Source organism: Neofelis nebulosa, chromosome 12, assembly GCF_028018385.1.
Source record: "Neofelis nebulosa isolate mNeoNeb1 chromosome 12, mNeoNeb1.pri, whole genome shotgun sequence".
Lineage (NCBI taxonomy): Eukaryota > Metazoa > Chordata > Mammalia > Carnivora > Felidae > Neofelis > Neofelis nebulosa.
This window is the reverse complement of record NC_080793.1, coordinates 67,654,604-67,726,692: the sequence shown is the minus strand read 5'-3', so window position 1 is coordinate 67,726,692 and position 72,089 is coordinate 67,654,604. Positions and strand designations below refer to the sequence as shown.

General features: G+C 41.8%; 1 long non-coding RNA gene across 2 annotated transcripts; it reads right to left on the bottom strand.

Annotated features, from left to right (window-relative positions):
• Window positions 1-30,821: 30,821 nt before the first annotated feature.
• On the bottom strand, window positions 30,822-52,576 carry LOC131490895 (uncharacterized). 2 transcript variants are annotated; one of them, XR_009251253.1, is made up of 4 exons: window positions 52,488-52,576; window positions 50,244-50,426; window positions 40,932-41,120; window positions 30,822-30,970 (listed from the first exon to the last, which is right to left on the bottom strand). It is a non-coding gene; the product is annotated as an uncharacterized LOC131490895 (long non-coding RNA). The 2 variants fall into 2 exon arrangements; XR_009251252.1 differs by lacking the exon at window positions 40,932-41,120.
• Between the last annotated feature and the right edge of the window lie 19,513 nt (window positions 52,577-72,089).

The following is a 72,089-nucleotide window of genomic DNA, read 5'->3' as shown; positions in this document are numbered from 1 at the left end:
TCCATGTTGTAGGGATGGCAAGGCCAAGCTGCTGTAACAAAGAGAACACAAAGCTTCAGTGTTTCAAGAACACACAGTTTCATTTCTTTGTCACTCCATCACTCACTCCAGTATGAGCAGCCCAGGCGGGAGGGACAGCTCTGTTCTGCAAGGTCCTTCTGGGAAACTCCTTTACTCCTTCCTGTGGCTCTTTCATCCCCAGCACTGTCACCACCTGCACACTTGAAGCTGCATCACTGCCACTTCCAAATGCCAGCTAGAGGGGAGACAAAGCAAGCTCGGAAGGGACACACTCTTCAGTGGGGACCCCTACGTAGTACACATCCCTCCTTCTTACATTCTACTGGAGAGAACTTAGTCACATGGCCACAGAGCATGACACAGGAAGTGAGGAGCTACTGGCTGGCCAGATGGGCACATGCCTACCTGAGACTCTCCAACAATGGAGGAAGAGGAGAGTGGATTTTGTAGCTAACGAGTAGCCTACTACAGGCCATGCTACCATACCAGTACCAAACATGTATGCTTACCTAAGAGCGTAAAGAAAACCAAACACGCGTAGGCCACCCAAACCCAAACATGCTAAACAAGATAACAGTGAATCGCAGGCAAAGTTTCTCCTCAATCTAACAGGTAAACTTCTAAACTCTCCTTAGTAAATATGATGCTGACTTTCGGTGTTCGATGGATACTATTTATCAGCTTATGGAGGCTTCTTTCCAGTCGTACTGTGCTAAGTGTTTTTAGTTCTTAGTTACGAATGTGGGAGGACTTCTATCTTATGCTCTCGGGACATCTATTGAGATGATCATATGGTTTTTCTCCTTTAAAATTATTTTTTAATGTTTATTTTTGAGAGAGAGAGAGAGAGACACAGCATGAGCCGGTGAGGGTAGAGAGAGACAAGAGACACAGAATGTGAAGCAGGTTCCAGGCTCTGAGCTGTCAGCACAGAGCCTGATGTAAGGTCAAACTCACAAACCACGAGATCATGACCAGGGCCGAAGTCGGACGCTTAACTGACTGAGCCACCCAGGCACCCCTGATTTTTCTCCTTTAATCTGTTAATGATATGTATTGCATTGAGGAATTTTCTAGTACTGAGCCAACCCTATAATTAGCGAGACAAAACTTACTTTGTCATTGTATGTTTTTTAATCACTACTGAATTCAATTTGCCATATTGTTAGGATTTTTGCATTCATGATGATAAACGAGATTGGTTTATACTTGCCTTGTACTGTTTTGTCCAGTTTCCATATCAAAGTTCTATTAGCTTGATAAAATTATGTGGGTAGCTGACTCTTTTAGAGATAGACTCAGAAGCGATTTGTATAACTTGGGGAATATTTGTTACTCGAAGTTTCCAAAAACTCACCAATAAAACTGTGTGCATCTGTTGCTTTGGGAGGGTACTATTGCGATTCCTGATTCAACTTTTTGAGTTCAGTTAAGTAGTTTATTTTAAATGTTCTTTTCTTTAAAAAAATGTTTTTGTATTTTAGGCTACAAATTTACCTCTAGGTGTGATTTTTGCTGCATCCTACAAGGCTTTATATATGACTTGTATTGTCATTCACAGTTGTCACTGTGATTTTTCTCTTTCACTCATATGGTAGGCTGAGTAATACTCACCTCCCTTTGGAATATACCCATGTCCTAATCCCTGAAACCTGGGAATATTACTTTATTGGGTGAGGGGAGAAGACTTTGCAGATATGACTGGCTCAAGCATCTTAATATGGAGAGATTATCCTGGATATCTGATTAAATATAATCACATATATCCTTATAGGACAGGGGCAGAGAGAGATTTCATCCTGACACAGGAGGAGGAGACATATGATCATAGAGGCTGAGTTGGAGTGATATAGCCACAAGCCTTAGAACTTCTGGGGCCCCCCAAGAAACTAGAAGATGCAAGGAACAAATTCTCCCGTAGCGCTTTCAAAAGGAGTGTGGCCCTGGAAACACTATGGCTTCAGTCTGGTGATACTGATTTTAGACTTCTGGTCTAAAGAAGTGAGAAAATATATTTCTTTTAGTGTTAAGCCACCAATTTTGTGATAATCTATTATAGAAGCCATAGAAAACTCTTTTACCATGAATTATTTGGAAGTACCTCTCTAAGTTTCCCTATTTGTGTTTGTCCATTTTTATTCTCTTTTCTGTTGATTTCTACTTTAATCACTTTTAACTGGAAAACCATTATGATATGATACTAGTTATTTGAAATTTGTAGATAATACGTTTGTGACATATATATATATATATATATATATATATATATATAATACATTTTTATAAATACCCTATATGTACTTGGAAATAACATATATTCTGCATTTGGGAGTTGTAGGATTGTCTTTATATTTATTAGAACAAAGTTTTATTTTCTCTTCCTATCTTCTTTATTCTTAACAACCAGGGGTCAGTTCAACCAATCATTTCTGGTATATTAAAATATCTCAGGTTTCTTTTTAATTAATCAACTTTTCCTTATAATTCCATCCGTTTTTGCTTTTTGTAGTTTGAGGCTACCTTGTTAGCTGCATATCATTTCACAAATTCTGTATTTCCTCTCCCTAGACCCTTAGGCCCCAGTTCCACACTGTCTCATATCATGGATTTAATCACCAAGTAAGAAGAAATTGATGGAGACCCTGGTTAAGAGGCTGCACTTCGAACCTTTCTCCTCTGTCTTATACATTTGTGGCCTCGAGTCCCCCCCAGGCCCAAGCGTTAGGCAGTGAACTGATCTTCAGCTCTTTTTTTTTCTTTTCCTTCTTTTCCTTTTCCTTTTCCTTTCCCTTTCCCTTTTCCTTTTTCTTTCTTTCTTTCTTTTTTTTTTTTTTCCATTTACTAATGCTTCCCTTGCTTTCCTCAGCACCTGGGACACTTTTATTATTTTTCCACTGAGGTCCTTAGATATATTTATATGCGTTTTGAGCCCTAACTATGTCTTCTTCTTATCTACTATTGGGCTCTGTAATTGGGAGTGCCAGGAGCCATCTTGCCTGGAAATACTCCAGTATTGTTAAAAGTAAGTTGAGTAGAGTGTTCTGGTTTTTGCTACTAAGTGATATAATATAATTCTCTCCATTTTACAGACTAGAAAACTGGGGCAGAGGAACTAAATGACTATCCCAAAGACCCCCTTAGCTCACAAGCCAAGGATCCAGAAATTCAGTTTAACTTTGCTGGCTGGAAAGTATAGGGTATTTTTCTTTTACTATGTTGCTCCCAAAAGAACATTTCTAAACTCTTGAAAAGAATAGCCTTTGTCCTACTCTCCACCAGCCGCTCTCCTTTCTCCCCTCTCTATGCCCATGCTTCTAACTTATCTCACTGATGGCGATACCAGAGCCAGATTGAATTGATGTTGCCAGGCCTGGGTTTCCTCATAATTCTTTCTTTTCTGGCTTTGTTTGGAACATATGCTCCCCGTGTGCCTGCCATAGAGAAGACGTGGGCTCACTGTGATTCATGGTTCCTCCATGCCAACCAACCTTCCATAAAGCAGACTTCACACAGAGAAGATCTCTTGAAAACCAACTCCTCTGCAATGTCTGAACCTCTTCTCGCAAATGTGACCATATAGCCTTCGTCACCAGAGACAATTAAGACTCTCTCCTGCCTTATTCTCCATCACTACTGTTCTCTCAGCCTCAACCGACACCAATTAGAGTCGTAGCAAAGGAATTTGCTTTCATTTACTGTTTCTTTTGTTTAATGTAACCATCCCAAACTTTGGAACAAACAATGCTCTTTCCTTTCCTCTTTCTTTTCTTTTTTTTTTTCTCCCATTGAGTAGATAAGAAACTGCTGTGTATTGTATTTCCCCTTCTCTGTTGGTAAGATTGTATTTACCACATCATCCTCATGAGCAGGACTGGAGATATCCCACGCCCTAAGAAACTTTCCCATTTTCATAGCATGCAGTCTGAAGATATGAACACAAGTCAAATGAAAATTAAATCAGTTCCAGGAATGTTATGTCCAGTGTGCACAAATAGTTCTTTTAAGAATGAACTCTCTCCTGAGTTAAAATTTTAAGAGGCATGGCAATATAAGTCAATTAGACTATTAACAGTGGCTCCAAATTATAGAATTAAGGGAGTGTGTGGTGACACCAGAATGCATAAATAGGGTTCGTGCAAGTTTGTTAAAGAAATGACGTATCACGGGGTGCCTGGGTGGCAGTGTCAGTTAAGCATCGGACTCTTGGTTTCAGCTCAGGTCATGGTTTCACTGTTTTGTGGGTTCGAGCCCCACATCGGGCTCTGCACTGGCAGCCCAGAGCCTGTTTGGGATTCTCTCTCTCCCTCTCTCTCTCTGCTCCTCCCCCATTCAGGCTGTCTCTGGCTCTCTCAAAATAAATACACTTTTTACACAAGAAATGACTTCACAGTGAAGTTGGTTTTTCAAAGAGCCTTTCATGGAGCACTTGTTACTTGTTTCCTGAGTTGTTCTCCAAACTAATGGGGACACGAGCACATCAGACGCTCCCTGAGTGCAGTTGCAGATTCCCTGGGCCTCAGGTGTCTCCTAATCCGATGACTGTGGTGCGACCACTTCTGCATGGGCTCTGACTTGCTTCCTTCAGGTGCTGGTGCTGTGCTTACACAAAGGCAGGTGAGGACCTGCTGGGAGCTTAGACACGCAGAGCCTGCGTGGGTGGGGAAAGTGAACTAATTATGGAGAGGCATAACAACTGATAACTGCTGATAACTGCTGCCTCCTTCCCTCCCCGAGTAGAGCACCCAGAAACATTTCATCCAGTTCTTTGAGCTGCTCCAGGGGATCAGGCTGCTAACAGCCCCGGAAGCAACCAGATACAGGATACACTCGACCCTGGCCCTCCTTTGGTCCGTGATGGGCTCTTGCCCTTCCCTCTGGCTCCCTGGATAATAGTCCCCAGTGGAAAGCTTGGGCTTAAACCTTGTCTGAAGTCCTGCTTTCTGGAAAACCCAAACACAACATAAACGCTCAAAAACACACTCCTCTGGGAAATGCCATGCTCTGTATCCCATTTATGAAAAGCCGTGATGCCCATCAACTTCTTAAAGGTTCTGAGGAGTCCTCTACCAAAACAAACAGAGAAAACAAAATTTAAAAAGCCTGCGTAACTGCTTAACTTTGTTACATAAAATTACCAAATTGCTGACATCATTCCACCATGAGACTCATTTGGAAAATGGCTCCTAAAACTTGGTACAAGACACACACCCCGGGAAATGCAAATATTGAAGTTATCATATCTTATACTGAAGATTGGGGGTGTTTCTGAGAGTTTATTCACATGAGAGCTGTAGTGTGTTGAATGGTGGCCCCCAATAAGATATTTCCAAGTCCTAACCCCTAGAACCTGGGAATGTGATCTAATTTGGAAAAGATATAATTAAATTAAGGATCTTGAGATGAGAAAATCATCTTGCATTAGCTGGGTTGGCCCAAATCTAATGACAAGTGTTCTTGTAAGACAAAGAAGAGAAGCCACAGGCACAGAGGAGAAGACCAGGTGACCACAGAGGCAGAGATTAGACGTATGCAGCCACAAGCCAAGGGGGAGCTGAGCCACCAAAAGCTGGAAGGGGTAAGGAAGGCTCCCTTCCAGAGTCTCTGGAGGGAGTATGACCCTTCCAAGACCTTCATTTTGGACCTCTGACCTTTTAAACAATAAGAAAATAAATGTCTATTATTTCAAGCCACCCAGTTTGTGGTAATTTGTTATGATGGCCACAGGAAAGTCATACAGGCTTGTCATGCCTGATGGAAAAGACACATGGAAGGGACCTTGCTCATCAGGTGGACCTCTACAATAGGGGTTGGCAAAGTGCCAGGCTGCTCTCCCTGGGGACTGACTCCTATATACAGAGATTTCTGAAGACCATGTTCTGCCTGAGAGCAGAGCAGAAGACAGGAGAGGGCATGGCTCTGAGGGCCTCGGCACTGGTGGACTTGGCTTTGACAGCCCTCAAGCACTGCACACATGCAATGGGCCCAACGTCCTGGCTCTGGGTTTTTCCTCATTTGCAAAAGGTATTGAATGGTTGTTGGTTCCTTTCCAGTTTCAAAGTTCTGGGATCGCCCACAGGGGTCCTTAAACAACAGACTTCCCCAGTGCCTTTTCAGTGGTGGTTAACAGAGGGAACAAAGGAAAAAGGGAAGAGGTGAAGAGGAAGAGAGGGAACAAGAGTCTGCTCAAATGATCAGGAACACGCTTAATACCCAAAAATGGATTCACACTTGGCTCATCCAAGTATGAATGTCTAGGCAAGGCCATCTTGTTTTCTTTTCCACCTTGATTGATCTGAACTTGGGCAAGGAAGACTGCAAGCACTTTTCAAAATTTGGGTAACAGTGGTTGAGTAGTCCTCAGTGTGTAGTATTTAGATCTTGCCCATCGATTGCCTTCCAAAGTTTCACTTTCTTTATGTGGTTTTTTTTAAATGTTTATTTACTTTTGAGAGAGAGCAGGGGAGGGGCGGGGGGGTGGTGGACAGAAGAGCTGAAGTGGGCTCTGTGCTGACAGCAGCAGAGCCCCAGGAGGGATTCGAACTCATGAACCGCGAGATCACAACCTGAGCCAAAGTCCGACTCTTAAGGGACCGAGCCACCCAGGTGTTCCAATGGCTTTGTAAGTACCGAATTACCGAAGCTTCGGCAAAGCTGTGACTTCAGTTATCTCACTGGTCTTCTGCAGCTGGGCCTCAGGGCAGTGAGACAGCTCAGACTCTGCAGTGCAGGGGCTCACGCCCCATCGATCATCTTTTGGAGGTTCTAGAGTTTCTTTTCTGTATTGCCTTTCAAACCTGTGACCTGTGACTGCCGCGGGAAAGTCAAGTTGAGCTTTTTTTCAAAAACTGAATTATACTTTAAGAAGGCACTCAGGTACTTCGCTATTTAAACGCTCCATAACAAATGAACAGGTAGTGGTCTGCTTTTGAAAAGCAGCCTCTCTGGGGGCCCCTGGTGTCTTAGAGTGAGCTTGTACATAGCGGGGTGCGCCTGCACATTCCACAAACCTTTTCTGTCTCCTTGGAGGCTCCCTGTTGCCTGCGTTCCTGCCTCGGCCAACCTGCTAGGAGTGAATTTACAGAGCTCTGCAGGACGGCCTCCAGGCTATAGGAAGCAGCAAAGAGATTCTTGAAAAAGTGCCAGATGGAAAACACATGACAGCTTTGGAGTCCTTCCAGAGCCCAGACAAAAAGCACTGCAGATACAGTCATTTCTTCACAGGGACTTGAGAAAAGAGAGAGAGGGAAAAAAAAGGAGTTACTAATGTCTCTTAAATTTTTCCACAGAGTCAGAAGTAAACAGACTTAGAAAAGACTGTATATTTCATACGGAGGTTCTCACAGGATATTTGTAAGATGTTAGGACCGTAGTCTTGGTGGATGGAAGAAAGCCCTGGACAAAAAAACAAAAAAACAAAACAACCCCCCCCCCCCACAAAACAGGGGTCCAAATTGTAGTCCTGACGCAGCCACAAGGCAAGTGAGACCTGGAAACTTCAATTTGTCCTCTACAGGTGGGAGGGGAGTGCCTACTTCTCCTGGTTCCTGTGATGGCAGGACGAGATTGACAGAAATAAATATGGTTTGTCAAGATGGCGTCTTTTGTACGTATGTCAAGTATCATCAGGAAGGTCTCATTTTCCTGAAAGGCATATCCAACCATTCTTGGATGGTTACCATAATTCTCTATGAAGCAGGAAGCAGTTGGGCATCCTAAACTGCCCAAATTCTTTTTTCCCCTTTTTTGAAAAAACAAGTTAATTCTGAGATTCCTCATCTCATGAGGCAGCCAAAGATGTATGTGGACTGTGGCCCCACCTGAGTATGCAGTGACTGCAGATTGACATCAGTGTAATTTGCAATTAAGGGATCTGTGGTAATCTCCTGGGGCTATATCCAAAGATCAGGGCACTCAGCTTGGGTGACAGATCGAAAAAAGGCATAACTCCAGAATACTCCCAGTCACTGGAATGTTATGAGCCTACAAACACCATCATATCCCCCCTCACTCATTATGTTCTTGAAAAAATATGTCCTCGAGTGGAGCAAGGACAGTTTTTCCCATAGAAATTATGCCTAATTATGGGTCTCTGTTACTGTTCAAGAGCTTGGCATTCAATGAGCCATTGATATGCTGCAGGAATAAAGATACCACAACTCAAAATCACTGTACTTATTTGAACGAGGAACATTATGTTCCATGTGATGGGACTGTTACAAATAGAAGGAATTTTCTTTTGGGGATAAAAACCAAAAAAAAATTATTATTTATAAATGGTATTATTGTCCACCTAGAAAACCCAGAAGTCTCTATATCTTAATTAGTACACTTGATGAGTACATACAGCAAGGTTAGTGGCTGAGAAGTCAATGCATTTTTAAATTTTAAAACTGGCCACTAACTTAGGAATACGTTGGTTAGCTGGCTAGCTCGGGAGATCAAGCTTTCCCGTATCTGAATAAATTTGGTGTTCGTAGCCAGAGCTTCAGAATAAATTTGGTGATCATGACCAGAGCTACAGGTTTGAGGAAGCAGAGAAACTACAAAGGAGGTGCCGTTGGATGCAATCAGACTCCATTTACATCCTGGCTTCTCCATTCGCCACTCACGTGAATCTTGGTTTTTCTCACCCATAAGATGAATCTTGGTTTTCTCACCTGTACGACGGAGGCAATGATCACACTCAGGAGAACAGACACTCCTTACAGTTAACTGAGTCAGTGAGCACACAGACTGAAGCCATGTGATGTGGGGCTTGGCTTTTCCACTTACACCTACATGACCTTGAACCTCTCCGTGCCTCAGCTTCCTTGTCTGGCAAGTGGGGACAGCAGTGCCTGCCTTATTGGGTTGTAGTAAATATGCAACGAGTTGCTACGGGGAAAGCTCTTAGAACAGTGCCTAGCACAGGGCAAGTATCAGCTCTTAATTGTATTTTCATGTTTGCCCAGAAGGCAGCTGTATAAAAAACTGCCTATCCTAAATAATAAACTCGGTTTCACCTTTTTTAAAAAATAGGATCTTAAATCTTAAAGGTGACCCAGGCCAACCTCTTCTTTCAGGGAAAGAAGCTGAGGACTGAGTGTTTCCTCTGGTCACATAGCTGGGTCACCCGGGAGCTCTCAGCTCCCAACTCAAAATGTTTTCCTTATACTGCTCCCTTTGTAAATAAGTCTATATGAAGCCTATGCTATCCGCACAGGCTGGCCAATGGGGCCACAAATCCCATAAACTAGACTTTTTATAGATAAAGAAACGGTAACTCAGCATTTCAGAAACTTGCGTAAAGTTACACAGCTCTAAGTCACCAGAAATTAGTCGATAATGATTACAGTCATTGAAGGAGCCACTAACTAGTTGTATAACCCGAAGCTAGCCACTCGATCTCCTCCTTGATACTCAAGAGAGTGGTCTGTGGGGTAGCATCACCCTAGAGCTTGATAGCAAGGCAGAATTTCAGGTCCCACCCCAGACCTCACTGACTCAGAATCTGCATTTAAAAGTTCCTTCTAGGGGTGCCTGGATGGCTCAGTCAGTTGAGTGTCTGACTTTGCCTCAGATCATGATCTCGAGGTCTGTGGGTTCGAGCCCCGCGTTGAGCTCTGTGCTGACAGCTCAGAGCCTGAAGCCTTTGGATTCTGTGTCTCCCTCTCTCTCTGCCCTCCCCTGCTCACACTCTATCTCTGTAAAAAAAATTCTCTGCATTTATGCCCATTTCTCTGAGGCTCCCGCTGAAGTTCATGGCTACAGAACATAAAACCCCTCTTCTCAGTCCTTAGGCTTCACCTTCGCACACAGAGCCACTTGGAGTGCTTCTTATGCCTCAGGCTAAATAATAGTTTTCTGTTCTCATAAACATGGAAGTTTTAGAAGTCAAAGTTGACTTTGAAAGTGACACAGAGCTACACAGAGGTTTTGTTTGCCAAACACTTGCAAATCATTTTCCGTCCACAAAAGCTTTTAAAATGTCAGCAGCCTGCACATCTCTGCCTACAGGGCTGTTCCTAACACAGGACCAGGGCAGTAATTTACTGCCTAGGACCTACCAGCCCCTGGACCCCAGGAAGGTTGTGAATATTTATGGCCCCTCAAGCAAAAGTCTTCTGGAACTATCCAGGAGCAGCACAGTCCCTTTCACTCTCTATGGCACGGAAATATTTTTGTGAAAGTATTTTTATTTTAAATAAGTGAGCTCAACAAATAAATACTGAGCAAGGATTAGTAAAGTACCTTGAAATGAAGCAGAGGTTGATGAAGACACCAAAAGATTGATATAAAAGATTCTGGTTTTTCTTTTATCCCTTCTCTTTTCTTTCTCTGAGGAGCGAGTACATGGAAAACAGCATTCAGCCTCCCTGGGAATGAGTGTGTAAATCGTAGATCATTTTATGGGCTAAAAACAAATCTGTGCATGTGGGTGATGGTGTGGACTTCATTTCCCTGTGAAGTTACCACGTGAAGGAAAGAGTTAGTCATCACCCTGCTCCCTCTGTAAGCGAGAAGATGGGAAGGCTATCATGAATTATCAAGAGAGAAATAGAACTTTCTATTTTTCATAAATGGGCCAAAGAGGCATCTGGTCAAATTCAGAGGAAGTTAAGACAGAGCCATGGGCAAAAGACACATCCAAGTCTCCCCAAACATACCACTGTCTAGTTGACTAACACAATATTCTCAAAAATAGATGAAGAAAACAGCACGTTATTTTTCCTCCAGAAAGGGAAATGTAACCCATATCTGAAATGCATTATTGTAGCGTTTTAATTAAAACATACTTCAAACATATATTCAGCTGAGTAATTCATTCCCTCCCCCATTAACCACATTCTTCAAGCACTGAACAGGATGTAAGAAGAATCGCCAAGTCACTACTGGATCATTTCTCGCTCTAAAGTTGCTTTCCCGGCACTGACTGCATCTGATTCTACAAATGAGAAAACATAAAATGATCTTCAAGAATGAAAAGCTTGTATGGAGTTTTGTGCAATAGTGTTTAACAATTGAATGAATACTGTGGCCATAATTAGGTTTTATTTTGCTTTTATATTGAATGAGTTGAAAGAAAATAGAAAAAGCCAAGTCCTTTTAAGAATCCAGAAAATTTTGCAGATAAGGCTGATGGAAATGTTAAAGGACTTCCGGAAAAAGATGGACATTTGTTTAAAATCTAGCTTTTAGCTGCATTTCATTCTTCAAGTCAATGTCTGCCTCTTCTGTTCCCTGCTGTTTTCACATACAGGGAAAAGGTTTTTGAAAAACTCAAGTCCCAAAAGACCCCAAACAGCTATGAGATGTCAAGTAGGCAGTTTCATTTCTAGAAATCTAGATAAACTCATTTATTTTAAAGCCATGGAAATAACAATAACATAAAATAACTGGCTCGCTCTTCATAATAAACGAACAAGCGTAGATGCTCTTGTACACACACACATATACACACAGACGGTACACGTCTTGTTTGGCCAAACAAAACTTAAGGGCTTATTCAGTGACTTGAAAGATCATTAGTTTTATCTGGAAATGGGAGAAAAAGAAAAAACATACAACCAGGACTTAAATGCTGAGGCCAGGAAAAAGAAGAAAGCCGTAGTCGAGTATTTTTATCTTCTTCTGTGCATGAGTTCAGCAGGTCACCCATGTCTGTCTCCCACAGTCTGACAAAATGAGTGTCTTCCCTGCTCCTTGCTGCCTCCTCTGGACCGGCCACCCTCCTCCCACCCCACCCCTCATCTCAGCTCCTCTGAAGTCCATGCAATAAATCCATGCCACATGCCAGTCCTCTTAGGGGCAGTCATCTTCAGAGCCCCAATCACTCATCTTCATTCCTTGTGGAGTTTAGTTTTTCTCTTATCTTACTGTCATTCTCTCCACTGCTACTTCTATTATTTCAATGCCTACATAGAGAATTCTTCCAATAATCTAGTTTCTTAATTCTCCCTCCCCCTCCTTCCTTTTATGAGCTTGCACTCTACCTCATTTCAAATGATCCCACTCCAGACTTTATCATTAGTAGTGTGTGCCCCTCCATAATCTTAATTTCAAATATCCCCCCTGATGATCACTACTTCCCATTTTTTCAAATCATTACCTGTGTTCAAACTCCATTAACCAGTTGGCCTTCTGTGACTTCTAAGCGCCTCTCTCCTATTTTTTCAGACCTGACCCTGATCCCTTGCTCTAAAACTATAATCGGTCCCTTGCACTGTCTTCAACTCCCTTTCTCACCCCCTCCATTAGCCACAACCTAACTAAATCCAGCTACTTGGTGTCTACTGTCTCTTCTTGATCTAAATTCTTAACCAAACCTCATTGAGCCCAGATTGCTGGCCAGAAACTCTACACATCTCCCTGGTCAGCTCACACTATCAATCTTTGACTTTACCATTTCATAATTCCTTTTCTATCCCTAAACCACTAAAATTTAGCCCCCATTCCTTTCTTACTCAAGTAAAGACCTTCTTACTTCAGGAAAAAGAGAGTCAGTAGTAAGAGAAATTCCGAAAGTTCCCACCTCCAAATGTGCTAATCTACCTGCATCTGAGCCTGCGTACCATACCTTTGTCCTGTTCCTTTGTCCCTAAGGCCACTCTTCCTTCAGATACTGAATTCTATCCCATCCAGAGTTGTCAAGGGCTCCCCTTCTGTAGTTGTGTCCTCCTTTCACAAAATTGTCTATTCTTCTATCAATTTGGTTATTGCAGTGAGCACCCAACCACGTTGGGATTGCTCCCTTGACAGCCCTTCCCCCTTCTACTACTTGCCATATTTCTCCACTCTTCCACAGCATAAATTCTCCAAAGACTTATCTAAATCTACAGTTCCCCGGGGCACCTGCGTGGCTCCGTCGGTTGAGCGTCCAACTTCAGCTTGGGTCATGATCTCGTGGTTTGTGAGCATCAGGCTCTGTGCTGACAGCTCAGAGCCTGGAGCCTGCTTTGGATTCTGTGTCTCCCGGTCTCTCAGCCCCTCCCCTGCTCATGCTCTGTCTCTCTCTGTCTCTCAATAATAAACAAATGTTAAAAAATAAATTAAATCTACAGTTCCCCTAGTATCTCTTTTAATTCTCTCTTGACCACTTTGCAGTCAGGTTTTGCCATTAAAACTCCTGTCAATCCAATCTAGTATTCATTTCTTGGTCTTCTTTCTTGATCTGTCTGCAGAATTTCTGTCAGTTGCCCTTTCTCTTCTCCTTAAGGCAATTTTTCTCACTTGGTTTCCAGAGCCCCATTTGCTTCTAGTTTTCTTCTTATGTCACTGTCTCCTCTTTCTTACATCCTTTATTGGATTCTTCTCATTCCCCCAACCTCCATATGTTAGTGTGTTCCCAAGTTCAGTCTTCAAATCACCTCTCTTCTCTACTGATAAATACCCCCCATTTAGTCTCGTCTGGAAAATGCCATTTACACACTATTACTCCCAAATGTCTGCCTGCAGCTTAGGTCATTCTCCTGAATTCCAGACATTTATCTTCCTGCCTTCTTGAATATCAATCTCACTCTTGATTACCCACCCAAGCTCACTTTTTCTCCCACCTTCCTCATCTGGGTAAATGACAAATCCATCTTTCCAGTTGTTGAAGCCCAAATCCTTGAGGTGCTCATTCCTTGACTCCTTTCTCTCAGATCCTTCTTCCAATGTATTATCAGATACTTATAGCTCTATCTTTGGAATGAATCCAGAATCTGGTCACCCCTCAAATCCTTTGTTCTGCTTCTATTCTGCCATCATTTCTTGCCCAAACTATTGCAAAACCTTCATATGTTCTTCCTGATTCCATCTTTTTTGGCTTCCATTTCAGTGTGTGTGCATTTGTCTTGTTTTAATACAACAACCAGAGTGCTTTTAAGATCTAAGTTGGACCTATTGTTCCTCTCCCCAAAATCTACCAAGAGCTTCTATCTCTCTCAGAATAAAATCCAAAGTTTTCACCATAGCTTATACAACTCTGCCTGATCTGCCCCCCTGCTACTTCTCTATCTCATCTTCTGTGGCTGCCTGTCCCCCATCCACTCACCTCTAGCTACGTGGGTTCTCATCACAGGTCATTTGCACTTGCTTCTCTCAGATGTCTGTCCATCTCATTTCATTCAGAGCTTTTCTCCAATGTCAAATTACCCAAAAACTTTCGTCTCTATTCTACTGAAAGTATCCCACGCCATTCATTCTTTTTCTGTCTACTAACCCTGCTTTATTTTCCCTTGGCACTCACCACCACCTGACATAATACATTTATTTGTTTATTATATTACCTCTACTAGAAAACAAGCTCCATAATAACACTGGTTTTTCTCATTTCATTGCTGTATCCAAAGGTCTCTGAGATATAGTAGATGACCAGTAAACACATATGGAATGAATAAATTAATTTTTAATAAGAACATTTAATAATAATATAAGCCCTGAATCAGATTCAAGTATTGATTTAGCATTAAGCACTTTTTGATCATCTTTTTTGGGCCAGCAAAACCAGCTACAAAACAAAACAATAACAACAACAACAATAAACCCCAGAAACATTAGAATAGGAAGAGAAATTTGCTCGTGAAAGACAACACTAGTAATTATTTTAAAATATCTCTGTATATACACTAAGATATCCATATCCCAGAACCATATCATAGTCGAAAGGAGAACCCTGAGTGTGACACATAACTGTCGGTTAAAGAAAGATACAAATGGCAAGGAAAGTAAATGCTTAACACATACATGTTGACTAAATGAATTAAGAGGAGACATAGAAATTTTTCAAGAAAATTCACATTTGACATTTTGATTGTCCATAGAAGACCCTGAACCATTGTAAATCTGTTATTTTTTTTGCTGATAATAATCTGTCTCCTTGGCTCTCAAAGGAAAGAAAACAACTCTACACACACACACAAATACATAAATTTTATTTGCAAACTAATATCTTTGGCCAGTTTTCTGACACTGTCTTGAAAATGTTTTAGAGGGGCGCCTGGGTGGCTCCATCGGTTAAGCGTCCGACTTCGGCTCAGGTCATGATCTCACGGTCCGTGAGTTCGAGCCCCGCATCAGGCTCTGTGCTGACAGCGTGGAGCCTGGAGCCTGCTTCAGATTCTGTGTCTCCCTCTCTCTCTGACCCTCCCCCATTCATGCTCTGTCTCTCTCTGTCTCAAAAATAAATAAATATTAAAAAAAAATTAAAAAAAAAAGAAAATGTTTTAGATGTGGAAGGAGTTGTTTTGAAACGTTGAATTTATTTACTTTGATTAGATCACAAGAGGGACAATGCAATGACATTGAGATTGGAGAAGGGCTGGTTGTGTTTTGTTTGTGCTGCACTTAATCTGTGTCTTACTTATGTGGAGTGTGGCTGGTATGAGGAACAGGAGACCCTGAACGGAGATACAAACTTGTAACCTTGGACATTAGGACATCCAGTGCCTCCCCAGAGAAGAAAATCCATGGTCCCCACTTACCTTTCTGACCTCACATCCTACTCTCTGCCCCTTTGGTCACTATGATCCAACTACACAGACTACCTCTCCAATGGTTATTAGTTAGTTACCAATTAGCAATTAGTTATTTCTCTAATCACCAAACATGTTAAACTTCTTTTCATACCTCTTATGTTTCCTTATTTCTAACTTGTGTCAAGCTTTGAACTTTCTCTCTCTTCTGCTTAGAACTCAATCCCCCAACTTTTCCTTCTCATTCTTCCATCTGAACTTAAGTGTCACCTCTTCAAAGAGGCTTTAGCTGACCATCCACTTTAATAATGCACCTGTCCTTCTCAACTCTGTCTTTGATATGACCTTATTTTGTTTTCCTCTTAGAACTTACCGCTGTCTGGAATGATCTTGTTTGTTTACTTTTTGATCATACCCTCCTCTCTTTCCCCCAACTGAGCAAAGTCGGCAGGAGAACAGAAACTGTGTATATTTTGCTAAGATCTCTGTCACCAGCACTGGAGCCATGCCTGGCACATAGCAAGTACATTTTGGTACATTTACAAGCACATTTTGGAGAAAAAGAAAATGGAATGACTTATCTTTTCTTTTTTTTAATTTTTAATTTTTTTTAACATTTATTTATTTTTAAGAGACAGAGAGAGACAGACTGTGAGTGGGGGATGGAGAGAGAGAGGGAGACACAGAATCTGAAGCAGGCTCCAGGCTCTGAACTGTCAGCAGAGCCCGATGTAGGGCTCGAACCCACCAACCTTGAGATCATGACCTGAGCCAAAGTTGGCCACTTAACTGACTAAGCGACCCAGGCACCCCGTGACTTGTCTTTTCTGATCAGGAAAAGATTGGTTCATTGGTTTCATTATCTCTATAATGAAAAAGCTGGGTTAGATCAGTAATTCTCAAAGTAGGGTCCCTGGATCAGCAACATCAGCCTGGGGACTTGTTAGAAAATTCAGATTCTCAGGCCCACATAAACCTGACACATCAGAGACCTGTGACTTAGCAGCCCTGTGAATGTATGCTAAGTCTGAGCATCACTGTACCACATGTGTGTACAAGCAGGGGGGAGGGGGAGGGGGAGAGGGAGCGAGAGAGAGAGAGAGAGAGAAAGAGAGAGAGAGAGAGAGAGAGAGAGAGAGAGAGAGAGAGAATCTCAAGTAGGCTTCACACACAGCATGGAGCCCCATGTGGGGCTCGATTACACCACCCTGGGATCATGACCTGAACTGAAATCGAGAGTCTGATGCTCAACCGATGGAGTCACCCAGGCAGCCCTTTTTTAGCTTTTTAAATTACAAAAGTATTTCACATATAGACTTAAAAATAGAAAATGATACAAAAATCATCAGTCACTAATAACTCAATTTAACATTTGTTAATATTATGTCATATTTACTTAAAAGTATTAAAATATATACACTTCAAATCTATTTGCATGACTTTTTCCCAGTCTCATCCCCTCTCCCCTCTCCAGAGGGAAGCCACGCCAATGGATTCAGTGCTTATCATTTCCTAATTATTTGCCAAAGTACTTGTATAAATCTACATTCTCATTAACAGGCATAAGAACCCCATTTTGCCATGTACTTCCATCATTTGGTACTGTCAGGGATTTTTAAGTCTTGCCAATTGACAGACATGAAATATTATCTATTGGAATATTAATCCGTGTTCCTTTAATAACTAATGATGCCAGCCTTCTTGTGTCTGTCCTCAACTCAGGTTTCCTGTTATATAGTCAATCACGAATTCTCTACCAGCCACATGGTTGCAAATATCTTTCCTAAGAATGCAACTTTTCCCCCTTTGTTTCTGATGGTTTTTGCTATAGAGAATTTTAATACATTTAACATTTTCTTAATGATAAGCCCTTTCTTATTAACTAAGAAATCCTTCCCTAACCCCAAGGTCATAATGGCATTCTCCAAAACTTTAAAATGAATGTTATACTTTCCATATTAAGGTTTTAATCCTTGATCTGTATATATGATTTGAGCCAGGGATTCTAATGTAATACTTTAGATTGGTATCTTGTGTTTCCTTTCATTCAATATGAAAACAAATGTTATCTATATAACCTTTGCCTTAGTGGATCTTACAGCTTTTTAAGGAACAGAAACAATAAACAAGTAAACAAATACATACATAGTAATAGTGAACGTTTACATAGTGTTTCCCTATGTGAGGTGCTAAGCTCTTTATGACTATTTAAGTGATTTAATTGTCAGAATTCTCCATGAGGTAGGAGCAATTCACATCCTCATTCTACATATAACAAAGTTAAAGCATAAAACAGTTCAATAACTTTCTCAAAGTACCCCAATTATGAGAGAGTTGAGGTTTCAATTCAGATTTTCCTTCACTTTCAGGATCTGTGCTTCTAAACCTGACACTAGATAGCCTCTCATCTGTAGTGCAGAAGACGCTGGGACTGAAAGTCATGTGGGGGTCAGTTACCTCAGCTTACCTCCATCAGGGCTCAGAGGAGCCTTTCAGAAAGGACACCCAGGCTAACAGCTGAAGGATGAGAAGAAAACAGCTTCTCCCTGACCCAGGAAGGTGCATAGTTCTGTTTCTCTAGATCTTAAACAATCAGAGAGCACAGAAGGAATGAAGGCGTTTTTCTACCCTTTGGGGTCATGTATGTGTCATCCACATAGCAGACTGGGCCCCAAACACAACGCTTCTTCTCTCTCAGCTGAACGTCTGACTCTGGGAAACAGCATGGGATGCTCTCTAGATGGGTTCTCCTCCTATCCCTGTCTTCCCTCTGCACTGCTGAAAAGACAGAGAAGCCTTTGTGAAATCCACGATGGGAGCTTACAATTACACAGACCCATCTGAACCAAGTCTGAACATATTAGTCAAGGCACTTGAAAAACATTATCTTCTTTCCCTCAAGACACTTCATTCACAGTTTTACCAGACCCTCACGTTATAAATCAAAGAGTAGGTTGTTCTTAAATTGCTCAAGAGATGAGAAGTAGGAGAAAAGACTTCCTCATGAACCATGGAGGAAAGCTGGAACTTTTTGGAAATGGCCCTGAAGTGTTAGGTTGGTTTAGGTCCCTTGTTAGCTTGTTAGCAGGGCTTGCAGTACTCAGAAGTATGGGGGGTCTCCCACTTGACCCATACAAAGGCCACTCAATACCCCTTACAAACCCACTTCTGCTCTTCCCCACATTTTTCTTTCCATGTCCCTCTGAGGTCACGAATCACATTTTCTGTGATTTCTTGATTCCTGTGAATCAAGAGATATAATCAGTATGGGCAAAGGTCCTAGAGCCCCCTCCTGAAGCATTCTATAAGTCCAGTGTAATGCTTGCACTATTTCTGAGTCCTGAAAGGATAAAGATAAAGATAGGAGTCTGACTGCAAGTAGAAAGCCATAACCTGGGCTGAAGAAACGGACACCTCCTTGACCCCATAGTTTGATGTTAGAAGCCCTGGCCAATCAAGGGTGTCTCATGTCACCTGGCACAAAATCCATCCAGCTAGCTCCATCTAGTTCTCAACTGTCTGATAGTTTCCTATGCCCTGGAGAAGATTTATAGTTATGCCCTAAGAATCCTGTCAGTGGGGACTGTTTTAGCTTTCTCCTGGGCAGAGGTGGGATTACACTATTTGCACCTGCTGAGGCTCTCATTATACTGAGTTAGTAATATAAAATAATACACTCCAGACATTTGCCGGGGAGAATGATGTCAGGTGAACATGGGCCCATTACTTATTCCAAAGTCCAATGGAAAGAAGCAGTCTTCAAAACTGTTTGAAGGATCACTGTCAATTTTCTCTTCTAGGTGTTCTGAACTATCCCCCTGGCTTAGGAAGATTAGAAAGGAGCCAGCTACACAGATTTCATATTATTGGATCCCTGAAGAATTGATTTTTATGAATTATGCTTTGGGGATGCCAAGAGCCTAAATAAAAGGTCATTACTAGAAAAAGCCTTATGAAACTCCAACATCCAAAGAAAGGACACTGTTGAACACATCGATCATTATGTCTTGTTTTTGAGTATCCCAGAAAGAATGACCTGGCTTTAGTAAGAACACTAGTTAGAGCTTTTCTCAGTAACGCATTTTGTTGTTTTTCCATCTTAAAAATATTATTTTTTAACGTTTATTTATATTTGAGAAAGAGAGACAGAACACAAGCAGGAGAGGGGCAGACAGAGAAGGAGACACAATCTGAAGCCAGATCCAGGCTCTGAAATGTTAGCACAGAGCCTGACATGGGGCTGGAACTTGTCAACCACGAAATCATGACCGGAACCAAAGTCGGATGCTTAACTGAATGAACCACCCAGATGCCCCTTAAAAATATTATTGATTTGGGGCGCCTGGGTGGCGCAGTCGGTTAAGCGTCCGACTTCAGCCAGGTCACGATCTCGCGGTCCGTGAGTTCGAGCCCCGCGTCAGGCTCTGGGCTGATGGCTCAGAGCCTGGAGCCTGTTTCCGCTTCTGTGTCTCCCTCTCTCTCTGCCCCTCCCCCGTTCATGCTCTGTCTCTCTCTGTCCCAAAAATAAATAAAAAACGTTGAAAAAAAAATATTATTGATTGTCTTTTGACCAAGTTCATTGGTTCAACTCAACCAAAACAGGTTTAAACCAATACCCATTTTTAAAGCTTCATCCATTCCTTCATTGTATTCTTTTCCTCACCCATCTTTCTTCTTTCACCTAAATTATATTTGCCATCATACCTTATGCATGGTATTATAGTCAGCTAACTCATTCCTGAAATTAGGAGGAACATAAATTAATAAATAATTTTGTAAAATCTAAAAGCTCAATGAACTTTAACTTCTACATATCCTCGTGGTTAGTGCCTGGAAATGGTGAACATTATAATTTATATCACTTCTTAGAGACTGTACCTTCCAATTTTTTAAAAAAAATTTAAATGTTTTATTTATTTTTGAGAGAGAGAGAGAGAGAGACAGACAGAGCATGAGCAGGGGAGAGGCAGAGAAAGAGGGAGACAAATAATCCGAAGCAGGCTCCAAGCTGTCAGCACAGAACTCGACACAGGGCTCAAACCCACAAACTGTGAGATCATGACCTGAGCTGAAGTCAGACGCTTAACTGACTGAGCCACCCAGGTGCCCCTGTACCTTTCAAATCTTAAAGGAAGTGATGGGGCAGTTCTTTTCTGCTACGCTTCCCTATACCTACAGTTCCCATCTTTATTTTCTTGACCTTCAGGATGTAATTATTTGGAATTTCTGGTTGTACCCCTTGTCTGAATCACTCAGGTAACATTTAGAACATGCTGTTATATTCTAAATTCAGAGTATTCTGCCTTTAATATGGCCATGGATAGATCAACAGAGAAGATGAGGTCATTATACACCATATTTCTTAGCCTCATTCTTTCCAACATTGGATTCTTACACTACTCCTTCTTTCCCCTTGTATCCTATTTACATTGGAAGTTCTACCTTATATGTAAATGTTGTTTTAGGCCAATAACTCCTTTCTGGAACTAGGTAGAATATAAATTAATAAATAATTTGTTATGGTCTGAAAGCTTGGCAACCTCTAAATCATAAATACCCATGAGGTCACAGGCCTTCAAACAGACCCTTTGGTGTTACCACACTTGTGGTAGCCAGAATAATCCCTCCCCTAAAGATGTCCAATCCTAATTTTCAAAACCCATGGATATGTCATTTACACAGCAAAAGGGACTTTGCTGATGTAATTAAGACTATGGCCCCTGACATGGGGGAATTATCTGAGTGGGATAATAAGAGGGAGGCAGGTGCATGGGGTTCTGAGAAGGATATATGATGATGCAACTAGAGATAAGATTCAGAGATTAGAAGATGGCTACATTGTTGGCTTTGAAGATGGAGGAGGTGCCACAGATCCAAGCAATGCAAGCAGCCCCCAGAAGCTGGAAAAGGCAAGAAATCTAGAGCCTCTAGAACAAATGTTCTTGCCAACACCTTTATTTTAAGTCCAGTGAGACTTCTGACTTCCAGAACTGTAAGAATAAACTTTTGTTGCTTTTTCTAAGTTTATTTATTTATTTTGAGAGAGATAAGGTGAGAGAGAGAGAGAGAGAGAGAGAGAGAGAGAGAGAGAAGAGGGGCAGAAAGAAAGGGATAGTGAAGATCCTAGGAAGGCTTTGCGAAATCAGTACAGAGTTCCACATGGGGCTCAGTCTCATGAACCATGAGATTATGACCTGAGCTGAAATCAAGAGTTGGAAGTTTAACCAACTGAGTTACCCAGGCACCCCAAATTTGTGTTGCTTTAAGAGAGAAAGTTTGTGATAATTAGTTAAAGCAGCAGTAAGCTAATACAACACTCCTTGAGAATTCTAGATTAGCTCCATGTCACAACTGTGCTTATATGGTTTCTCTTTTTCTCTGTTATTCTCTCCTACCCCACAGACTTTGTAATCACTCTTCAACCCCAAGTTTGGTCATGGTGTATGGTCTAGATTCTACCACCCTGCCCGGGATTATTTAGCTTTGAACTTCATGCCTCCATTTTGACATTAATGTATTGCCCCTGTTCCACCTGGGTAGTGTACCCATACAGAATATCTGTTTCATTGTTCATCTTTTTAACTAAATGGTGCTCAATTTCCATAGGCTGACAACTTCCCACATCTCTAGAGTACCCACTGGACAACCTATCTGCCTTCATCCATTAGGACTCGATGCCAGCCAGAAGAACTGTTGCAATGATGGAAATGTTCTATCTGTACATCCAATATGGTACCCACTCATCATATGTGGCTATTGAAACATGACTTGTGTGGAGAGAGGACTCAAACAAGATCGCAAATGAAAGAGGAAAAATAACATCTGACACCACAGAAATACACACATTAAGAGAATATTGTGAAAAATTATATGCCAATAAATTGGACAACTTATAAGACATAGTTAAATTCCTAAAAACATATAACCTCCCAAAATTGAAGCAAGAAGAAACAGAAAAATTTGAATAGGCCAATTAGCAGAAATGAAAGTAAATCAGTAATCAAAAAACTCCCAACAAAAGTCCAGGACCAGATGGCTTCACAGGTAAATTCTACCAAACACTTAAAGAAGAGTTAACACCTGTTCTTCTCAAACTTTTCCAAAAAATAGAAGAGGAAGGAAAACTTCTAAATTCATTCTATGAGGCTAGCATTATACTGATACCCGAACCAGATAAAGACATCACACACACACACACACACACACACACACAAAACTACATGCAATATATGAAATGAACATAGATGTGAAAATCCTCAACAAAATATTAGCAAACTAAATCCAACAATACATTAAAAAATTCACTACAATCAAATGGAGTTTATTCCTGGGAGGCAAGGATGGTTTAATATTTACAAATCAACAATGTGATACATCACATCAATAAGACAGGATAAAAACCATATAATCATTTCAATAGATGCAGAAAAAGCATTCAACAAAGTATAACATCCACTCGTGATAAAAACCCTCAACAAAATAGATTTAGAGGGAATATACCTCAACGTAATAAAGGCCTTATATGAAAGATCCACAGCTGATATAATACTCAATGGGGAAAAACTGAGAGCTTTTTCCCCTAAGGTCAGAAACAAAACGAGGATCTTCACTCTTACCACTTTTATTCAAGGTAGTACTGGAAGTCCTAGCTACAGCAGTCAGACAACAAAAAGAAATAAAAGGCACCTAAACTGGTAAGGAAGAAATAAACAGTTGAATATTTGCAGATGACACGATACTATATGTAGAAAACCCTAAAGATTCCACCAAAAAACTACTAGAATGGATAAATGAATTTCAATAAAGCTGCAGGATACAAAATCAATGTACAGAAATCCATTGCATTTCTCTATGCTAATAATGAAGCAGGAGAAAGAGAAATTAAGACAACAACCCCATTTTCAATTACACCAAAAATAATAAAATATCTAGGAATAAACTTAACCAAAGAAGTGAAAGATCTGTACTCTGAAAACTATAAAACATTAATGAAAGAAATTGAAGATGACACAAAGAAATGAAAAGAATTCCATATTCGTGGATTGGAATAACAAGTATTGTTAAAATGTCTATACTAGCCAAAGTAATCTACAGATTTAATGTAATCCTTATTAAAATACCAACAGCAATTTTTACAGAACTAGACTGAACAATCCTAAAGTTTGTATGGAACCACAAAAGACCTCAAATAGCCAAAGCAATCTTGAAAAAGAAAAACAAAACTGGAAGTATCACAATTCCAGACTTCAAGTTATATTACAAAGCTCTAGTAATCAAAACAGTAGGCACAAAAATGGACATATAGACCAAGGGACAGAATAAAAAGCCCAGAAATAAACCCACAATGACATGGTTAATTAATCTTCGACAAAGGAGGCAAGAATTTGCAATGGGAAGAAGGCTCTCAACAAATGGTGTTGGGAAAACTGGACAGCTACGTGCAAAACAATGAACCCGGGCCACTTTCTTAAACCATACACAAAAATAAAGTCAAAATGGATTAAAGACCTACGTGTGGGACCTGAAACCATAGAAGTCCTAGAAGAGAGCACAGGCAGTAATTTCTCTGACATTGGTCATAGCAACATCCTTTTAGATATGTCTCCTAAGACCAGGGAAACAAAAGCAAAAATAAACTATTGGGACTGCATCAAAATAAGAAGCTTTTTCACAGTAAAGGAAACAATCAACAAAACTAAAAGGCAACCTACGGAATGGGAGAAGATATTTGAAAATGACATATCCAATAAAGGGTTCATATCCAATATATATAAAGAACTTATACAACTCAAAACAAAAAAGAAATAATCCAATTAAAAAACGGACAGAAGACAGGTAGAGACACTTTTGCAAAGAAGACATACAGGTGTCCAACAGATGGATGAAAAAATACTCAACATCACTCATCATCAGGGAGATGCAAATCAAAACCACAATGAAATACCACCTCTTGACTGTCAAAATGGCTTAAACACTCAAGAAACAACAAGTGTTGGTGAGGATGTGGAAAAAAAGGAACCTTGTGCTCTGTTAGTGGGAATGCAAACTGGTGCACCCATTGTGGAAGACAGTATGGAGGTTCCTCAAAAAACTGAGAAATAGAACCACCCCGCAATCCAGTAATTACACTACTGGTTATTTACCCAAAGAATATGAAAACACATTCTAAGGGATATGTGAAATTGGTGGAGGGAATTAAGGAGGGCACTTATCTTGATGAGCACTTAGTAATGTATGGAACTGTGGAATCACTATATCATACACCTGAAAATAATACAGCATTGTATGTTAACAACACTGGAATGATACTAATTTAAAAAAGACAGGAAGCTAAAAGAAAAAAAAGAAAGAAATGTGACTAGTTTGACTGAGAAACCAAATATTTAATTTAATTAATTTTAAGTTCATCTTAAATAGCCACATATGGCTAGTCGTTTCCACATTGGACAGCACAGTTAGGTTTTTACTAAATGCATGTTGATGATGAATAATTGAAGAAGCTATCAGACAGACACCTATAATCCTTAAGTTCAAATCAGTAAACCTTCTTTAACTGTTGCTTGAGAAGAAGGGCAGTGAGGATGAAAAATATCTGAAAATGAAAGACGTCTGTCTGTACAATAGGCTTCAGTTGTTTGGGAGAATGATCAGTACTTAAACCAAATCCCCCAAACTATTAAATCCCTGCTCACGATGCCATTACCTTCAGGAACTCATAAAAGGAAATGTCCTTAATTAAAAGTGTGGATTTTTTTTGTGGCTCTGGGGACTTTTAAATGTCTGCGTATAAATAAACCACATTTGTAGCTGGGCTTGAAGGTGAGCCCTTACTTCATCCAGTTCCCAGGTTACCCTGTTTCTTGGCGACCTAAGAATCCAGGTCTGTTGTTGCATGAGAGAGAATTGGCTGCCGGTGCATTTTTGCTGGTAGCTGTGTCCCCATGCTATTCTCTGTGATTTATCTTCCATGAAATGTCTGTGGATGTAAAAGCCCATATAAAACAGAGTAAAAGTGAGGGCAATAGGAAATTTGTAACTACCAGGTGCTTATTGGTTGCATTAACTGGAGGAAATATGGCAGGAGCCATGGGCCTGGGATTTGGGCTAGACAGCATTCTGCGGGTCAAGTGACACTGGATGAAAGCCAATCCGTTTCCCAGGACAAAACCCAGATGGTTCGATGGAGAAAGGCGCCCCAGCTTCCTGCCATTCCCCTGCCTTCTGCAGGTAGATTCTGTAAGATTTGAACTAAAACCCTAAACAGAAACAGGCATCAAAATGTCAAATTTATAAAGCTCGCATTTGACACCTCTTACCCTTGTGGAAGCGTCTATATGGTTAGGTTTGCAGGTGTTTTAAAATCCAGGGAGAGTGAAGTCATAAGTATCACAAGTAAAGCCTGTGGATCAAGAATGTACTGGTTCAACCCAGACACAGGACCTGGTATCCCAATGAGGCAGGTGTTTGTTTCTAGAGAAGCAATAAGCTCCCTTATTTGGACATTTCTTTCACTGATTATATAATTCTTTAGTGTCAAACTTGCTTCCACTTAAATAATAACTATAAGAAGAAGAAGAAAAAGAAATAACTTTAGAATATAAGGAAATTTACTGACTTATGAATCTCAAGAATGTCTAGTCAACTTGTTCAGACCACAATCCAACTTTATAATGAAAACGACTCCTGTTGATTGTATCTGGGATCTTGTAGCCTCAGAAGTGCTTCTCTGGGGATTTCAAATGTGACATAGCTTCAAATCAATGAATCAATCACTTGCCAAATGTTGAGAGTTTGTAGGATATTCTGAACAAGAATTTAACGTTGTGTGAACATTACTTCTGTAACTTTTCCCTCAAAGGTAGAAAGAGGTGGGAGAAACATCCCTTAATATTTCTTTCTTAAGAGTATTTCCTTGGGGCGCCTGGGTGGTGCAGTCGGTTAAGCGTCCGACTTCAGCCAGGTCACGATCTCGCAGTCCGTGAGTTCGAGCCCCGCGTCAGGCTCTGGGCTGATGGCTCGGAGCCTGGAGCCTGTTTCCGATTCTGTGTCTCCCTCTCTCTCTGCCCCTCCCCCGTTCATGCTCTGTCTCTGTCTGTCCCAAAAATAAATAAAAAAAAACGTTGAAAAAAAAATTAAAAAAAAAAAAAAGAGTATTTCCTTTCCCTGTATCTTTGCTGGCTTCCCACTCCAGAATTTGACTATTGTGTTTGGGATGGTAAACACTACCAAAAAACAATTTTATGTGGCTTGACTGGAATGTCTTCCACTTTAAAATTTCAGGGGCCATAAGTTGAGTTACGACTCAGTTCCAAGCCCTGAAACAAAAATACTGTATTTAAAATAGAAACACCTGTATTCCCTAAGTGGATAATACAATAACCTTTTAGTAATTCACATTTCCTTGGTATGTAATCATTTGTGTTATCAAACTTGAAACTAGCACCAAAGAGTTCTACATTCCTTATCCCGCTGGCTAGGCCACCTGGCCTGAAATTTCCCAGTGCTTACAAAAAAAGGACAAGTACCCAGCGCAAGGCAGGAAAACTCAGACACTTCAAATCTGGAAGTTTGCAGATATTTGAGTCTGCTGCATGCCCGGTGGGTGCTGAATTGCACTTCAACAGTCCATTTCAGGGCCGCGAGTGGTGAATGTGTCCTCCTGGGTTTGCTGAGGGCATTCGAAAAGCAATTCTGACTACCCTTTCCCTATGGAGCACCCATGGCTGTGGGCCTTTTAAACACATTAGGAAAATAGAAATCTAGCAGAGAAAGGAGAGAAGCCTAATTGTGAAAGAGGCCAGGAGTCTTGCATAGGCAAGAAGGAAAAAATTCAGACGTTTATATTTTTTAAGTATGATTTATTGTTTAAATTATACTCTTTTGCATTTTAAGAGCAGCCAGGAAAATGAAGTTATTGGTACGCTAGAATTTTCCTCTCTGCTGTCATTTCCATTTAATTATTGCTCAGACATCTGTAATGGAAAGAACCAGGGGCTTAGAATGGATTTTCAGCTTGGGTCTTTCTAAATCTTTCCTGGGACAGATGACAGAGCCTGGGACAAGTGACCAAGGCCTCCCAGAGGTTGCTTCTTTATCTGAGACAGCAGAGTCCTAAGTGTTCCATGACATGGGGATGACAAGAATTAAGCGTTATGAATGGGACCCCAAGTCAATCTTAGCAAGTTAGCCCAGCCCCAGTTTAATCATTATGTTTTGATAGTTGGCCATCAGAGTCCTGCTACCTGTGTAGCTCTGAGGCTTCGAGTTGAACTGTTTCCACTCAGAGTTCATGACCACATGGGAGGCAAACTGATTTGTATTGAACAGAAAAGACACTGTCTGATGTCATATTGACATATTGGTCTCAAATCACTGACTAACCTTCCATAGGGACAAACTACAGAATGAGAAGGAATTCGAGATTCTTCTAAAGACCCTAGAAAGGTGGAAATACCTGTAAAGCCTTCCCCAAACACGGAATTTATTTAGACCAACTTGGAATTGAAAAATAGTTGCCACTCAGAATGTTGGGAGAGGGGAGAGCAGCAGGGCTCACAAATCACAAAGGATGGAGTCATAGAATCCACTGTATGGTGAACAATTAGGTTTGCTCACGTGTCATCTGGCTTCTCATATACCATGAAATACGTAGGCACCTACCAAAGACTGAATACAAATACTGAGTTAAAAAAAATATATATATATATTGATGAGGCACCTGGGTGGCTCAGTCAGTCAAGCATCCAAATCTTGATTTTCACTCAGGTCATGATCTCACTGTTCATGAGTTCAAGCCCCGTGTTGAGCTCTGTGCTGACAGTACAGAGCCTGCTTAAAATTCTCTCTCTCTCTCTCTCTCTCTCTCCCTCTATGCCCCTACCTCCCCCCTCTCGCTCTCTCAAAAATAAGCATTTAAAAAAAATATATTGAGTTAATCCTGGCCTGGCTCAGCATCAGTCTGTTTTAGAGACTTCTAATAAAATTACAAGGTTTTTTTGTTTGTCTGTTGTTTTTTGTTTGTTTGTTTGTTTTTACAAATGGACTCTTTTCCAAGTGGCAGTTATACACATGGACACATGGGGCCCTTGGAACTACTTTCCCCCCCCCCCCCCCCCCCCCCCCGCTTCTTTATTCAACCATTGTCTACACTTTCCGAACTGAGCAGAAGCAGAGAAACCCCTTCCAGTGCATATAAAAGCCTGGTTTGGCTTGGAAAGTCTGGTCAAGTTCAAGCAGGCAGTGTGCCTATGAGCCCGTGCTCAGCTTACAGCTTTGCGGCCTTCATTAGACTCTCTCAGAGTTCTGTTTTTAGAAGAGCAACAGACCGACCCTCCTTAACCGAGGGGAATGAAAGGAACCCCTTAATCCACCACTCACGTATTCTTTCCAGTTCTGATACAGATTTGGCCCGCAGGAGCCACGCCAGGCTAGAACTCTCACATGGGTCAAACTGTGGCTCCTGCTCTCCAACGCCGTTTCCCAGTGGACTGGGTTTTCTCATCAATCATGTGTTGCCCGTATTGTGTTTCCTGGCTTGGCTGCTCATGCGGCCATCCTAAGGTTGGGGGTTTGGGGCGTCAGTATTAATCGTGAGACATGCCGCTCTCAGGGCTGAGTTTGCTGTAAGGAAGGCATCTCATACTTGCCTATAGCTGTGCTTTTTCCCTGGAGAAATCTCAAGTTAGACGAGAGGGAGGAAAAAAAAAAAAAGCCAGTTCCTGCTTGATGTTTAATAGCTGGGTCATTATGAGGGATCCTGTAAAACCCCCACCCCCTGCTGTTATGTGGGTGTTTTGTAACTGTCAACTCCATCCACCTTGCCACAGCATATTAACTGGCTCCAGGTTTAAGGCAATCTACGAGGATTTTAATTTACTTCTCACCTGTCTCCTTACCTAGTTCCCACACAATTATCCCTGGAGACTACTGAACCCTCGGCTTGCTATCATTTCAGCCAGGAGCGGTGTTTTAAATCGCACTGTGTCACCTACCCAGAGCAGCCGGAGAAGGTGACGCGCGTAGTAGGATTGAATTGCTGACCTGCACTGCGGGGCTGGGGAGAGTTTCAATCACACTGTTTGCTTTAGTGCTAGACGTTGCCTCAGCTCTGAGGTGTGGGAGCTGTAAATTAGCATCTGAAACAACGCAGCTGTATTCCTGCCTCTGCATTTCTCGCCAAGGCCCCTGTCCCTGTGACTCCCGAATCCTCTGTCTGGGAGCTGCTCTTTGCTGAGTTGAATCCGACTCTGAGGAACAGATGTGGGTCTTCTCTGAGTTAGTCCATGGGAGGAAACTACGGAGATGCCCGCTCTCATTTTGGGTTTCCCCTAGAAGGGGAACCCAGGGTAAGGAGTAGAGTGTAAGGCAATTAATTATCTGGGAGGTAATCGCTAGTTGGAGAGTGGGGGAAGGGAAGACAAGCCGTAAAGTGAGTTTCCACTGCGGGCTGCGGAGCTTGACTTCCCTTGGGGGCGCCGGGAGCCAAGGTGGCAGTATTGTCCCTGACACACAAGGGAGCTGGGGTGTTTGTGTTAAGGGATGTTTCCAGGACCCCGCAGCCTCTGCAGGTAGAGTGGGCTCCAGAGACCAGACAAAGCCCCCAGCAGAGAAATGCAGGTGCCTGCAGGTAGAAGTCAGGCCTGTATGTTAAAATGGTAAGGCTGGTGTGGGGGTTTGTGGGTAGGGTAGGAATAGAGGAGAACAGTATCTGCCCCACTAACTCCACACCCCAGGTACTGGAGCAAAGAGCCGGGCAAGCTGAAAACCCTGTTAAACATCACAGCTTGGAACAAGCTGGGAGAGGGTCTCCCCCAGTCCTAGTTCCATGCAGGAATATTTTCTATAGGGATCATCCAGCCTCTACCTGAACATTCCAAGGGGTGGGGGGCTCAGCTGTCACAGCTGCCCAGGCTGTGTGTAGATAGTTGTGGCTATTATTCTAGTTGATACCTTCTAAATTTCCATGTTTGTTCAAATGACCATTCATTCCCCATATGTTGAGCACCTCCTGGGTGCCAGATGCAACACGAGGAAAGGGGTCATAGCCCTTAGGGTTGCATGCCCATGGAAGGATGGACGAGCAGTGACATTATTCTCCAGCAACATTTTCAGAAGGTGCCCCCGATGTGCCGGATGTATGCTACAGTAACACTCCACAGGTAGGGAGAGCAAGGCAGTTAGAGAAGTGAAGCTTGACTACAAGCCAAAAACGGTAGGAGAGACATACCCAACACAAGCCCAATGGCTACATCCAACGGTCGACATGCCAACAGCGATCTCCATGCCTACAGAATACATGCCTCAGTAGTATCTTAACTGGAGTTCTACTTAAATGGGATTAAGAGGAATGATTTATTACCTACTTTAAGAAGCATGGAACTTCTTAAGGAGAATAGCAGTATCTTTTCTTCTATCCAGTTTCCCACCTCTGTCAATTTCTTGCCAGGTGACTGCAAATGAGCTCATTCTGCAACGTAAATTTCACCTTCCTCTGCAGACATTTTAGGAGGCTTTAGCTGCAAACATATGGATACCCAGAAATTACCACCAGTCTCACACATACAAATAGATGTTATAAAAAGTAGTCCCGGGGTGCCTGGGCGGCTCAGGGGCACCCCACTCTTGATTCTTGCTCAGGTCATGGTCTCACAGTTCATTAGATCGAGCCCCACATTGCGCTCTGCACTGATCGTACAGAACCTGCTTGGGATTCTCTCTCTCCCTCTCTCTCTGCCCCTCCCCCCTCAAAATAAATAAACATTTATTTATTTATTTATTTTTTGCAGGATACATCTTTGCATTTATTTAGGTTTTTCTTTTATAAATACACATTTTTTTTTTTTTTAAAGAGTAGTTCCAATCAAGCACCCATTGGTCTTGGGGGGCTTGTGACTGACTGAAGAGTGCTGACCACTTTCACATACTGCAAGTGGCTCCCTAAGGAATGAGGAAAAGAAGAATAGTCTGCTGCCCAGTCGTAAAATTAGCAAACTTCAAAACGAGGTGAATCTGGAAAATGTGTGAGCCAAATACGGGTGTGACTGCACTTTCCATTTGCATATGAGTGTGTATGTAAATGTGTGGGTGTGATGCTTATTTCTATATGATCCTGAAAAATGAATAAAAATAATTAGCACACTGCTCCCTAAAATAGGAAGTTTATATTCAACAATTCTGTATTATTTTAGAGAGAAAGCAGAAAAAGGAAGTTGACATGTAAACTTGCCAGGCTTTGGTGAAAACATTGGTTAAGGGACCACCGGAGGTTTGAAACAGTAGAGGGATTTGGTCAGAGCTATGCACTGGCAAGCCAAATTTGCTAACACTGCGACGTCCCTGAGAAAGAAGGGTTAACATAAATTTAAGTAGCACCATCCCTATCCTCCATGGTTTTCCCCTCAGTCTTACATGGATGTCCTATTAGTTGAGTAGAAGTCACAAACTGGCTGTCCGTGTATCAAACAAAAACACTTTACGGTTGTGTTTTGCTTGGCTTACACAACGTTCATCCACATTGCGTTTTAAACAGGCATTCGTTGCTGTCATTTAAAAATAAGAATAGTTGAAATCAAAATTCAGATTTCCAAATTCTCTTGGAATATCAAGATCTCTGGTAATTCTGAGCACCACTTGGCACGACGACATTTGGCCAGAGCTAGCAGCTTCTGTAAGTGTTTGGATCTTCCACCTCTGAAGTCAACTGAGTCAGTACCTAGGAAATGGTTTGGGGTGCGGGCAAGATGACATACTCTGAGCTATGATGAGGTAACCGGAACAGTCTCAGGAGACAGGCCCCAAGTAGCTAGAGAGGGACTCATTCCACATAGATTTAAAAAATATTAAGATCCTCCACTATTTCAGTCACCAGGCTATGGATAGGGAGACAATAATAAACAGAAGGGAGCTGTCTCCATAGGCCCTGCCCTGTGGAGCTCATGGTCTAGACGAGGAGGTAGACAAACAATTCTGCAGTTAAGTAAAGTGTCAACAAAATGGCAAGTTTGGCCAGTACTCAGAAGGAAAGGTGTGTGGTGGCTTGAGTGGCCAGGGACTCTGGCCTCATCTTGGAGATCAGAGAAAGTATTCCTAAGGGAATGAGGTCTAGAAGACGACTAGAGGTAACTATACAAAGGAAGGGCAGGAGTACATTTTTGGGTTCTATTTGCACAAGCCTTATGGCAATAGCATCATGATTACTCAAGAACCTGAAAAGACAGAATGTAGCTGAAATTAGTAGAGAAGATCCAAAATGACACAGAGAGAAAAAGAATGGAAAGAACAGAGCAGATCATAAGAGATGTGGGAACCCAATCAAGTGCTGTGGCAAAGCTGTACTATGAGTCCCAGAAAAAGAGGAGAGACTGGGATTGGGGCAGAAGCAATATTTGGGGGGAAAAATGATCTCTAAGAATATCCCAGAAGGGATGAAAAGACCTCAACCCACAGATTCCAAAAGCTCAGCAAATCCCAGGGGCTCCTGGGTGGCTCAGTCAGTTAAGCGGCCGACTTCGGCTCAGGGCATGATCTCGCAGTCCGTGAGTTCGAGCCCCGTGTCAGGCTCTGTGCTGACAGCTCAGAGCCTGCAGCCTGTTTCGGATTCTGTGTCTCCCTCTCTCTGACCTTCCCCTGTTCATGCTCTGTCTCTCCCTGTCTCAAAAATAAATAAAACGTTAAAAAAAATTTTAGAAAAAAAGCTCAGCAAATCTCAAAAGTGACCAGTGAATTGTAAATTGTGATATACCCATATAACGAAATTGTATTTAGCAACAAAAATAAATCACCTTCTGATACACGCCAAAAAATAGACAAATCTCAAAAGCATTATGATGAGTGAAGGAAGCTAGTCACAAAAGGCCATAGGCTATACAATCCCATTTTTCTGACATTCCGAAAAAGGCCAAAGTATAGTGATAGAGGTTAGATCCGTGGACACCAAGGCCTGGGGTGGGTAGAAAATTGACTAGAAATGCGTAGGGAAATTTGGGGGATGATGGACTTTCAAATATTAATCAAAGCAGTATAAAAATGGGCTGGAAAACAATGTGACCAGTAGTATGGCGATTCTGTTATATTAATAACAGTAAAGCCTAGAAGATAATATCCATAATCAAGTCATGAAGGGTTAGCCTCTGCTTCATTTTTGTCTGCTTTTGATTCTGTTATTTATTCTTTTCCTGAACTGCTAAATTTTCTCCAATAAGAACACAATCATTATAACTAGGGAAAAGATTATTTTTGAAAACAACTATATTTTCTGATTTTCAATGTTACCCACAAAAAAAAAGGTGTTTTCCTTTTATTATCTTTAAAATTCTATATTATTAATTCACTCACAAACACGCACGCAAAATTACACCTTGTATTTGAAAATCTCTGTGAGCATAATAATCACCACGTATAGGCTTACAGAAATTTTATGCTATAGTATTTGCTGAACTGCCAAACAAAGTGAATTTCCAACATGCTATTTGCACTGCTGACTTACATCTACTTGCAACATTTTCAAGTGCGAGGAACAACGGGAGATGTGAGGACTCCATGTAATAGATCACACCTGCCCTCCTGGCCCCAGACCTTTCTAGATGGGTCAACGACAGCAATGAGTGTTGCACCCCCATATTTGGCGGGACAGGATGATGGCCCTGTGGCTCAGCAAGGCTGCAGTATGACAGACGAAGTACTTAGAAAAGGATCTTCTTGAGTGTTACCCAACACAGTCACCTGTTGATTTATGAACACGCACTCACACTCACCTTTTACATCCTGTCAATTTGGTCATCTCAGCAGAGGAAAAGAAAAAAAAAAGGGAACTGAAACCACTGACTATCCACAACTCGGCAAACACTCAAAGTCCCACATCTGTTAAATCTGGACGGATGAAGTTTGTAAACCACTAACACCTCATTTTCTTCTATTTTATAATGAATTTTTAATTGCAGAAGAAATAAGTGAAGTCATTCTCCCCTTAAACATTAGAATGTTTACTCAAAACGAACTTTTGGCCACCTTCTCCAATTTTAGTCCCTCCCATAGTTAGGGTGGGGTTTGGGGTTTAGGCTTCTAGACCATGTACATAGACAAGTACATATCCATGAACAAACATAAATATAAATGTGGATCTATACATATATATATATATATATATGCAGGTATGCAGGACAGAATGGACAACATAACATGGCCTTGTGTTTCGTGAGGATTTTTCTTTTTTTCATCTCTCTCTCTCTTTACAGAAATGGCTTCATCCTGTAGTTATCAATCTGCAACTTACTCATTTGTTTCTTTTTTCGAGCTCTAGCCCAAGCCGGTTATTTGTTTTAACTGCTGCATCCAATTTCATCATATAAATACACCACATTTTATTTACCCGCTCCCCTGTTGATAGACATTTAGGTTATTCCAATTTTTATCATTACGAACAACACTGAGATGAACATAATCGTGTCTGACATTGTGTGTGCACGTGTCCCTCCCACCCAGCCATGGCCAAGACCCTTGTGTCCACAATGAAATGTCAGGAAGTTTGACAATCCAATGACATGGTGCCTGAGTCTTGGTTCTCACATGACCTGGACCTTGGTGTGGAAGGGTCTTGGCGGGAGGTCTGGAGGCCACATTTCCCAGAGGACTCGACCCTCCCCCCTGGGCGGGGGGGGGGCAGAAAAGCTGATGGAGAAACTCTCACCGCTAGACCCCAACCAGCTCAAATGCTAACTTGGCCCCTTTTGCAGATTTAAATGAAATGTTCATCATTTCCCCCAAAATCTGCAACCCGCCTAAAGGTGGTCTGGCGTTGAACATTCCCTCCACAATACCCCTGCTGAGGAGGGCCCCACCGATGCTTCCCACTACAGGGGCTTTTGCAGGAAGGGGCAGAGGCACTAGGGAGTTTCTGCTGGAGATAGGAGTGATTTTCAAAACCGCGCAGCCGCTTCCACCCCTTGCCACTTGCACCCTGCGAATACAATCCGGCCCTGTTCCCGGTCCCTCTGCCATTTGAGAGTCATGAAGTCATAACAGCTGTGGCTGTAGCCGCCCGGAGGCCTGGAACAGGCTGGCCGGCGGCCCATCCCCCCAGGCCGGAAACGTGCGCTCCTGCAACTCAAGCACTGCCTGGGGGGGGGGGGGGGGGGAGGGCGCGGCAAGAAGCCTCCGGCAGCAGCCAGGGAAGCCTGATGTGGGCGGGGCAGGCAACGGGACCAGCAGATTCACACCCTGTGACCCACAGGCCGTTGTCTGGGAACCAGCATCGGTGCCCCTGGGCCTCTCGGGTTCGGGTTCCCGGGGCCAGGCCCACAGATTCAAGCCATTTCACACTTGGAATGTGTAACAGGGGATGGCCTGCAACCTGCCACCTCGGTGTCAAGCTCAGCTCCACTCCATAAACCCACTGGGGGAGGGCGGGGCGGAGGGGAGGTACTGGGGGCAGAGTTGAAACAACGAAGGGCAGAGGACTAGCGAGTCCCCGGCGTGGTTGGGGCCAGGCGTCCATCTGAGGAAGGAGGCCTGGCCTCGGGCTCCGTCTGCACCAGTGGAAAAAGCTACGTAAGTGCCAAGTCAGAGGAGAGCGAGTCATGGCCCAGGGCTTTACAATCTGTTTCACGAGCTCTTCCTCCCAGCCCAGCACGCCAGGCAGCAACATTTCTCCATTAGTGCCCAGCAGATGCGAGCCTGTGTGCCCCGGGGGGAGCACGAGGCCTCTGACACAAGCAGGTGGCAGCTGAGGGTCCTGGGAGGGCTTAGGAATTGAAGGAGTGCATTCGCACGTCTAAATGGTCTCCCCTTTTATGGGGCTCGGGGAGTCGGATGCATGTGGTGGTTTGGGGTCAGCTTTCAACCCAGACCCTCACCCTGCCCTTCTCCTGATGTTATAAGCAGGGTCTGGCTCTGCCGGATGCCCCGCTGCCTCTCCCTGGGACCAGAGAGGCTGTGAGGAGCAGCAAAGAGCCCTCTGTCGTGGGGAGAGACTGTCTTCATGGAGGGGGGGGGGGGGGAATGGAAGGCAGGGGTCAACACCGAGAAGGGAGCAGAACAGTCACCAGGAAGACTGAGCAGCACAGATGGGGGGTTCCCAGGGACTGGGGGTTAGGGATTCAGGGTTAACTGCTGACAGAAATCCCTGGAGATGCTTTCTGGGGCCCCCACCCACCTCTCCTCCTCTGGTGTTGCTTCCCTCCCCTCCCCAGGAGCTCTGCTTCCGGCCAACCACAGCTGCCCACCATCTCCTACACATTCAGCACCTCTGGCTCTTGGTCTCTGCCCTGGGTTCTTTGGAAACTAAGGGTTGTTATCAAGAGGGGCATTGAGAACGAGGAGGGGGTTTCCACCCCCTTCTCTGTGGGCCTCAGCCCTGCCACGGGCAGCATTCCCTTCCCTCTTCCCGAATCTGGAAATCTGTAACCCCTCCACCCAGCCGAAAAGACAGAAGAAAGATTTTTGAGAAGAACCACACTGAAACCATCCTTTGCCATCCAACTGGGCAGCTGAGTCTGACGCTGGAGGGAGGAGGGGAGGGGAAGGGAGAAGTGAGGAGGGGAGAGGCGAGCTGAAGATGGTGCTTAGGAACCCAATACTGGGCCGGTGAGTAGAGCTGGAAAAGGTCCTAGTGACAGGGAGTCACGATCTCCCCTCCTTCCCTCCTCCTGGGAGGGCGCCACTCTTCACACCCAAGGGTAGGGACAGGAGACAGGTTGGAGGGCTTGCTCAGGCCACATCAAAAAAGAAGAAAATAGAAAATTCTGCATGCTGGCTATGATGCGCGTGGGAGACAGCACTGGAAAGTGTCCACACATGCCTTTCCGGGGTCTCTGCTCTTTCTTATCTGAAGGATCTTCGTAAATGAGCGCCCACCTAAACTGTTTTTAAAAAATAGTGGAAAGAAAAAAAAAACACAAAAAAATAAAAAAATCAAACAAACAAACAAACAAAAATAGTGGAAAGGGTGCCATGTGTGTCCCAAAGAAAGGTTCCTGATGAATTGAGGAGCCATAATAGACACAGTTTTGAGGTAGACGCAAAGCAATAAGCACCGAACACCTCATAATACGTATAATCACTGAGGTTTGAAATTTTGTTAATAGTCTTTATAAACACAGCGCTCCACTGTACGGGCCACAGGTCCGCTTTGTCGCTGTACGTGGGCTATAATCTGGGTGTTCACATAACAGTGTCACCTAAACGGGTGGGCCCCTAGCTATCATCTCGAATGCCAGTCCTGTGGCTCCAGCTAAAACTCACCAAAGACCATGTCCACTTGTGGAGGTTTTCCTTTACGATACCCTGCAGTGAACCCCGATGACACTCAAGAATGAGAGCCAGAGGCCAAGGATGATGCTGCGTCTTCATAAATTAGGCTCTGTGCTCAGACATAGTAAGGCTCATGTCCTCTCGCCCCCCTGACTGACACAATAACGGGGGTCCCCAAAGGGCAACAAGTGGACTTCGCGTAAGAGGGGACGCCACCTACGGAGACGTTTCTTCCCGTAATCTGGGCCAGCCCCCTTTAACAGCAGAAGAGTGTGGTCCTTCATCTCTGAATTTCATCTTTGAGACTGTGACACAGATGTTTCCTTGGATTCCTGAAATTTGTTCAAACAGGAACAGACTAGGGGCACCTGGGTGGCTCAGTCAGTTAAGTGTCTGACTTCGGCTCAGGTCATGATCTCACAGTTCATGGGTCGAGCCCCGCATCGCGCTCTGTGCTGACAGCTCGGAGCCTGAAACCTGCTTCGGATTCTGTGTCTTCCTCTCTCTCTCTCTCTCTACCCCTCTCCTGCTCTCCCTCTCTCTCTCTCTCTCTCAAAAATAAATAAACATTTAAACACTTAGGAACAGACTAGGCCATGTCTTGTGCATCATGACCACGTGCTCACATGATCAATGACCCCAGGCACGGTTAGAACCCTACTCTTGCACCAAACAGCTCTGCAATAGCCCTCCAGACAAATCCACAGCACAGGACAGCACAGGCTATCTTTCCAATGACACCAGGAGTTTCTTGAAGTGGGAGAATATATTCTAACCCTTACCAGCTTTCTTTCTGGGGGAAGAATGTTACTTGCCCCAGGTAGCAACTCAAATGCTAATTCTTTTCAGAGCCCTGAAAATGTTAATTTCCTCAGCTTCTATTGTGCTCCAGCATTCTAGGTAAACAAAAAATGTGAAGGAGGCTTGTGTAAGGGAAGGCAGGCAGATGCAAGCAAGAAAGAGACTGGGGAGTGCATATCTCAGGCCCCTGAACCCTGTCCTTGGAGATCTGCACCCTTTAGGTTCCTTGGAAATGCCACTGGAGCTAGGTGGGGTTCAGAATCTGTAAGGAATCAGGTTCAGCACCTGCCAGTTACGTGCAGTGCCCAGCAGTGATGCACACCTTGCAAGATGTACCAAGAAGAATGTACATTTTCTCTCTCTGCCTAAGATACATACAGTCCCCCATCTTCTTGGGCCTGAAGAATATCACATTGGGTTTTTCAGAAACTAGCATTTGGAAATGCCAGAATTTTCATCGTGTCTTTTGTCTTCAAGACACTCTTCTGAGGACTCCTAAGGAGCTCTCTCAAGAGGAAAGAAAGAAGAGTAGGAGTGGCAGTGGCTGTCTTTGCTTTATCTCACAAATTGGTATATTGTGTACGATTATTTTTGAATTTGGGGCACCTGGGTGGCTCAGCCGGTTAAGCGTCCGACTTCGGCTCAGGTCATGATCTCACAGTTCATGAGTTCAAGCCCCACATCAGGCTCTGTGCTGACAGCTTAGAGCTTGGAGCCTGCTTTGGGTTCTGTGTCTCCCCCTCTCTCTGCTCCTCCCCTGCTCATGCTCTGTCTCTCTCTCTCTCCTTCAAAAATAAATAATAATTAAAAAAAAAACATTAAAAAATTTAAAAAAATAAAAAAGATTATTTTTGAACTAAACTTTCATTTAAAAAAAATGTTGCAGAGGCGTCTGGGTGGCTCAGTAAGCATCTGACTTTGGCTCAGGTCATGATTTCAGTTCTCGAGTTTGAGCCCCCACATAGGGCTCTCTGCTGTAAGGCAAAGCCCACTTGGGATCCTCTGTCTCCCTCTCTCTCTTCCCCTCCCCCTCTTGTGCTCTCTCTCTCTCTCACCCCAAAAAATAAATAAAAATTGCAAATTGTCTCTCTATTCTATAGAATAAAGTTAATGTTTAATGCCTCCTATATGGCAGGTGGGAATTTAAACTATGTAGTTCTCTTAAGGTTGTGTATGGGCTTAAGAGGTAAGAACAGGAACAAATTCAGATTATCACAGTCTCAGGAAGACGTGGGGAAGACCTTGCATCAACTTCTCACAATCTAGAGCCTTCTCCACTCACCGAGGGGCGATAAGCAAATATCAAGAGCATTGTGTTTTGTGGTCTGGGAAGTGACCTTTGGGCTCTGCTACATAATACTGGGTTTCATGAAGTTCCCAGGATGCATCAGGGGCAGCCGACACAGTGGTTTGGTGTCTTGCTTCACCAGACAAGACCCAGTCGTTTTTGCCTTATTTAGAAATAGACTTGTTTTATTATGACACGGACCGTTTGTTAGCACAGAGAGAGACAGAGAGGCTCACAATGTTTGAGTCCCTTATCTTGCATTGTTTATGTTCTTAAAATAATTTAATTAGCTTAATAAACAAAAGCATTTTCAATTCATAAACAAAGAGAACTTAGAAAAATCAAATGTCCCAAAAGGCAAAAATAATAGAGAAGTCAAATCATTCCAAGACTTTCTCTCACTCTCTGGTTTGCATATTCCTGCAAACCTCGCCCCTGACAGCCAGTGGGGCTTGGGAGACATGTGTTTATTTCCTCCTTTTGGTAGGTCACGGAAGCCTTCCAGAAGGATCGATATTTAAATGGACTCTGAAAGGCCGCATTCTTAAATGACTCCCTAAAAACTTAAAATGGAAAGAAGAGCCAAATACAAGGTTAATCATTTATAAAGCAGTTTTAAATACATGGGTTGATTCAATTTTTAAAGCAGGAGGAATTTAAAACTGTAAGGCCAAAGGAGGATTTCTTAGAAGAGCAAAAGGAATGAAGGGGTTCTGTAATTCTGAGTTTAAATTAGCAGCACAAGCAGACTATATCCTTTGAATCTTCGACTGTATCTTACTCATATTTCTGGCTTTTAAATTATTCTCGCTTGTTTAACCCATAGATGACTAGGGATGGTCTCAAAATGTACTTGTTATCTTTGCACTGTGCTGTATCTTTACACTTCAAATTATGGGTTGTATTATTACTATTATAGCAGTGGCTATTATCAGTGGCTGTTAGCAAAGCCAGATGGCTTGCCGTTGTTTCTGATGGGTCTCAACTGTGGCCCAATAAACTCTTCCACCCATATCAGTCATGGCTTGATCAGATAAGCATAATCACCAGGAGGTAATACATATGTGTATGTGCTTACGTACACACATATGCAGAGGTATCGGTATGGGTATAGACAGATATCTTTGTTACACGACTTTTACCTTAGAGGATTGTGGGAGATGATCGCTTTTGTCCACAGAGCAGGCAGTGGAAAAGCAAGGATAAGCCAGGACCCGCGAGCATGAGCTGGAACCCATAAGGACAGACAGAACCCCACGTCAATTCTTGCTGCCTCTGACTTTGCCGGTGTTGATGTCCTGTAGGATAAGCTGGTGCCCTTCATCACGGAGCTGACCGGTCAGAGAAGCCAAAGGAGAATGCAAGAGAAGGAGAAGCAGCTGCAGAACTGGCTGCCACCCCACACCAACAAGATGAGCCAGCAGAGAGCAACAACATATGAGCTACATCATGGCTGCTCCTTCAGTTCCTCCCTCCACATCTCCCACAGTGTCTCTCTTGGGGCCTACCCTAACCCAAAACAAACAGGGGAAGGAATTCTGGGAAATACGGGTCAGTCTAGGCAAGTCGACACATTACAAAGCCACCATGCACACACACTCCCTGTGCCCTGTTTTCTTGCATAAAAGGAGGTTCAGTGTTCCGTGTAGAACGACGGAATCACAGACAATGGAGAAAATTCAGCTCCGCCCCATAGTGAGCACGCCGTCATGTCAACAGACACCTAGAGCACCTCCTTTGCACAGGCACTGTGCATCAAAGGTGCAATGGTGAATGGAACCTGGTTCCCATCTTTGAGAGGCTAATCATCTGGGAGGATGAGGAGAAAGAGAAACAGAACAGGTAATATCAATACAGGTATTATAACAACTATTATGATAAGGGAGTGCACCCAGACTGTGCACAGCAGTGGCCACCTGGGCAAACTTCCGGAGGATGTGTTATCTCAGTAGTCTTACAGGGTGAAGTAGGAGTTGCCTAAGTGAAGAAATATAAGTAGAAATTTTAAGGTGGATGGGGAGAGAATAGCCATTAAGGTTTATGGTAGAGGTGAGATGGGGAGATTTACAAGCAATCATTGTGGGAGGCTGGGAATAGAAGGAAAAGGTGTTGCAAGCCTAGGAAAGTCTATACATGCTACTCCAGGGAGTTTGCACTTCATCTTCTAGAACTGGGGAGGAATGAAAGAGTTAAACACATAAAAATGATACGATTGCTGAAGTAAATGATCTTCACAATAGCCACCACAATGGTCTTCCTTTGCACATGTGTGGTGCTCATCATATTAAGAGATAGGGTCTGATTCCCTCCCATGAATCTTGGGCTGGCCTAAGCAACTGCTTGACTAAAAGAAGGTAACAGAATCAACATTCCAAGTGAGAGTCTTAAGGAGTCTTACAGCTTCTGCCTAGACTCTTGGAACATTCACTCTTGGGATAAGACACCTCTTCCTGGAAGCAAACCCGTGCTGTCAGAAGCTCAAAGCATAGGGAAATGCCACATAGAGGTTCTCCACTCAATCACCCTAGCTGAGCTCCCAGCCAAACACCATCACGTGGTTTGCCATCATGAATGACCTGGCTAGCCAAGTTAAGCACATAGAGGACTTCAGTCCCAGGTACCATCTAAATACAGCTTCATGAGACACCCCAGATGAGAACTGCAGGATTTGAGAGATAATGAATTTTGTTTTTGATTTCTAAGGTTTCTTATTTTTTACATAGCAACAGATAACCAGAATTGTCATTTTTATATTTTAGGGGGGGAAACCTCTTGGAGGATAGCCTATTGACTTAAAAGAGATCGAATGGAAATAGGGAGAACTGGTAGGAACCCATTGACATAATCAGAAGGAAAGATGACAGCCTGAGAGTACCAGTTAAGGCAAAGAATAAAAGCAATTTTCTAGAAACAGGAAGCAGACTTAATAGACTTCACAAAAAATGATGAATAAAGAAGAGAGGAAGAGTCAAAAGTGCTCTGTGTCTCTTGCACAGTGGGTGGAAGCTGGCTTTCTTGGTTCCAAAGACCTAGAACACTGAAGGACAATCATGTGTGATGGAGAGAGGAATATGATGAGGCTGGATAGACACAGGGTGAATTAGAGGTTCTTAGTGTCACCCAGATTGGCAGGTTCAGGAGGAAGCTTGGCTGGGAGTTGGAAACCCAGTGGGGAAAAACTCCTCATAGATGTCACTCATTAAAGACTATGAGAGTGAACAAAATAATTCAAGGAGAGGATTTGAAGTGAACTGAGAAATTGGCCAAGAATGCACAGCTTGAGAAAACTTACACTTTCATTCTCTGTCATGGAATAGTTTGCATGAACTTGGGCAAATAGCTGGACATTTCTCAGTGACCACATTTCCACAATGGATTTTGCTGTGGGTTTTTAATATGATATTTAATGTAATAATGCATTCCAAATACCTGGCCTAGAACTTGGCATAAGAGCTCGCTAAAAATGGCAGATGGTTTCTACTATTGATATTATTATTATCATAATTTGTGTTGAAGGGATGGGTTGCTGAGATATCCATGAAGGAGACCAAGAACTGTTAGAGAGTTGGGAAGAAGACAGGAGGGTCACAGAAGCACAAGAATTGAGAGTTTTGAGAAAGAGCCAGGGTGGAGGTGGGAGGGTAGGATGTTCTTACTGGAATTGGCAATATTCAGGTTGCTGAGGACCTTGATGGGGGAATTTTTAATGGTGTAATAAGAGTTTAGCAAAGCTGGGAAGTGGGATATGAAAATACACAGATTGTTCTTTTAAGATATTTGGCAAGACATAAAGAAACAAAGAAGTCCTGCCATTTGCAACAACATGGGTGGACCTTGAGGGCATTATACTAAGTGAAATAAGTCAGGGAAAGACAAATACTGTATGATCTCACTTATGTGTGGAATCTAAAGCACACACACACACAAAACAAGCTTATATAGAAAGGGATCTGATTCGTGGCTACCAGAGGCAGGTATAGGCAGGGGGTAGCGGAGGAAGGTGGTCACAACGTCCAAACTTCCAGTTACAAAACAAATAAGTACTAGGGATGTAAATGCACAGTGTGATGACTGTAATTAACAACAGTTATCAATATACAGGGAAGTTGTTAAGGGAGTAAATCCTAAGAGTTCTCATTACAAGAAAAACATTTTTTCTTTCTTTTCTTTGCTTTTTCTTTTTATTGTATCTATATGAGATGATGGATGTCAACTAAGCCTATAGTGGTGACCATTTCATAACATATGTATGTCAAACTGTTGTGCTATGTACCTTAAAACTTATGCAGTAATGTAAGACAATAATAACTTAATAAAACTGGAAAATAAATAAAAGTAATTTTTAATGAATAAACTACTTTCTAAAAAGAGAAACTTAAGCAAAAATGAACTACTGGGACCTCACCAAAATAAAAAGCTTCTGCACAGCAAAGGAAGCAATCAGCAAAACTAAAAGGCAACCAACAGAATGGGAGAAGATATTTGCAAACGATGTATCAGATAAAGGGTTAGTATCCCAAAATGTATGAAGAACTTATCAAACTCAACACCCAAAAAACAAATAATCCAGTGAAGAAATGGGCAAAAGACATGAATAGACACTTCTCCAAAGAAGACATCCAGGTGGCCAACCGACACATGAAAAAATGCTCAACATCAGTCATCATCAAGGAAATACAAATCAAAACCACAATGAGATACCACCTTACACCTGTCAGAATGGCTAACATTAACAACTCAGGCAACAACAGATGTTGGCAAGGATGCGGAGAAAGAGGATCTCTTTTGCATTGTTGGTGGCAATGCAAGCTGGTGCAGCCACTCTGGAAAACAGTATGGAGTTTCCTCAAAAAACTACAAATAGAACTACCCTACAGCCCAGCAATTGCACTACTAGGTATTTATCCAAGGGATACAGGTGTGCTGCTTCAAAGGGACACATGCACCCCAATGTTTATAGTAGCACCATCAACAATAGTGGTGGAAAGAGCCCAAATGTCCATCGATGGATGAATGGATAAAGAAGATGTGATACACACACACACACACACACACACACACACACACACAATGGAGTATTACTCAGCAATCAAAAAGAATGAAGTCTTGCCATTTACAACCACGTGAATGGAACTGGAGGGTATTATGCTAAGAGAAATTAGTCAGTCAGAGAAAGACAAATACCATATGACTTCACTCACATGAGGACTTTAAGAGACAAAACAGATGAACATAAGGGAAGGGAAACAAAAATAATATAAAAACAGGGAGGGGGACAAAACATAAAAGACTCATAAATATGGAGAACAAACAGAGAGTTACAGGAGGGGGTGTGGGGGTGGTATGGGCTAAATGGGGAAGAGGCACTAAGGAATCTCCTTCTGAAATCACTGTTGCACTATATGCTAACTAATTTGGATGTAAATTTTTTTTAAAAGTTAAATAAAAAAAAAGATTTAATGGCTCAACCAAGAAATTAAAGAATAAATTAAAAAACAATACATGGGAGCAAATGATAATGAAAACACAATGGTCCAAAACCTTTGGGATGCAGCAAATACAGTCATAAGAAGGAAGTATATAGCAATAGAGGATTTATTGCTATTGATGTTAACCTCGATTATCTGGCCAAGGTGTGTTTGCCAAGTTACTCCACTATAAAATTACTTTTTACCCTCTTCCAAACTGTACTTTTTGAAATCAACTCATTAAGTTCAGTCTATATTTAGAACAGAAAAGATTAAGCTGCACCTCCCGGGGGTGGGGAGCAGGCCTCCAAATAAATGATTTAGAATCCAAAAATAAATAAAATAAATAAAAACAAAAAGAGAAATTTTACTGGAAAGAAAAGGAGAATAGCAGTGTGAAAAAAGCTTTTGTTCGATTGCCGTTCCTGTTGCTATCATTATTTACATGCTGTTTTGTTTGTTTGTTTGTTAAAACGGAAGAGATATGAATTAAAACGAAAAAGAACCTAGACATAGGGAAAAAACAGAAAGGGCTTCAAGCAAAGACCCTTGACTGAGAACATAATTAAGTCCTGTAGGGGGAGACCTAGGGCACTGGCAGGCAAAGAAGTGTCTGGGACTCTGGCTTGGGATGGCAGCCTTATGGGAGCATAATTTCAGAGCAGAATTTTAGAAGAGACGGAATAATGCGAAATTTGAAGACTTAGTGGGAGAGGACTTTGCATATTATGAGGTGGTTATGCAAGTATTTCCTTCTTATGGGCTTAACCAGCTGGCTCTGAGCATTAATGTTTGCCCTCAGGAGATAAACATGGGGACTGATCCAAGAGTTACTACCTAAATAGCCATGGTTTATGGGGGAGTTTAGTTTACACAGACATGAAAGCCTTCAGCTCACCCGGGTAGAAGACATGTGGAGCTAGAGTTAGGAGACCCCCACAGTCCTTGCTGGACAGAGAGATGGGATCAGAAAGTGTCCCTGACTAGAATCCAAACTGAATAACTCAGATTCAGGGAAATGAGCTGCAGGGGTTTTCAGGGACCAGTGAGGTGGGAAAGGTAAAGAGTAGATTCTGGGCTATAGTTTCTTCAAAGGTGGGTAGATCTCCACAACTAGATAGAACAAGGTTCTAGATTAGGCTCCAGACTAGCTAGAATAAGGACATCCCACCTTATTCTTCCTGCCGATGGTATCAAAACAGCCAGGACAAAATTCATAAAGCAACTGAAAGAAGACTCAGAAGTTACAGGAAAGAAGATAGACTGGCAAGGGCCTGCCAGGCTCAAGGACCCATCCAGTAGTGAGTTCCTAGGTTTTGTTTGCTTGTCTGTTTGTTTTGTTTTGTTAATTTTTTTCACTTCTTATATATGGCAGCTTGAGCTCTGGAGAGGACCACCCAGAAGCATCATGGGTACAGATTTTTAAAAGCCCAGGAAAAGTCTTCTTTCTATAGCCAAAGGACCAAAACATACAATATTTGTGTTTTGCAGGGCAAAACTTTTGACCATATCTGCATATTTCCCTTCTGTAGTCAAACGCCCCTGCCCCCAAAAAAAGAAAGAAAGAAAAAAGCTTTGTCCCTTCCCCTTCTTACCAGGTGCTGTAGGTAAGAGCAGTGGGTAGAATCCAATTAGCCATCCCTCTTCCTGCAACAAAGAAATGATATCCTTCCCCCCACCCCCTAACTAGAATACAGTGAGGTGGATTATGTGGAGAAGAGAACTAAAGGGAGTGAGCTTCTAAATCTGATTATGAAATCCCGGGTAGAGCTCTCAGGGACCTGTGCATAAAACAGACAAGAACTATTCAGTAATGGTTTGAAAGGATAGAAAAACTGAATACTGATCTGAAACATCACCTAGTTTCGAGATTGGCGTCTGGGTTTAATGCACAGTGGGGCATGCCATAACAGTACTGCCAAGGTTTTGACATTGACATTTGAACCACAGCCCACAAAGAGGACCAAGACATGCATTCTCAGTCTAAACTGGTTGACTGCCTGCTAAAATAAAAGATTTAAGTAAGAATCAGAGTCACATAGTCCTCACAATGTCTAGAACACAATCCAAAATCTCATCACACTGAGAACCATAAAAATCTCAAATTAAAAAATGCAATTGACAGATATCAGTATTGAGATGCCGCAGATATTGTACTTATCTGATGAGAATTCTAAAGCAGTTACTATACAAATGTTTTAATTTTAAAGTAATTATGAGTGCTTGAAACAAATGAAAAGATAGAAAGTCACAGCAAATAAATAGAAAATGTAATGAAGAAACAATGAAAAGTTCTACAAATGAAAAATGTAGTTACCAATTTTTTTTTAAATCACTGGATGGATTTACAACACCGTGGATGGAGCTAGAAAGTATAATGCTAAGCAAAATAAGTCAGTCAAAGAAAGACAAATACCATATGATTTCACTCATATGTGGAATTAAAGAAACAAAACAATGACCAAAGGAAAGAGAGAGAGAGAGAAACCAAGAAGCTTATAGAGAACAAACTGATGGTTACCAGAGGGGAGGTGGGATGCAGGAAGGGGTAAAATAGGTGATAGGGATTAAGGAGTGCACTTGTGATGAGCACCAGAAAGGAGTGCACACCGGAAGGAGTGCACTTGTGATGAGCACATGAAAGTGTTGAATCACTATAGAGTGCATCCGAAACTAATGTAACACTGCATGTGAACTATACTGGAATGAAAATGAAAAGCTAATAAAAAATCACTGGATGTACTCAATAGCAAAAATTCATGAGAAAAGACCGACAACCCAACACAAATATAAGCAAAAGATATGGACAGGGTTTTATGCACACACCAGTTTACAGAAAAGGAAATACAAATAACTCAAACAAAGATGTTTGAGTTCAACCTCACTCATAATGAGAAAAATAAAAATTAAAACTATGAGGGTGCCTGGGTGGCTCAGTCCGTTGAGTGTCTGACTTTGGCTCAGGTCATAATCTCACAGTTAGTGGGTTCCAGCCCCGCATCGGGCTCTGTGCTGACAGCTCGGAACCTGGAGCCTGCTTCAGATTCTGTGTCCATCTCCCTCTGCCCCTCCCACTCATTCTCTCTCTCTCTCTCTTTCTCTCTCGAAAATAAATAAACATTAAAAAAAATTAAAACTATGAGGAGATACTAATTTTCACCTGTCAAGGTGGCATAGCTCCCAAGTGTATTCATGCTTGGTGTGAATACACTTACTCTATTGGTGAGAATGTGGAAAATTGTCATAGATGGCTTATGAGCATCTAGAATATTGGCCACATCTCTAAAACCCACATGCCATTTGGCCCCGTAATTCTACTTGTGGAAATCTATTATACAGAAAACTTGTATATGCATGAAATGACAATGTCATTCTTTGCATAATCACTGAAGACTAAGAAATAATTTAAGGTCCATCCACAGGCTACTGGTTAAACTAATCCTTATAGGTCCATATAGTGGGAGGTTATAAAATATAAGAAGAAAAAGGGGGAGGGCAGGAATGAGAACTCTCTATAACTTACTACCATTAAGTAAACAAAAGGAGAGCAATAATCCATATTCATGTGTGTGTGTTTGCATAAGGAGAACCTGAAAGGATAGTTAAACAGGAAGTGGCCGCCCATGGAGAGGAGCAGAAGCTGGTAAGATGGAAAACAGTCTTACTAGATGCCTACTAATATGTTCCGGTTATTGAACTATGTGAATGCATTGCCTATCTGAAAAAAAAAAAAAAAACTAAACCAAAAACAATTAAACACACACACACATGCACAAACCCAGAAACAGTCCTAATGTCCAGTCCCAGGGCTGTATCATAGAGGTCCCTTATGTCTGGACCCAGTAAACCTATTCAGCGTTTCCATTAAGGTGGCTTCAATATGAGCAGGGATGCTGTTTCATCTCAGGCTCTGTTAGTCAACATGCCTCCCATCATCCTTACGGGGAAGCAGAGCCCCTGGATCACCACAGGCACTGGGGAGGATGGAAGCATTTTGCTTACAAATATTTTTCTCCATGGCCTGGGGCACTGGAGCCTCGAAAATTGCCTCCTCTACACTTCCAGCCTCTCACTGCTTTCAGCTCATCACGTGGTGCTCCCTTGTGGGTTTTGAAAAGGCTTTCTTTTTGGAAATACCATAAGCTGGTTGGTGATGACTATTCACCCAGCTCCCAGCTCTCCAGGTCGGTGTTTATGGTTTCATATGGAAACCAGGCAGAGCAAGCAAGTTCTCTTCCCTTCCCATTCCAGGTACCCAAAGCAAAACCTCATCATAGCTGGCCCTTGGGCACCTGCCACGTGGAAGGACCTCCCTCCCTGGCTCAGGAGTTTTGTTTGGGTTTTCATCAGAGCTGTTCAGCCCCCTAAAGGGCAGAGTTTGAGGATGGAGTCTTGCCTTAGACTCTCTCTAACCTGTAGCAAAAACTGCAATGGCCCTCACTTTCCATAAGGGGATTAAGTTGCTTTTCTGAAATCAGAGGAGTCACTTTTCTTCCTGTTAGTTTTGAGCTGGCTTTCCCACGGGGACACATGTGGGTCCGGGCACAGCTGCTCCCGGCTGTAACCTGGGCTGACACACGCAGACAGCTGTTGGAGGAGGGCACCCCTTTCCCTCTTTGTTCCACTGAGCTCTTGGCTTAGCTCAGCTTTTGAATCCCGGCAACACCGCTTCATCGGCAAAGCACAGCCCCCAAAATAAGGCAGAAAAGACTAGCCCATGCGGAGCCCGACTCCAGTCATTTAAAGCAAGATCGATCTCACTTCCCCTGTTTCCTCAGTGATCTGAAATAACATTTGAAGTTCTGCTTTGTCTCTTTGGAGACCTGCCAATGGCTTCAAGGCATGTAGTGAAGTTATATATCAAGACAAGATTACACTCAGGACTTTTGAAAAGTGATTCGCACTTAGCAATAATATACAATATGAATTTAATAATCTGCCATACTACTTTCTTTCTTTCCTCAAGGAAGTGAATGGAATACTTACCGTAGCAAAAGCAATCTCTCACCATGGGCATGATTAATCAATAATTTTTTTTTTTTTTTTAGTTCATAAACTATTATCCATGATGGGTCTTAAAAGGAACAAAATGAGCAAGTTCTTGGATGTTCTTCTTGTGGTCTTGACTACATAAATGTTCTCAAGACATCTCTTGCCATCACTTGTTAACTTTAAAAATGAAGAAAAAAATTCTTACTATATTGAAACTAATGGGTGAAATGTAGTCTTTAAGAATAAAGAACACCAAAAACCCACCGGTCACTTTCCCCATTCTGACCACAATTACATAACTAATTATCAAGTTCAATGCACTTTCCCTGCCACAATCTAGATAGGTGACTCTCACACTCTTTTTAAAATCTATCTTAAGTTGTATGATCATTATACTGATACATTCTTATAAAACATTTACAAAATGGGGAACAACCCATTCCACCCTGTTCCACCCACATCTCTGTAAGCTCAGTGTGGCATAGATTCTTCTAGATCTTTTTTATACGCATGTATAGACATACAAATATTTATATATAAACACAAATATTTACATTAGAGGCATATGGTTTAATTTTATGATTGTCTTTTACATATATGGAATTATATCGTACCCAACTGTTCCATAACTTGATTTTTAACTTCATGTCTTGGGGATGTTGCCACATCAGTACATGTAAATTTGCCTTTCTCTTTGGAACCACTGTGAAGTATTCGATTGTGTCTGTATCCCACACTCTGTTAACTCTTCCCCTATGCATTTATACAGTTTCCATTTTTCCCCATTACAAATGATGCTTCCATGGACATCCTTGCAAAAGCTGCTCTTTGAGCACATGAGTATTTCTCCATAGCCATACCTAGATGTGGAATCATTCTGACAAAGGGACTGGAGTTTTATTTTAAAAAATACTGTTAAATAGTAATAGTTATAGCTATTACATGCTTGGACCTATATTAACTCAGTCCTTATACCTATGACATAGGTAATATCATTGCTTCTATTTAGAGCTGAGAAAACTGAGGTACAGAGAGGTCAAGTAACTTGTCCAAAGTCACACCATGGAATCAGGATTCATATCTGGGCATCTCACTCCAGAATCTATGTCCTTAGCAAAACAGTAGGCTGTCTCTCTCAAATGTGTAACTGTATGGACATATTATGTACCTAAACTATATACAAAAATAGAAGTTAAAAGAAATTATATAAACCAGTTAATATTTTATAACATTAATAGTCAAAAGCGTTTTCTTTTAATAAAACTATTCTTAATAGTAATATTTTAATGAAAATATGTGATGGAATATGCTCCCTTCTTAAAAATATTTGACTCTATACTTTATGATGCAGTCATTCAAAACTTAGGTTCAGTTTATTGGCTGTCACAGCTGAAAATGTTACCCCACAAAGACTCAGAGGGAAGAAGTACATGCTGGACCATACTGACTAAATCCTGATATGAATTTTTAAATCCCATCCACCAATTAATCATAGTCTTTTCCTAAAGTGTGGCTGGTAAATGTCCATTTGCTCTGTATGTCAATATGTTCTCCTTAGGAAGTAATCAGAACATTTCACGTTTCTGTGCGTGTTGGTAGCTTGTCTCCAATGTGGCCGCCATCAATTCCTTCCCTCCTAGCAAATGCCAAGTCATTTCCCTACTGAGAGACAGAGTCTGTTCTTTCATTCCCTTGAATCTTGGCTAATGTGTGACTGCTTTAGCCAATGGGGTATTGTTAAAATGAAGCTGCCTGATTTCTTTTTTGATTTAATTTGTTTTAATGTTTGTTTATTATTTATTTATTTATTTACTTACTTTTTTGAGAGGCAGACAGAGCCTGAGCAGGGGAAGAGCAGAGAGAGAGAGAGAGGGAGACACAGAATCCAAAGCAGGCTCCAGGGTCTGAGCTGTCAGCACAGAGCCCGACGTGGAGCTCGAACTCACAGGCTGGACTGCAAGATCGTGACCTGAGCCAAAGTCGAGCCACCCAGGTGCCCCAGACGCTGGCTGACTTCTGAGACTTGGTCATATTGAAGACTTTGGACTTTCTGGGGAAAGCCAGCCACTGCATAAGATAGAGTACCCAGAGATTGCCAGGTTGTGAGGAAACCCAGGCCATTCGTGTAGGTAGAAAAGGAAAGAGATGCTTGGCCAGCTCTCAACACTTCCAGCCAAGCTTGCCCAGACAGCAGACATGTGAATGAGAAAATCTTCAGGTGACTTCAACCCCACTCACCTGTGACTGCAGTTGTGTGAGACATCCCCAAGTGAGAACCATCCAGTTAAGCCTGTCTATACCCAGAACTGTAAGAGATAGTATTAAATTATTTTAAGCCACGTAGTTCTAGAGTGCAGATTATCTGCATCACAAACAGTAGAACAGAATTTTACTGCAATGCCACATTTGGAAGACTTTTCAGTGGGTTAGATCATTTTATTTTCATGGTTTTCTTCAAGGGTGAGACACGGCAGCTTTGTATGGGTATACTCATAAAGCTTTTTAAAAGGCATGAGAACAAGAAATATTTTCAAACATTCATTTGCAAAATGTTCTTTCTGTTTCTATTTTAAAAACATTTTTTTAAGCCACATATTGTTTAAAACGTCACTTTTCCTAATAGGAGCAGATTAGTTCTTTTTCCCCCAAATACGTACAAAGTGGGAAACTACAAATCATGTTTGTCATCATAGAAAAAGTCCATTTTTTAAAACTTTTTATTGTGGGGCGCCTGGGTGGCGCAGTCGGTTAAGCGTCCGACTTCAGCCAGGTCACGATCTCGCGGTCTGTGAGTTCGAGCCCCGCGTCAGGCTCTGGGCTGATGGCTCGGAGCCTGGAGCCTGTTTCCGATTCTGTGTCTCCCTCTCTCTCTGCCCCTTCCCCGTTCATGCTCTGTCTCTCTCTGTCCCAAAAACTAAATAAAAAACGTTGAAAAAAAAATTAAAAAAAAACAAACAAAACTTTTTATTGTGAAACAGTTGCGAGAAGAGTACAAAGAACTCTCGTATATGCTTCACAGAGATTTCCCAACTGTCATCATTTTACATGTTTGCTTTATCAGTCTCTGTAAATATGTGTATTAATTATTTTCCTTATCAACTATGCAACCCAGTTGCAGATATAATGCTTCTTTACTCTGCATAAACTGGGACATTGTTTTACAAAATCACAGTGCAGTGATCAAACCCAGGAGCTTAACGCTGATGAATGCTATTGTCTAATCTATAAGCTTTATTCAAATATCACCAGTTATTCTAATAATGTCATTTTGAGCAAATAAATAAATAAAAGAAAAACATCTCACCAAGGGTCCCATTCAGAATCACATGCAACATTTTCTCGACATGCTTCTTGTCTCTTAATCTGGAGCAGTTTTTTAGTCTTCATTTCTCCCCAGTGACCTTGATACTTTTGAAAAAGTCAAGCAATTTGGATTTATTTCTTCATGACTGGAATCAGGTTATACATTGTTTTTCTTTCTTTTCTTTTCTTTCTTTCTTCCTTTTTTTTTTTTTTTTTTTTTTGCACAGAATTGATTCTCTATCCTTTCAACACAACTTATTAAAAAGTACCTGATGTTGTTTGTTTTCTGTATATATGGGTCTATTTCTGCTTTTTCTTTGCTTGCTTGTTTGTTTGTTTGTTTGTTCACTTGTTACATGTGATCTCACATGTAAGTGAAATCATATGGCATTTGTCTTTCTCTGACTTACTTCACTTAGCATAATATTCTCTAGGTCCATCCATGTTGCTGCATGAAAAAGCCTGTTTAAAAGGGAGGAAAGAGCTGCAAGAGATTCAAGAGAGGAGTCATTATGTGAGAAATGACATCCAGACTAAGAGATTTGAATGAGCAAATGAAAGAGACACGAGGGGTTGGGGACAGAGCGGCAGTTTAGAAATGGATTTAGGTAAGTTTTCAACAAGGACAGTGAGGGACTGATTGGTCTTGAATAAGCTATGTTTGCTAACAACAAAACAGCAGTAAGCCCCTTGAAAATTAAATGCGTATCATAACTTGTCTTAATGCTTAATGCTTTCGCTACATTGTCTCATTTAAGTCATGTAATAACCTCATGAGGTAGACCTGTTAGTCCCCGTTTTACAGTTGCATAAAATGAGGCTCAGAGAGAGGAAAGAGATTTGCCCGAGTAGATGAGACTAACTCCAAAACCCTCACTTGCTAACAGTCTGCTTTCAGGTTGGGGCCATACCCGTATTATATTGATAGTCAACAAGCAACGGAATGAACTACACCAACCGATTTCTTAACAAGTTAAAAACAATCTTCTCTCCTATAAAAATACACAATAAACACCAAAGGCTCTAGGATGCATTCTTTGATACTGGTAACAAACTAAAAGAAACTGGTTCTCCCAGCTTGCAAAAATGCAAGAAAAGGCCAAAAACTAAAGGTTTTAAGTCCATTTAAATGAGCGAGTAAATCTTGTGGCAATATCATCCATGTGACTGGGCCTTAAATAAATATGAGTTCATTATTTAAGAATAAATAACGAGTTACAAATTATTTTTGCAAGTATCAATCATTCACAACCATCTTCTTTTGTCAGTGGTCTAGAAATCTTGAGCCAAAAGCTTTATGTTATTAAAGATTAAATTCTTCACTAGTAGGCCGAGGATGAAAATATATTGTGTTTTTATTCGGATAGTCTGGGAGTATTGAATTTGTCCTTTTCTTATCATTAACATTCATCTCTCTGGATCAGCCACTTCTCTTTGAACTCGGGAAACAGGAATTTGATAGCACACAGTATTTAAATCAATTAAAACAAGAATCCAGACAGAACCAAGTAATTCTGGGAGTTAACTGCAATAACTCTTTCATCTCAAAAAAGTTCAGTTCAGTTGTTTATTTGGAAAATGACCAGCATCAACACTAACTTTCCAGGGTGCATAAATGTGTTTTCCTACAATTACTAATACTATGTTCTACTTTCCAAAGAACAGAAATGAACCAAAGGGATATAAGCACTTGTTGGCAAAATTAAAAAAAAAAAAAAAAGCTTTATTTTAGGAATCAGAAATTTGAACTCACTTTCTGAAGTGCTTTTAACTTAACACAAGTTGCGTGTAGTACGTGTTCAACAAACTTTTCTGATTTATGGTATGGACATGGCTGTGAGTTGGACGTTACATGGAACAGTTTCTCTGGAGAGGCGGTGATGTTGCCAGCTGTCAATAATAAAGCCAGAAAGGAGTTTGTGAAGGTTCATTTGATCTGATTTTGACTTGGTCTCGTTTGGTGGGGTCTGAAAAGTGCAAAAAAGCAAATGGCAATAATGATAATCACTCATATTGCAACCCAGAGCTAATCACTATTAATGTTTAGCATAGCTGCTGCTAATTTTTTTTCTGCTTAGATACATTATTCTAAAGATTGTGCAAGCTATCTGTTACAACATTGTCTTTTAAAGAAATAATTAGTTCCTTTCTAATCAAGCTGAGTGTCTTTGGACATCTACCCTTGCCCTGGTCCCTCCCGCTCTTGCACTTGATTTGCTTCTTTCCCTTTCTTTAAAGCAGTTTTTGGCTTTCTGCTTCTGCTCCTTCTTCCCTTTCCGCCTTTCCTTCCTCTGCTGTCTATAGCCTTCCAATTCCATCCATCACCTAGCGTTACACTGTAATGAACTAGTGTGGCTATGTAGTAGATTAGGGCCTCCTATGAATCCGGAGAAACAACTTACAGATGGAGAAATAATAAAATGTATCCTTCTAGTCCACGGGAAGCAAATCCTTCCTGGCTTGGAACCTTGCAGATTTGATTTATTGGATCGAATCCCCTTAATCATAACTGCCCTTTTGGATGGGTTCAAAGAGTACATATTCCAATGACCTAAATAAGAACAAGGCACATACACTCAAAAGGCCAGCATGGGATGGAAAAATAAAGTCAAAGGGACTTTATTCCTTAGACCAGAAGGAAATCCATTTCTTACCCTGGATCCAAGACTTTGATGGCTCCAAGCCAGCAGCCCATTTCCTATTTTAAAATCTTTGATATCACCAGAGTTCTTTTTTTAAAAAAAAATTTTTTTTATTACATTTGTTTATTTTTGAGACAGAGAGAGACAGAGCATGAACAGGGGAGGGGCAGAGAGAGAGGGGGACACAGAATGGGAAGCAGGCTCCAGGCTCTGAGCCATCAGTCCAGAGCCTGATGCGGGGCTCGAACTGACGGACCTCGAGATCGTGACCTGAGCTGAAGTCGGACTCTTAACCGACTGAGCCACTCAGGCGCCCCCAGAGTTCTTCTTATGAGATAAATAATACATGCCAATGTACCTTAAGAAATAGAAAGCCGTAGATAAATGTGCATGGTTATTTTTATCAATCTATGCTGTCCGTCTCTTTCCGCACCAAGAGCAGAATAGTTTTGCCTTCTTGTTCCTATTGTACAGTATGAAAAATAAAGCTTACAAGAAATGTTTTCAAGCCGAAGGGAAACGGCATCTCCTTCCGGCCCAGTTCCTGGCACATAATGAGTATGTATCAAACATACTTTAATGAAATTAATATAAAACGAAAAATGCTACAAGTTGTCTTTTGAAACAAGTAGCAATGAGAATATCTTCAAAGAACCACCCCATCACATAAAGCCCTTCTCACTAAACACTGTCTGGCAAATCCAGATAATTCATTCTTGACTTTTGCTGAGATAGTTGTAAATCTAGCCTTTTTAAAAGACTCGCAACCTACCCTTATGTAGAGGGATAAAAATGGTGAGATTAGTAATAGAATTATGAATAGGATAACAACATCTTACTTACTCCTGTCCCTGAGGCACAATCCTTGGCAAGGAAGCCAGATCTTATCAATGGTAACTGAATAAATATATTTTAGTTTGTAATAAAATGACTTAGCATAGGTCCAGATATTTATGTATCAGTAAGTGATGGCTTTAATTCTTAATCACTTCAAAATACTATAAACTGATCTTTGCATCTCCTTCCAGCCCATAAGTAATAAGTATTTATCAAACATACTTTACATAAACTAACATAAGGCATATCGAGGCACTACAATCTGATTGCCATTCGCAATTAGTTTGTGTTTTTTGCCTCCATGAAATTTTATTTTCTTATGCTTGTGTTGATAGACAGTATGGAAATATACAGGATTGGATCATAGACTCCAGAGGACTACTGTTATTTATGGGCAGATTTCATGAATTCCAATTGTCTTCTGGCTGGCTTGTACTTAAAAGGAAAAGTCTAACTCAGCGTGTAGGAAGAATGTTAAGCAAGAGTATTATGAAGTTAAAAAAAAAAACTCACCTATAAAACTGAAACTATTTATGCCTAGGGAGAATTTATATTATTTACATTCCTTTTCAGATAAAAAAAAAATTATATGGAAAGAACCGTTGGGAAACAGAGCCTCCCCTTGATGAGTTAATATTTTATCCCATTTGTATCATTGCTGGAAGAAGAAAATAAAAGTTGAACATCAAGGGAATGCTTTGAAAAAGTAACCTAATGGCATGTACCATTTGATATCAAAGTTATAACATCGAGTAAAGTGTACGGACAACCTATAAGTATTTGTGCAGCCACACATCACTCCAGGCAATTGCTTATTAGGGATACCTGTTCATACTCCTTGAAGTATAATTAGGTGCCTTTTTTTTTTATTGTCCAACTCAAAGTGGACACACTACAGAAGAACATGGTTGAAAGATGGGCATAAGGGAACTTTAGAAGCCTATCTATTCAGTAGCTGTGGGTATGTAGGTACATTGAAAATAGTTGCAATGTACTCTTTAATCCTTCAGTAAATAAAATGCCTTGTGAATATTTGACATTGAGGATAATTCATGAGACTATTATCCCAGGGAAGGAGGGGTAGATATACCTTCAATAAAGATGTATTTATTCTGGATTAATCAACAAAGTTGATTATTCTGGATTCATAGGAAGATAATATTGTTAAAAACCAGGCTTTTTTGAGAATATTTTTTCCTCAAAATCTCTCCTTATATATGTTTATGTCTCTCCTTTAATAAATATCCCAATTATATACCAGTCCTGGTCTACTCAGAAAACAGAGTTTTTATGTGGACGTACAGTCAAGAAAGAGGATAAGAAGAAAGAAGTTCCAAACCAAGAAAAAAGAAAGGGCCCTTCACTAGAGAAGATGGACAGGAAAGGGTAAAGGAGATAGAGAGAGATGGAAAACATAAGACTCGACTGAGAAGTCAGCCAGAACCCCAGACAGTCCTAGGAGTCAGCCAAAAGGAGAATGTGAGAAAACAGTAAGTCTGATGGAAATCTTGAATAGATGAAGGGGAATCTGAGAACATCCAGACTGGCTTTCCACTTTCCTGTGGAAACCAATATGGTGCAAGCACGTAGAAGAGCAAGGGCACTATGAGATTTCTAAACAATTGGGCCTAAAATGGCATTCCCTAGTCTTCATGCACTGCATGTGGACTCCAGCAGTTTCTACAAGCACGGTAGCTGGTGCACAAAAGGTAGCTAAAGGGAAAGGCTAGCTAGCTTGCCAGGGAGAACTACCACGATAAGGACAAAGAAACCTAAGTGTGCCCACACTTAGGACTACTTGGTAGACTTGGCAAGATCTTGCCAAATCTGCGGAATAAGAAAGAAAGAAAGTTAGGCTCCGCCTGGGGAGGTGGACAAGTTCCCAAGAACAATCAACATGGTACCTTATCCGTGAGGAGAGAAGAGACCATAACTTACCCTACCCATGAGTGCTTCAGCTGCCAGTGCCGGTGTCCAATAGAACCAGATGGCACCACTGCCTTATTATCTGGCCCTAGTGTATTAGAAACCTGTGAAGACCAATCAGTGTTCAGACTTTTGGTCCTTCCAGCTCTTATTGGCAGGAGGTAGTGGGAGCACCCCCCTCCACCCCTCTACACAGAGCTTCCAGTTTGGGAGCTCATAGAAAGGAGGAAAAAAGAGAGGAGCCATCTTGATAGAGACTTTAACCTTGAAGTGAACTGGAATTTAAACCAGAAGAGATTGGGTTACCTTCAACTTGGCAAGTTTACATTAACTGGAAGATTCCAGAGAAAAATGAACTCAGTAATACAAAACAAAGTTATAGTTTTTTTGCACACAGGAGACTGAATGCATAAATTTCAACCCAGCTGCCCTACTTTTAAGAGGTCAGCTTTTTCCTTTGCTCTGAGAAATATTCTGGCCATTTTCTTTGCCAAGGCAACTGGAGCTTTCTGTCACAGATTCTCCCTCAAGCTTTCTGAAGGTATCTCAGCCTAACCAGCTTTGTTTTTCCACCTTGTTGCTTTAAGCTTTGGTGCTGGATTCTCGCTAACCTTTCAGGCTTGATCAAATCTGAGCCCTAGTTCATTTGGTACTTCAAGTTATAAATCAAACTTTATTCCATTCCTAGGAGTTTTGTTGTCCCAGGTCTACTAAACACTGTGTCTCTATCTAATTAGATTCTTTGTTTCTTGCGGGCAAAAACTGTGGCCAATACATCTATATTCTAAGCTCTTAATAAAAATGTTTGTATGCTGGGGCACCTGGGTGGCTCGGTCAGTTAAGCGTCTGGCTCTTGGTCTCGGCTTGGGTCATGATCTTATGGCTTATGGGATTGAGCCCTGTGCACAGGATCTGTGCTGACAGGGCTGAGCCTGCTTGGGATTCTCTCTTTCTGCTTTTTCCCTGCTCTAATGAGCACGGTCTTTCTCTCTCTCTCTCTCTCTCTCTCTCTCTCTCTCTCTCAAAATAAATAAATAAACATTAAAAAACATTTCACATGTAAGTATGTGTCTGCAGGTTTTCACCCATATAGAAAGGGCAGTTTTTGGAACTTGAATACACACACACACACACACACACACACACACACACCCACACATCACTTTCCTCTCTATTCACACTGGGCATTAAAAGTGGGCCTATTTAAAATTGTATTTAGACAGTGACCATAAGCGTTACATCTAAACCAAGATCTTTTAAGGACCTAATAGTCGGCTAGTTTGATTACCATTATTATAGATAATACGTGGTTTACGCTGGGACTTAGGCATAGCTGCCTACAATTCTTGTTTTTCTGCTGAAATCACTACCTACACAGTTACATGACACCAATAATAAGTTTGTAAGTAATTAGTGACAAAGCTTTCTTTTGTTGTGTTTCAATAGAGCGAAATCCTGGGGCTAATTCTACCATTATGTACATATGATATCACTTCCTGAAAATACAGGAACATGAGGGGTTCTGTTGTTGTTTTTTCAGTACAACAAAGTGAGAAATGCTATGGAAGAAATGGCCTCCAGAAATGTGGTTGATTTCTATCTCAGGAATGTGTGTGAAGAACTAGGAGGATAGGTTTCGTCAAATAGCTGCTAAACCCAGCAGGCTCCAGCTAGCCTCTATTTAGCAACTAGATCCCAAGACCTTCTACCTGCCTGCATCTTAAGTTTCCTAATATTTCACCAGCTCTGGGTACAAATGAAGTCACATTAATACAAATAGTCCATATTTCACCCAACCAGACCTCTGCTTCGCATTCTAAATTTTTTCTCCATAAAAAGCTCCCCTAAATATTTCTGACATTATCCAGGGTGGTTCACACGAGCTTATTAACAAGTCTGGTCAGATGTGTCCTGACATCCCCCAGGTGCTGCTGTCACTTGCAACACAAAGCATGATTCCTTCCAAACCCACCGCCCTTCAGGATGCGGTCAGCTTCCTCGTGAGGAGAGCAAGCACGCAGACAGACCCTGCTCGGCCTCTGGCCACCTTCTCGGGGTCTCACAACCCAGACTGCTCCCACTCTGGAAGATGTACTCAGAGCCAGATGACTTCTTTTCTCACTGAGTATGTGGATCTTCTCCTTAGGGAGACACCAAGCAATGCCATAAACAGATTTTAATCAAAGTCACTTTTTTAGGTTGTGCTAATGTGAGCTTTTTCTCAGGATCCAAGCAGCAGAGGAGTCCAAAGGATGGGGCCTAGGGCAGAAATAATGTTGACAGACAGCACTGGACCAGGATAGCTCTTGGCCTTAACTGAGACCTCACCATCATTGAGACAGACATCCAACAGGCTTAGAGCATCAGTTCACCTGGAAGGCCTGACAAGTAAAATTCTCAGCTCGGCTCAAGTTGAGTCCCTACTACACACTATTTATGGAGATAATCTATAAGATTATCTTCTAGAGATGACCTACAGGTATAAAATGAAGTCCAAAGTGCAAATTTAAGCAATAAACATCAAAAGTGCGCTGATCAAAACCACAATGAGCCACCCTCTCCCATCCATTAAGACGGCTGACATAAAAGAAAAAAGAAAGAAAAAAAAGGAAACAACAAGTGTCGGAGAGGATGTGGAGACATTGAAACGCTTGTGCACTGTTGGTGGGAATGTAAAATAGTGTAGCCTTTATGGAAAACAGTGTGGTGGTTACTGTATGGGATGTATACATACAATCGAACATTAGCCAGCCTTAAAAAGGAAGAAGATTCTGACAACGTGGGTGAAACTTGAGGACGTTATGCTAAATGAAATAAATCCGACACAGAAAGAACAATTCGGTAAGGTTTCACGCACGTGAGGCCCCTAGACCGGTCCTTTTCATAAAGACAAACTAAAATGGTGGTGGCCAGGGGCTGGGCGATTGTTGGTTTGTGTGCTCAGAGTTAGGGTTTTGCAAGGTGAAAAGAGTTCTGTGGATGAACGGTGCGATGGCTGCACAAAGTGTGAACGTACTTCATGCCTCGAACTGCGCCCTTAAAAATGGTTAAGATGATAAATGTTACGGCACGTGTATCTTACCACAAATTTTAAATTAAAAAAAAATGTTTTGAGGGTTTAACTCCCGGTAATGCCTAGATAGTTTCTTTTGGGCCAACCCCTTCTCTAAGAGCAGCTAGAAAAGTTAGATTCAAGGGGGAAAAAGTGTATATCTATTCCGCTTGAAGTCATGAGAGTAAACAGGACAGGGAGACTTTGAAGATTCAGCGCCTGAAGGAAGCTACAAGAGGCAAGATGCACATAGATGGAGCCACTTTTCCCTTCAAGCCCATTACAAATTCTGAAAGGGAAAGTGGTGGCTGCAAGGCTGAGAAGCTGGACTGAGATTCTGGTAGTCCCACATAGATGGAGGGGGAAAAAATGGAGTTCCCGGGCTAGCAATGGGGAGCAGCGCTGATATACCTCCCAGGGCTTTGTTTGGGACTCCAAATGGATACAGCAAAGGATAAAGGTAAACCAGAAACGGATTGGTCCTCAGAATGACTGAAATCCATGTTCAGATTATTTCTATTTCGGCGTGGAATGAGAGGGCCTTCCCTTAACCAGTGATCTGCCAAAAGAAGAAAAAGTAAATTTTCACTGTAGAAAAGTAATAACATCAATGCTTCAAATTCTTGACAGTTTATCATTAAAAATTCCTGGCACCCTTGGGGCGCCTGGGTGGCTCAGTCGATTAAGCGGCCGACTTCGGCTCAGGTCATGATCTCGCGGTTCGTGAGTTCGAGCCCCGCGTCGGGCTCAGTGCTGACAGCCTGGAGCCTGTTTCCGATTCTGTGCCTCCCTCTCTCTCTGACCCTCCCCTGTTCATGCTCTGTCTCTCCCTGTCTCAAAAATAAATAAAACGTTAAAAAAAAAAAAAATTAAAAAAAAATGCCTGGCACCCAATAAAGAATAACCAGGTGAAATCTAGAATTCAGTTAATAGTAATGTTGGTGTCTCCATTCTGAAAATTGTACCATCATGATGTAAGATGAAAACATTAGGAGAAACTAAAGCTGGATGAGGGATACATAGGGGCTCTGTATTTTGACAATTTTTCTATGCATTGAAATGTACTCCAAGCCAAAAATAATTTATTTTAAGAAATAACCAGGGAGGGGCGCCTGAGTGGCTCAGTCGGTTGGGCGGCCGGCTTCGGCAAAGGTCACGATCTCACGGTCCGTGAGTTCGAGCCCCGCGTCGGGCTCTGTGCTGATGGCTCGGAGCCTGGAGCCTGTTTCAGATTCTGTGTCTCCCTCTCTCTGACCCTTCCCCGTTCATGCTCTGTCTCTCTCTGTCTCAAAAATAAAAACGTTAGGGGCGCCTGGGTGGCGCAGTCGGTTAAGCGTCCGACTTCAGCCAGGTCACGATCTCGCGGTCCGTGAGTTCGAGCCCCGCGTCGGGCTCTGGGCTGATGGCTCAGAGCCTGGAGCCTGTTTCAGATTCTGTGTCTCCCTCTCTCTCTGACCCTTCCCCGTTCATGCTCTGTCTCTCTCTGTCTCAAAAATAAATAAACGTTAAAAAAAATTTAAAAAAAAATAACCAGGGATACAAGAATATATGAGTTTGTTTGAAATCAGTTGACTGAAAACAAAGAGAAAAAAGCAACCGGAAACTGGAACTATTAACCACAGACTTGAAAAACATGATGCTAAGTATGTCCAAGGAATTAAATGAGATGATTTTTTTTTGTAAGCTGGAAAAGATTTTAAACATGAAAATTCTAGAACTGAAAAATATAGTAATTATTAAAAGCTTGTCAAATGGCTTTAATGTCATATTAAAAGACACTGGATGAGTTAGGTCTATATATAGATAAGTTAGGTCTACATATAGATTTAATATGTACATTCAATCTAAATTATCATCCAGTGTCTTTATGTATATAAAAAGGGCAAGAAAGCAAAACATGAGACATGATCGAAAATTTTAACCTATGAGGAGTTGGAGTCCTGGGAGGAAAAGGAGAATTGAATATTATTTGAAATTATGGTGATTGAGAATTTTAAAAACCTGAATAAGGATACCAAATTGTGGATTTAAGATCTACCGTAAATGCCAAGCCAAAAATATAAAAAGAAAATTATAAAATTTATGAAAATTCCGAACTTATTAGTCCATAGGGAAATGGAAATCAAAACCATAATAAGATACCACTCACCAAGAAGCCTACTATTTTTTAAGCTACTCATACAATTATTGGCAAAATTGAAGTACATGGCCATGGTCATAGCTATTGGGACTGTAAATTGGGAAAAATCACTTTGGAGGAGTACTTGATAATATGTTAATGCCGACCATAAAATATACCTTGTGACATAGCGGTTCTTCCCATAGGTAATTGCCCAAAAGAAATTCAGATTCTTCACAGCAGCGTTATTCACCTATCAAATAGATACATTGTGTTAAGTGGCAGTTGAAGAACTACCTTAGAAAACTTGAGGGAAGGGCAAGTCTAGACACAAAAGAATACATACTATATGTGGTTTGGAATTGAAAATGCTAGTTACCCTTTGGAGAGGATGGCAAAGAAAGTTATTTGGTAGGGCTGCTAGTCATGTTCTGCTTCTCCATCAGAGCACTGGTCATATAGGTATATTCACTTTGCAAAAACTTATCAGGCTGTGCACTTAAGTTTTGTGCACTTTAGGGCACCTGGGTGGTGCAGTTGGTTGGGCATTCGACTCTTGATCTCAGCTCAGGTCATGATCTCACAATTCATGAGTTTGAGCCTGCAATCGGGCTCTGAGCTGATGGTGCAGAGCCTGCCTTAAATATAACCGCCTTCCCCTCAAAAGAAAGAAATTTTGCAATCCTTACCTCATGCTTTCTGTCCTCAATTTCAGCTTTCTAGAGACAACCACTTCCAACTATTTTTGATGTTTTTTTGTGATGCTTAGATCCATATTTCAAAATAACCAGCAGATATCCTGCTAATTTCTTGATTCCAACTACCTTTAAATATTCATTGTTTTTATACTATGAAAGTTGAGGATTTTGCTCTACCTACCTTCCCACATAAATATCCCGCCCTTCTGCCCAATAGAACTGTTATTTTTTTTTAGTAAATGGACTTCCGTTGCTTACATTATTATGGGAACATAAATATTATTCACGTTGAGCCATGTAAGTGTACTGAAAGTATATTCTTTTCTTGCACAAAATTTTGCTTTTTCTGTAGTTAAATTGAAAAAAAAAACTTTTGGGGGGCTCTGCACTGACATCATGGAGCCTCCTTGGGATTCTTTCTCTCCCTCTCTCTGTCCCTCCCCAGCTCACATGCACACTCTCTCCCTCTCAAAATGAATAAAGTAAACTTAAAAAAAAAAAAACTCTTTTATTTTTTTATTTTTTTAGATTTCTGAGAACCCATCCCCAGTCTCTCACACAGATACTCTACACTGAGGCATTTTATCAGTTGTGTCTAGATGTCTGACAGCTTCTCATGTAAAATTTCAACCAAACCTCCCAACCCTCCATGCCCCCACCCTCACCCTTTCTAGACATTCCTGTTGCTCTAATTCCTGAGGCTTTTCTGAGGTTCCACAACTATAGAAGGGACAATCCCACAAGACCACTTGATGTAGAAGGCACACAGTGCAGCTGTCCATGATTTTGAGGGACCCCAGATGTGCTTTTTGGGGTGGATACTTGAAGAGAGGTTGAGTATTCTCTCAGGCTACCTGATGATGCATTTCCATGATTTTTGCTGGGCTCTGCCTCTCTCCCTCCCCTCACCCTCTTCAGCTGCCTTTCCTACTCCCAGAAGCCCAGAGAATCCTTTCTTAGGGGTGTGTGTGTGTGTGTGGTGATATGAATGCAGTGACCCCACAAGTTTTTTTCTTTGTCCTGAGTCATTTGGAGTCTCTATTTTTCTTAATTCATTTTCCTCTAAAGATCTTGTCCTGGGACAATCACTGGTAACCAGTATAGCTGATGCCCCGCTGTAAGAATGAGCAGGAATAATGAAAAATCTAGGGAAAGGCAAAAGAAATTATACATTTTTCTTACATCATCAAGCCCTGCTGACAACCTTCCCTTCTGCTTGTTCCATTCCAATGCCTGACATTTTTCACCATCATTTCTCTTCATTGTCTGTCACTCTCCAGAAACTCATGTTCAAAGGTGGATTATGAATTTCTTCTCATCTTGCATACATGAATAGATTTTTTAAATGGGGCTCATTGGCATTCTTGCAAATGTCATGATAGAAAAGCGACCGACATCTTTTTAGTCCATGAAGGGTCCCCATCTCTGTGCAATCCAGCCTCCACCCTCTGATTTGGCATTTCCCCCAATTTCCCGTTTTCCAACAGGCTTGAGAGTTTATAAAAACAAATTGTTCAATCACAAAAGACTCTTAACGATAAAGAACAAACTGAGGGTTGATGGAGGGTAGTAGGTGGAGGTGGGCTACATGGGTGATGGATACTAAGGAGGGCACTTGTTGGGATGAGCACTGGGGGTTGTATGTTAAGTGATGGATCATTGAATTCTACTCCTGAAACCAAGATTGCTTTGTCTGTTGACTAACTAAAATTTAAATTAAAAAAAAAATTGTTCTCTGCTCAATTTTTTACTCTGTAACCTCCAGATATAACCTCCAGATATTTACTTAACACTACCAGGCAGTGTTTTTTTACCATAAGGCAAATTGCCTTAATTTTTTGAAACTCTAATTTCTGTTTTAATCATATTTTAAGGCAGGAAACAAACACTTTCTTGAATCAGCAACATTTCTCCCTCCAGCCCCATCCCTCCTTCTAGTATTAGCTGGAAAATGCTTTATCCCTTACCTACTGCAAGGAATCAGAGGTCGGGCAGCCCAGACAGTTCATTAAACGGGGTCCCAGATAGTTTTTAAAACTGTGACGATCGTGTGAATTTATTAGTAATTTACTTTTATGTGCCTTACTGTAATATTTTTTTATAGCTTTCTATTAATACTTTGGAAGCTTTTGCAAAATTTGACAGAAGCTGAGAATCATAAACTCCAGGTACTCATTCAAAAACTAACTCAGGGATGTTCTCATTTTGTCCATACCCTCACTCACTCCCTGACCTCAGGCTTATTTTTATTTATTTAATTTAATTTAATTATTTTATTTTATTTTATTTTATTTTATTTTATTTTATTTTTGAGAGTGGGGAAAAGACAGAGAGAGAGAGAGAGAGAGAGAGAGAGAGAATCCCAGGCAGGCTCCACACCCAGTGCCAGAGCTCAACTGGAAACTCATCTCACTACCATGAGATCATGATCTGAGCAGAAATCAAGTCAGATGCTCAACAGACTGAGCCACCCCAGTTGTCTTAATCTTTAATTTACCTCTCTATCTCTTTTATCCCCCTTTGCAATTTACCTGTTGACACAACCAGATCATTTGTCCAGTAGATAGACTTTCCCAGTCTGGATTTTGCTGCCTGCACCCCTGTTCCATCTTTTAATGTATTTGTCTGTCCCTGTTTCCTATAAACTGGTCATTAAATCCAGAGGCTTGCACAACTTAGGTTTGCATCCCAACATGGACCATGTGCCAGCAGCACTTCACAGCAATGTTCCCACTAGCACCTTCACTTCCAAGAATCTGAGTTTGAGATGACTATATGTTTTGGGAAAGATAGATATATTTTTTCTCTCCTTTCCCACTTAACTGGCATTCATAGATTCTTTGGGACATGCTTTCTCTGTACTTGTAGGAGCAAAATTTTAGATATATTTTTCCTCCCAGAGGATGTTAAGAAGATTAATTTAAAATAAGTTCATTTCAGGGCACCTGGGTGGCTCAGTCAGTTGAGCACTGGACTCCTGATTTTGGCTCAGGTCATGATCTCGAGGTTCATGAGATCGAGACCCGCATCCAGCTTTGCACTATCAGCGCTTTGGATCCTTTGTGCCTCCCTCTCTCTGCCCTTCTCCCACGTGTGCTCTTTCTTGATCTCTCAAAATAAATAAACTTAAAAAATAACTTTAAATAAGTTCATTTCAATGAAGTCACATTTCTAAATCCAAGACCCTCCATTCAAGTAACTACTCTTCAAATAGATACTATTCTAGCACAGGGCAGTTTCTTCACCTGACTTCCAGCACCTACAGTAAGCACAAAGAGATTGTAACTCTACAGAATACATTTTCAAGGAACAAGTATTTAGCTGGGTTTTTCTGAAAATTAATATGATTCTTTTATTTTTCCTTCCATTTTCCACAAACATTTATGTAGTTTAGTCTGCATGGATTAGTTTAGCTTGGCTAAAATAATTGTGAAGATTCTGCAGAATCAGCTTCCCCACTGTTTGTGGTTAGAACCCTATGTATCCCCTGAAAGACCTGGCAGAAAGGAATAAACATGGGCCACCAGCCTCAAGGAGCTTCCAGTCTTGTACAGAAGCAGGCACCCAATTAGCTACAGTGCAAAATGTGCCAAAATAAAGACCACACAAGAAAGATGAATAAAGTCCAGTGAGGGTGCTTAGGAAGGAAAGGTCACAGCTAAGGAACACAGCCTTCTTGGAGAAGGTGGGATTTAGGAAGAGTCTTCCAGGAGAGATAGGATTTTGACAGAAGGAGACAGCAGGGGCTGTGATGGAAGCAGAGGGTCTAGCAGGACAAAGCGAGGTGGGAAACCATTGCTGTGCTCAGGTTGACCCTCAGGAAGTGTCGAGTGTGGTTCTGAGTTTGGCTGCCATGAGGATTACCTGGGAGCTTTGAAAGCACCCAAACCTGGGCTTCTCCTGAGACCAACTGACTCCAGGTCTGTGGGAGTAGGTCTGGGTGTCTGGTGCGTTTTGATAGCTCCCTCAGGGGATTTAGGGAGCACAGCATGTGAAGAAGGAAAAGCAACAAGGTCCTGTGGTGGAGGATTATGGCTGGAGAGGTAAGCAGTTGGCAATGCAGAGCTGGCCACCCTCTTCTGCAGCTGCTCCAGAGGGCGTGATCACAAAGCCCCAAGGATGACAGAGCTGCCAAAGACTCATGGAGATTATCTGGCTCGACCTTTCTCTTTTGATTGTACACACTTATTACACAAGGGACAACAATGGAGTCTTGAGGTCAATGATGTAAACAATAAATATACATACAGAATAAACCTCGGAAAGGCCTCTGTTACCATTCTCAGCTTACCCGCACCGCCCCCCCCCCCCTGCAAGGGCTACTCCCGAAAACCATTCAGCCCTTCTCTTCTCCTGACCTCTTTTAATATATTTATGCTTTAATGTGTGGGTAACAATTTTAGTTCGCACACTAGAGACTGAGAGCAACAGCACATTTATTTTCTACCCCTAAACACATGTAATCTGCTCTAAACCCCATTTCACTGGGCTGGTGGGAGATTCCATTCCAGTAGATTCTGTGGGGTTTCTTTTGTACTTTACACTATGAGGGCTAATTTCAGTAGCCGTTAGTTTCCAGAACATTCTGAGAGGACTCTGTATTTCTATTTCAGGCTGATCTATTCTGACAGGCTCATAGCCCCAGTCTGTATCTCTCCTGAAGGTAGGGAACACCCTGAAGTCTCTGGGGCAAAGGTCCCCAGAGTCCTTTGCAACTGCTCTCAATACCACCACTCAGGTTACATCCTCCACCCAACCCCTAAGCATCCCAGTTCAGCTCCCATCTGTGTGTTGCAGAGAAGTGGATTCTAGATGGTGTCTCCTCAGCCACCTTTAAAAAGCTCATCCTTTCATGTAGACTAGCTGGCTAAATTCCACCTCTTTTGACAGAGTTCAGCATTTTCTGCTTCTTGAACTCAAAATACTTTCCTCTAGGTCACCGTTTTTGGGTCGGTCCCGCAAAATTCCTCTCACTGAATGTAGGCTGTCACATAAGAGCCTGAAGGGTGTTGCCTTCAAGGTTGGCATTCTGAGTCACTGCATGGATACAGAGTTTGCAGCCAACAGTTTTGACACAGGATCGACATGGCATGACACAATGGTCCCCACACAGAACTGGGGAAGTAGGCAGAGGTTCAGGTGAAGGTGTGGCTGGGAGACATAGAGAGGGCCAATGAGAACGGAGATGTGGTACAGCCAGTCCTGAGCCCAACTGGCTATAACCAAGTCAAGAGAGATAGCAGACAAGTTCATGACCTACAGACATCAGCATCAGGGTGCCCAACAAAGCAGGTGGACAGGGACACTGGAGCAGAAGTCATTACACAGACGTAACATAGAGGTTTGGGGGTTCTTCTCACACCACGAGGACCCACTAACATTCTACACCCAGAAGTCATGTCGTACAGAAACAAGGAAAGTGGGCAGGACTCCGGGACACTAACCTTTCTACCTAGGGCTATTGAGCAAAACTATGGCAAATTCTTTCAATGATCCTATCAGTTCTGACTACAGTCACTACATCGGGGTATGTTTTTCAGATTGTGACTTTTTTTCTTCCTGGTGCACAGTGACTTAGAGGGAGACCAGATCACATTTTAAGAAGAAACATTTCCTCTGGGCATCTGAATTACAATGTGAGTACTTCTGTGACCTGCTTCCCTTGCATTTCACTAAGGAATAGGGCCTTTTAGTATATGCTTAATTATTGTTTTCTCTGTTACCAATTTTCTATTTATCCATTTGTCCACTTGCCTCTTGGGTATTGATCTTTTTTCTTATTTATTTGGAGGACCACTTGATATATGTTGAATCTTGCACTTATTTACATAAGGATGACACCCAAGGGAGAGTGATAACGAAGAGGGTCAGAGCACTGGATGGATAGTCATAGCTTTGGAGCTCCAGCCACCTTGGCCCTTAATTCACAACTGAAGAACATCTGACACTACTCAACTTGTTTATTGCGAATATAAGATTAGAAAATGTAGGGAAAGTACTTGATACTCAAATAGGGCTATATAAGTATGAAGACTGTGGTCATTATTTGCATAATACTGCATTTATTCGGCAAATATTTTTTGATTTCCTAACATACCCATGGCACCAAAATAGAGAATAAAGTTACAAAGTTGAGGAAGAAAAGAAAAGAAAAAAAAAAGAAAAGATATTGTCCCTGTAAAGCTTAAAGACCATTTATAGGAGAGCAACATTATTCAGACTGCTATGCCAACCCATATACGATCACAAACTACAGAAGTTGTTAGGGGACAAGACATGTGGTACTGTGAATGCACATAATGGTGGTTCTGACCGTCAAGGAAGGTTTCCCTGGAAAAAGACATCTGAGTTGAGATCAGAAGAATGAGCAGGTTTTACTTAGGTGGGGAGAGATAAGGAAATGTGCTCTTGGCACTGCTTATGCAAAGGCCCTGTTCAGGAGGAGACATTACTCACTCAAGGACTAGAATAAGGGCATGTTGGGAACAGAGACTTGGCAGACAGGTGATGAGGGGATGCAGAGTGGCCTGAGACCAAGCTGGAGCGGGGTAGCCAGGGGCTAGATCCTGCCTGGCCTTGGATACATACAACAGCATTCACCGTTGTCTGAAGTTCACCTGGAGGTCATGCACAAGCCCTCCTGAACATAGTGTCTCTCTTCTCCCCAATGCCCCACTCTCTCTTCATCTTCATGAGGAGAAGCACTGCTGAGAAGGCCTTTTGCAAGTGGGCTCCCTCAGAGCTCCTTTCTAGAACCTGAAAAGTCCTATTGCATCCCATTCATCTGTTGGATCCATCACAGCTGAAAATATACTTTGCTCTTTTCGAGGACTCCAAGTCCTTTGCTCCAGGGCTACATGAGTGCCATTGGCGTGAAACAAAATATCTCCCCAAGCCCTGCTTGGCTTTTCCTTTCCTTCTTCTCACCTTGACTCTTACTCAGAAAGAGAACCTTGGGCCTCTGTTGTTGCTGTTGCTCTAACACAACTTACTTTCAGGAAGAGAACTGAACATCTTCATTAAAGACTGGATTTGGAATAATGTGAAACACCTAAAAAAAAAAAAAAAGTAACGTTTCAGTTAAAGAAATGTCCTATCTGCCTCTGTAATCAATCAGGATTGGTCCATTCTGAGGAAAGAAGGGAAGGCCTTTACTTGTGCTTCAGAAATAATCTCCTACTCTCACACAGCGGTGTGTGTGTGTGTGTGTGTGTGTGAGAGAGAGAGAGAGAGAGAGAGAGAGAGAGACAGACAGAGAGAGCG